The 72089-nt window shown below is 44.8% G+C and overlaps 1 pseudogene; it reads right to left on the reverse strand.

Moving 5' to 3' along the window:
- Positions 1–22294: 22294 nt before the first annotated feature.
- Positions 22295–43262, reverse strand: LOC114083519 (ruvB-like 1; annotated as a pseudogene).
- Positions 43263–72089: the final 28827 nt, after the last annotated feature.

Genomic DNA, 72089 nt, shown 5'->3' on the forward strand with positions numbered 1-72089 from the left:
GGCATGGGAACTATGTCTTGCTTTGGCTGTATAACTTCCTAAACTTGCTTCCTGTTTTCTGAAATCTGGTTGCACAGGAGTGTTTTTATACCCAATAGTCTAGATATTTTTTTCTTTTACAAGGTGGTAGAGATTTTGCAAAAGAAACTTCTTATAAACTTTGTGAGCTTTTTATTAAATAAATCTAATCAATGACAAATCCTATAGATTATGACTACAATTCTTTTAATAGTGTCTCTATTCTGTTTTAGTTATGGTACTACATGCCTGTGAACCCATACACTTTGCATGAGCCATCACATCCACACCAAAAGTAAACATCAACTTTGTGCCTTTTAAATACTAAAGAGAATGTAAGCTGTTTCTTTATTGACCTGGTTACACTGACTTTACTACTTGCTATGAAGCAAGTCTTTTACATAAATAATGATAACCAAATTTATTCAGTGTCCAATCATGCAAAACCTGAAATTTCTGAGCTTTACATATATCTTCTAAATTTTTTTTTGAATCAACTAGTTCTTTTCTGACCTCATGTTTTTCTTCTAATAGTTTAAAAAATATAGCTTGCAAAAACCCACATGATATTACTAACATTCTTTTCAAAATACCCTCACCTGACTTTCAGTTTCTGACTAAAAAGTGCAGACTTGACAAGAGCATCACTCACAACTTAGTAAAAATTAAACAAACAGAAAAAAAAAAAAGAAACAAAAAATATGGAGAAAGAAAATGCTCAAATCCCTCCTTAAACCAGTCAGATCTGCAGGGCATGTGAAGCCTGAGCACTGTTCTACCAAGGAAAGATCATCAGAACACACGTTAGAGAAACCAAGCTAGTCTGATTGATGAGAGGGTAGAGGTCAGTGAGTGTGAAGTTGTGGGGGAGGAAGAAAGCTTGGGGAGAGTTGGCACATTGCTGTACTCTGTTGCTGCATATACCATCTGCATCTGCTCACATGGCACATCTGGACAGTCCAAAGACAGAGATGAGATTCTGCCTGAGGCAGGAAATATATGACATCCCCTCTGACTATTTCCTATATCCAAAAAGTGCCTTAGATGGTGAGGAAGGCCAACAAATACTGCTACAGCCAGCAAAGGGCTATGGCAAACTCCCATTTCAGCTATGATGAGGGAAAGAGGCAGAACACCTATTCCTGCAGCAGGTTCACAGAGATGCAGGAAAGGGAAAGACCACAAAGTCCAGGATCAAAAAAGGCAGTGTTTTCCAGAGATAGAGGCTTTCTGAAAACATTACAAAATGCCTTTCTTTCACCCTCCACTCCCAGTCTAGAAAATATAAAATAAAATCAACCTGCAAGAAGCTGATTCTCTCTGAGGCAGAGAAAAAATGAAGACAAAAGGTGGGAAGTGGAGCAGACACTGGGTAAACAATCCTCCAGTAAATAATGAATCAGCCCATGAGGCCTTGCTGGATTGTTCAGAGTTTCTGGCCCACAGAAACATTATTTCCAGAAACCTTAAAGCTAGCCCAACTCTGGGGCATGTTGTAAAAACCTTACCTTAATATTTCAACAGAAGAAAATACCCTCTTTTTTCCTCTACCCTCTTTTTTCTCTACTTACTCAAGATCTAGTTTTAAACAAAAACTTGAGTCACACAAAATATTAAGATAAAACATTGCCCTCCCAGAAACACAGTACTTGTCAATATAACCTCACATTTGACTTTGATGCGGTAGCGGTTTAATAAAAAAAAAAAAAAAAAAAAAAAAAACTCAATAACTAAGATTGATCGGTAAAAAGCTGCAACAGAAAAGAACATCCAAAGTCAGATGGGCAAACCCAGAAAAGAAGAAATGTGTTTGGAAAAATAGTGGAATGGTCATAAAAGAAAAACTGTTTTTCCTGATGTTGGTATCTTTATTCTCTCTCAGACTGGAGAAAGAGGCAGGGCATTGAACCTAGGTCTGCCTGCATTTTTGTTGCTGTTGTGACAAACAACCACAAGCTTAGTTCTTAACAGCTCAAGTTTTCTCTTTGGGTGGTTGAGCTTGGAATACCCTAGGGAGGCCCAGATGGTACAGAAGGAAATTTTCCTTCTGTCCCCATGTTCTCCTCAGGCAGGATCACTGACAGCACATACACGTACCAGCAGTGCATCCACCGAGTGTGTCCTGATGGTGACAGAAGGGAAACATTGTTTTCTCAACAGAGTGAGAATGGTGCCATGTTTCCAAGGGGGCCTGGCTACACACCCCATATTTTCTGACTTTATCAGGCCTGCAGAACTAAGTGAGACCAGTCAAGTGATTAAAATATTTAAATGTCCCTTTTAATGCTCAGTCTGAATGGGGATGTTACTGATTGTTTTGTTTTAAGTTCTGTTTTGCAAGAGGGGAAAGGGTATTCTTATTGTACTCTTGTGGTTCATAGGCCCCCTGAAATGGGCTAAAAAAATACTGGTCTCTTGCACATCCTGAGTTTTTGAGTAAGCTGGTTTTACTCTCTGTGGCCTCCCATCCTTTCCATTCATTTCTATCCCTCCCACATATCAAGGAATCCTAGCAGGCATCAAAGTGTTAAGGGGTGTTTTTTTGTTGTTGTTGGTTGGTTGGTTGGTTTTTGTTTGTTTGTTTATTATCTCTGCTTCCAGCTGTACAGACCTACTACAGAAGGCAGAAGCATTTACTTCCCCTCCCAGCCAATTCTGAGGGGAGGCTTGCTTGTGCACAAGGAAGAATAAGAGGGAAGGGCTAAGGCCAACTTCCTTCCCCCTCCCAGTTTTGCTATGTGGGAGAGATCATCTCTGGACTCTCCCGATATTTATTGTGAGCACCTAGAAGTGCTTGTGGAGAAAAGGCCTGTGAGAGTGCAAGGCTACTAAGTGTTTCTCTCGTCCAGCCTGACCAACCTGGCACCTGGCTGATCTGCTTCCAGAGGCAGGGATGCCTTGCCCAGGGAGTGAGAGTTCCTCCTGTCTTTGAAGACTCCTGCTGTCTCCTAGAATCTTGGCCTGCCTATAGCTTGGAGAACTGGGCACTCTGATTTCTGTTCTTCCAGTATTATTGCATTTTGAAATGGGGAATGGCTATTTTTCAAGTTCTATATCTTTGAGCACAGAGAAGATGCATATTTTTAAATTTCATTTATGTTCCTCTTTCCTTTTGTAAATTGTTTTTACAAAATCAAGAAAATAATTTTGTCTCTCTTCATTTCTAACCTGTGTGGGGGGCTATAAAAAAAAAACTTAGTTTGGGGATTACAGTTTCAGAGGTCTCAATCCATAGATAGTTGACCCTATTTCTCAGGGCCTGAGGTGAGAAAGAATGTTATGGTGGAAGAGTGTGGAGGAGGGAAGTATATAAGGATTAAGCACCAGGAGGAGGAGGAGGAGGAGGAGGAGGAAGAGAGAGAGAGAGAGAGAGAGAGAGAGAGAGAGAGAGAGAGAGAGAGAGAGAGAGATGGTTTCACTTATCATAGACAAAATATGAATAAAAAAGCCATGCCCCGAAGGACCCATCTCCAGTATCCACACCTTACTTCCCCATAGTTATAAGCCACATAATCCCTATTAGGGGAATAATGTACTGATTAGGTTAAAATTCACACAACACAATCATTTCACCTCTGATTTTTTTTTTTTTTTTTTATTATCTCACTCATGAGTTTTTGGGGATCTTCCTGTCTAAACATTTACAACCTGAATACGCTTACCTGCCTCATCCTTCCTAGTTCCTGGAATTACCAGAAGGCACCACCAGGTCCAGCTGAGAGAGAGAGAGAGAGAGAGAGAGAGAGAGGTTTGTTTGTTTGTTTTAATTAAAGCATTATAGTTACACATAGTAGTTGGGTTCATTTTGACAAAATCATACTTGCATGGAATATTTTACTCCATTCTAGTCCCTTTTCACCTTCCCCCTTTTCTTCTTTCTCTAATAATATCCCTTTCATTAATTTATTTATTTATATTTCATTGTTACTTTCTACATATACATAATGGTGGAATACACCATGATATATTTGTATATATGCACACAGCATGATTTAGTTGAATTCATTCTGAATTTTCTCCTCTTTTTCATGCCTCCTCATTCCACTTCAATCTTTTCCTACTTCACTGATATTCCTTTTGTCTTTATGATATCTGACTTCTACACCTTTTCCCCTTAGTTTAGACAAACTTTTGCATAGAAGAGAAAACATTTAACTTTAGATTTTGTAAGTGTGGCTTATTTCACTTAGCATGATATTCTCTATTTCCATCCATTTACTAACAAAAGTCATAATTTCATTCTACTTTATGGCTGAGAAGAAGAACTATATTGTGTATGTATGCCACATTTTCTTTATCCAATTATCTATTAAAGAATATCTGGATGGTTTCATAGCTTGGCAATTGTGAATTTTTCTGCTACCAATATTGAAGTACCTTTATCACTACAGAATGCTGATTTTAGTTTTTTAGATAATACCATGTAGTGGAATAAGTTGGTCATAAGGTGGTTACATTTCCTGCAGCCCAGATTTATAGCCCAGAAAGTTACACAAAGGGGGGTTACAGATAACAGAACTCTGATGAGCATAACACTAATTGTAGTTTACATTTTTGCTGGCCCCAACATCAGAATTTATGAAGGTCATTAGAGCCTCAGAGAGGGTTGTTTTCTGTCCAGGGAAGGCCAATATTTGTGAGGCATCACTAAAGTTTCAGAGAGGGCTGCTATCTGGTCAGAGAGCCAGGCATGGGTGAGTTCAAGGCACAGGCAGGCATTCCAAGCAGGTTCAGAATTTGCAGTAATTTACAGTAAAACCAAAATTATCTTTTCATGGCTTTGTAGCGAAATGGCTCCCAAATTTGAGAAAAGATTAGGTTGGGTCTATCATTAATACCAGGTATTTAACTCAACAGCACAGAGACACCACCCCAGCCCATTTATATTTTTGTATTTATTTAGAGAGAAGGTTTCAGTTAGTGGTGTAGTGCCTTGCTTTGGCTGAGGGTGGCTTTGAACTCATGATACCCATGTATAATTTTCCTGAGCCACAGGGATTATGGCCTGTGCTACCAAGTTTTCTTTCAAGTGAGTTTTTAAATATGTAAGACAAGTTTATTAAAATGTCATTTAGAAGGATTCCTAATATTCAAGCAAATTCCTTTGTCCTGGTGTGGCTGGAATAAAAGTGGAACTGGAATTTAATTTAAATTACAAGCAAGTTCAATTGCAAAGGCTTAATTAGAACACAGTTACTTAGAAGGTAACACGCCATAGCACTATTGTACTTTTTTAAAATATTATTTTTCTTAGTTTTAGATGAACAAAATATTATTATTATTATTATTATTATTATTATTATTATTATTATTATTATTTTAATGTGGATCCAGTATTGAACACACTTCCTCATGCATAATAGCCAAGCACTCTACCACTGGGCCACAACTCTGGACCCTTACCTGGTTTTTTAAAATATTTACTTATATTTTATTTATTTATATGTGGTGCTGAGAATTAAACTAAAGGCCTCATATATTCTAGGGGAACACTGTCCCACTGAGCCACACCTTCAGCTCTTTCCTGGTACTTTTTAAATACCTGTTTTAGATAAATTTTAATTAGTAATTTAGACTAAATCAATAACCTAGAAATCAGTGAAGCTGAGAGCCTAGTTTTATCTCAAACTCTGACTTTACTTTCTCTTTCGTCTACAGACTCAGACACCTTATCACAGTGTCTGAGTTAAGATTCCCCCTTGATGAATTTACTGTGTGTTGTCCACCTTCCAAACCCAATATTTACCTATTCCTTAGTTTTAAAAAAGTCTTAAACAATTTGCCCAGAGGTACCAAAATCTCTTGGAGTATTCAGAAAAATCAGTTTGTCAGTCTTGCCTTTTAGAGAGCAGTTTGAATTATAAGTATGCAGCCTTTAAGGAAAGTAGATAAAAGGACCCTTTTCATCAATACCTTGTATCTAAAATGCACTTCATTTGATTCCTTTTATTATATACTGTGAATAAACCTACAATGAAAATGGAAATAAAGAGATTTCTTTAATAAAAATGTTCCAATTTTTTTTATATATATCCAGAATTATAATTGTTTGGTTATAGGGCATTTTTTATCCAAGAATTGTTGTTTATTTTTATTTATTTAGACACTTTACCACTGTGTTACATCAATTTATTTAATGAGACAGTGTATCATTGAGTCACTTAAGCCATTGCCAAGTTTCTGAGGCTGGTCTTGTACTTAAGTTCCTCCTGTTTCATCTTCCAAAGCCACTGGGAGTACAGACATTCATAATAATACTCTGCTTCAAAATATTACTATTAGTGGATTATATGGCATTTGTATTTTGAGCTTTTAAGAGCCATGATAGTTTTTTCAAAAGTATCTGTATTCATTTTATATTTTAACCAAACTTTTTATCTATACATATACACATATACTCTGGAGTCCCTACTATCTTTCAGATATTTGTTTGGTTTGGTGTGGTTTGGTGCTAGGAATTAAACTCCGGGGGTGCCAACCACTGAGTTATGTCCCCAGTCCTTTTTTATTTTGAGACAGGTGATATATCACTAATATCTCACTAAGTTGCTTATAGCCTTGCTATGTTGTTAAGGCTGTCTTTCAAATTACAATCCTCCTGACTCAGCCTCTTCAGCCACTAGTATATTTGCCACCACACCTAGCTCTTTCAGATTATTATAATAACCTTTTCAACAATACTGCTCAGGCTACAAAAAATCTCTTTGACTGATGATATTTATCCCTGAGGAAAGTTTATATGAAGTAGCCAATGTAGGACTATTCTGTAAAGATTTGTTGGAATAACCAGGGATCATTGGTTTTTAACCTTCTTTCTGAATTACTCTTTGGTATTATAGTTCATAAAAGTGCTGGGAAAGGATGTAAATTCATTTGTTTGAAATCGACAGAGATTTACATAAGCTCAGTCACCTTTTGTTCCAGAGCTTGGAACTTCAGGACATAGTAACATAAAATATGTGAAAGTTAAGACATTCAGTACACACACACAAAAAAAATCTTTTTCTAGGAGCAATAGGTAATTCTAGAATTATTACTAGTGTATCAGAGACATAGTAATGTAAACAATATGTTAAAGTTGAGACATTCAGTACACACATACACACACACAACTTTTTCTAGGAGCAATCGGTAATTCTGGCATTATTACTAATGTGTCAGGGTTGGGGCAGGATTCAGGAAGAGCTAAAATGTCACTCAAGAGTATATTACTGGATTCCTCCCTATTTCCCCTAAAATACAAGCTAGAGTGAACTTCATCTGTCAGCAACAGCAGTTGGGAAAATATGCTTGAAGATGTTTTTTGAGATAAATTGACAGCTTTGATATTTGGGTATTTCTGTGTCTTGATCACAGCTGATGAAACACTTGAAAAAGCTTTTATGGCTCCTAGCTATCACCACATTTTTTTTTTATCACTTCTCCCATATTTCCTTCTTTCTTTTTTTCTTTTTTTTTTTTTTTTTTTTTTTTTTGTGATGCTAGAGATTGAATCCAGGGCCTTGTGTATAAAAGACAAGCACTCTAAAAACTGAGCTACATCCTCAGCCCCTCTCTCACATTTATGTTTACTATAAGTGATGATGGTAATTGGGAATTTTGTCTTAAATGTGCTCAAGACACGACTAATATCCAGTGTATATAAATCTCTCTAATCATTATAATTTTGCCAAAGAGACACTCACAGCAGTTTTTTATTAAATGTATCTATAGATGGAGAGAGAGTGTCTCATTTTAATATTCTGCTTTATTTTCAACATCATTCCTTCTTAACATTTGCCTTTTAAAGTGTTGCAAAGGTTGGAACTGACTACCTTGCACATTGTGCACACACACTCTTTCAGTGAACTTTGTCACTAGGTCCCAATTCTAACTTTAGGTTGGATAGATTCATTCATTCAATCTAATGTTATTTTTCATAAGGTTGGTTTTATATATGCCTTTCTATTGCTCTTAACAATACTATTGATATACATATGGTTTCAGATTTGATTCATGTTATGATTTATTCTTCTGTATTATTGCAATATAATTAAATGTATCACATAAAAATAACTATATTATTTGTTTTTTATTAAAGGTTTTGAAGTATTTTACATATTTTATTTCCAAGATGAATTTTTTTTTGGTCCTTTCTTTTCTTTTCTTTTATTTGGTACTGGGAATTAAACTCAGGGGAACTTAGCCATTGAGCCACATTCTGAGACCTATTTCGTATGACATTTAGAGATCGTTTCTCACTGAGTTGCTCAGGGCCTCACTTTTGCTGATGCTGGCTTTGAGTTAACAATACACCTGTCTCAGTCTCCCAAGGTGCTGGGATTACAATTGTGCACCATCACATCTAACTCTCTTATTTTATTAAAAAATACATGCTAAAATTTTATGGGAAAATATTATATATTAAATTGAGTTAAAATAATTTTCTTTGTAATGATTAGTTTTATTTACACACATGGTATTTTATGTGTTTTGTAATTTTTATTTAGTTTTTGATAAGTTCTACATATTTTCCTTGAAAGCCACTATACATGTAATGTATTTAACAGATGTAACTTCAGTATAATACATTTATGTGTTATTTTGTAAATCTAAAATCTTTCTGGGCTCTATTTACCCACTTTTCTCAAGCTTTATTATTTTTATTTGTTTTTGAATGTACCTCCTCTTTCCTTCAAGGCTCCAGATTTCCACTGTTTGGACAAGTAAAGCTCTAGCCTTATGCTATCATGTAACTGTACACTGTCATGGTACACACATACTATAATTTCTACAGGTCTATGCTGCTTTGTGAGGAGTACTCCATATATACACAAAAACAGTTTTCATGAATAAATAACAGCAATTTCTACTCTATCTTTACTTCATGAGGATTTGTTTTGTGTCCTCATCAATACCCTGTATTCTTTTGGTGGTTGTTGTTTCTTACTGGAAATTTAAATCAGGGGCACACAGAGACTGGGTCACACATAGTTTCTTAGGGTGTTGCTAAGTTTCTGAGGCTGGTTTTGAACTCAGGATTATCTTGCCTTAGCCTCCCAATCCAATGGGATTATAGGTGTATGCCATGGAACCTTGTTCTATTTTATTCTTATATTGAAATATATATTACTTCTGAAAATCATTTATTCTTGATATTAAGAAAGCATAGAATATCATTTTTTCCCCACAAATAACCTCCTTTTTTCTTTTGGAAAAGATGTCATTTTTATTTTGGAAAAGATATCAGTATTACCAAATGTATACTTTATTGTTTTCTAAATGGAAAGTTTACTACTACTACTACTACTACTACTACTACTACTAAGCTATGTATTAGTTACAGAAGTTTATCTGTTCATATTATTATAAGGTATATACTCTTTTCTATAAATTCATAGTATACTTCAGTGTGTATCAAAATGACTGTTGGGGGTTGGGAGGGGAGGGTTATTGGGGTTAGAAATGATGGTGGAGGGCTGGGATTGTGGTTTAGTGGTAGAGTGCTCACTTAGCATGGGTGGGACTTGAGTTCAATTCTCAGCACCACATTTAAAAAAAAAAAGGCATTGTGTTGTGTCCATCTACAAAAAAAGATTCTCTCTCTCTCAAAAAAAAAAAAAAAAAAAAAAAAAAAAAAAACTTTATTAAAAAATGATGGTGGAATATGATGTATACTATTATATAAAGTACATGTATAAAGAAGTGAATTCGTGTAAATATACTTTGTATAAAATTAGAGAAATAAAAAATGGTGCTCTCTATGTTTAATAAGAATTGTAATGAATTCTGCTGTCATATATAATTAAAAAGTAATTAAAATGAAAAATAAATAATGGCATTATGTTCTAATTGGAAATAACTACTACTCCTTTTACAACTTAAAAATATGTCTGTTGGTTAGTGATAAACTTTATAAAGTATAAATGTATCCTGAATAATTGGTAATACATAAACCCAGATTTACTTATTTCTAGTGTTTCAGCAAATATTTTTAAAAAACTGTGGAGTTCATTTCTTGCAACATACACTCATGATTATATGAGATGCATTTTATACATATACATATATACTACCATTATATAATTAATAAATGATTACTACATCTCACATTAACCACATTTATTTAAAATTAATTTGTCTTTTGAAAGCACCAATATATGACACTCTTTGGATATATATACTTGGTGTGTCTTCAAATTTGTCACTTTATGTATTATGTTCTTTTCTTTACTCTCCTTTTTATAAAATTTCTTTTTCCAAATTATTGATTAGTGAATTTTAGACCTTTCAGTTTAACCCTGCAGTCTGTAGATTTTCTTTTTAACCTCAGCTAAAATACATCCCACATTTTATAGGCTTATTTTTATGTAAATGACTTCTAAAAACCTGCATATATAACACCCTAACCTGACCTTACTCTGGACTATTGATATCTGAGTGGAGGGGATCTCAAGTGACCCATGGAAAAGGCAGGATTGGGATGGGTCAGGATGTGAGATTGGTGGATGCTGAGTATGTAGTAGTGAGTATTCATGAAAAAGTATTGGTGGAGTAGACAGGGGTAGAGAAAAAAAGTGCTGTGAAGGAAAGAGGGAAAGAATGACAAGCTCAAGTGTTCAGATTTTAAAAGTCTAGTGGTGGATGAATACTAGCATCAGGGTAAAACGTAGTTTCTTTGGAGGCAGAAATAAGGTCAGGAGAGAACCCCAAATCCATTTGTTGTACTCATGCATGAGATAGGCTGTTGATTTTAGGGCTTGTTACTCATGAGGGTTTGTTTGTTTGTTTTATTTATTGTGTGTGTGTGTGTGTGTGGGGGGGGTGTTGTTTTCTTTTTTGGTACCAGAAATTCAACCCAGAGGCATTCATCCACTGATTCACATTCCCACCCCCTTTTTTTTTTTTTTTTTTTTATATATATTTTTATTTAGATACAAGGTCCCTTTGAATTTCTTAGGGCCTAAAAATTTGATGATGTTGGCTTTTAACTCATTCTCTTCATGAATCCTGAGGTTTTTTAATGTAGAGGAATCAGTATCTCAAATCCAGAACAAAAATCTGAAATCCAGAACTTCAGTGTAGCTCTCCATAGGTCTCAGAATAAACCCCTAGTTTTCCAGCTCTCTGTTCACATATCCAAAACTAGGGTTTTCTGTTCACAATGAATAAGTATAAAATAGAATAGATAGTATAATGACCATGTAATCAGGATAATGGGCCTCACTCAACCACACCTGGCAGCTAACTGAAAGATATGTTAATGAGCACCATTAAAGCCCATTTGTGGGAACACCTTTAATAAAGTCCTTTGTCCAGGGGTGATTCCTGATTGAATTAAAAAAAAATAGGATTGGTCACCGAAAGAATAAAAGTGAACCAATATGGTAGTCAGGGTGCCTTTTCCAAAGCCTATTCAAAATCATTAAGCTTCGTGTTCTGCCCAAAAACATTAGTAAACTTCTAAGATGGCACACAAAAATGAGGTTTTTTTTCCTGGTATCATTCCTCATACCACATGGTGGGAGTTCTATTTCTTAAATACAACTGTCACTATCCTAAAAATTCACATTGATTTGACACACAGTCCCTTTTTACACAGCATGAGGACTTGTTGGGGCTGGCTGTCTTCATGCGCTCCACAATGGAAGGGGTCAGATTCCAATTTTTTTCTCCCACCTTAAGAAGTTTTTCTCCTGCCCCTAGGGTCCTAACCAAACTGCCTGACCCCTGGGTGGTCAGGGAAGCAGTGGGTCTCACCTGATCGGCACCAATGCTCCATGGTTCATAGTTCACTCTCAGAGGTCCTGGCAGGTGTGCAAAGCTGACTCTCTAGTGAGCATTTGGTCCAAACAGCACAGCCTTGTTCAGAGAAGCCCATCTCTCCTGCTTCCTGCTCCTATTTTCTTTGAATCTGTCGCTGGCAGAAGAGCAGAACCTCACACTACTCATTTCTTCTTGCCCTGGCCAGCTGCCCCATCCAGCCAATATGTCACCTGTGTGTGCAGCAGTAGGAGTCACAATTCTGTCCTGCCCAGGAGATGCCTTGTTCCACTGACCCTGCAGTGCAGCCACCCACTGCACAGTGACCAAGGCCTAGCTGTCTGCAGGGTGAATCCAGGCCTGGTACCTGTGGCCATGCCCTCCTAATGGGCAGATTCACCTGGAACTCTGCGCAGTGGCCCTGGTTGGTCACATCCCCCTACCTAGTTTTGCTCCTTGTGTGGAGGGGTGTAGAACTCATAGCTCTGCAGAAACACCCTTGGGCTTTCCCCACCATCCCCAAAGTACCCAAGTGTCTGATTCATGAATATCCCCAGTGGGGGTGTCTTGGAAAAATCAGCTTCTGGTATAAAGAGAGAGGGACCTTGATAGTGAAGATACAAATCAAGGGAAAGCCACAAATTAATTTCTTACCCCTCTTAATGAAAAAGAGTAAGGCCAGAGACTCATGAGGCTGAGGTTGGAGGATCACAATTATAAAGCCAGCATCAGAAACTTGGCAAGGGCTTGAGCAACTTAGTGAGACCCTGTCTCAAAATTAAAAAAAAAAAAAAATTAAAAAGGCTGGGATGTGTCTAAGGGTTTATTCACCTCTGGGTTCAATTCTCAGTAGCCACCCTCTCCCCCCAAAAAAGAAAGAAAATCAGAGGGATTTGTAACTAATCTACTTACCATGAAAAGAAGTTGAAAAGAGGAAGCAGAGGGGAAGAGGAAGGGAATCAGCCAGCCTCTGGACCCTTCTTGCATCTTATAGAGGGGCCTGGGGAGCAGGGCGGGGCTGCATTCCCAGCCCTGGCCCATATGCACCTGCGCTTCACATCTCCCACAACTACAGTCAGTGTGTGTACGGGGTGGCCAGGTAAAAAGGCTCCAGCCTGAGCAGCTGCATCCACTTCAGAACTCAGGCCAAATTGATTCCTCCTGGCCCAGGGAGAAGCCACCTGCACTGACACATCATGACCCCTGCCCTGTGGCCCCAACTCCCTCCAACTTGCAGTAGAGACTCTTGAACACAGAGCCTTTCCTCCTAGTTGGGAGGCACAGATGAAACAGAAACAATTGCTCATATATGATGGCACAGCTCAGTGAGCTGGACACATGCATACCCGTGGAATACCCTAGTGAGGCACAGGTCTCCTGCCTTTCTCTTACTCCCCTGTGTGTGTTTGCTTTGTTTTGTAATACTTAACCTGAGAGCTAAAGGGCAAAATGCCACATTTACCACATTCTGAACTATGGGCAGTTCAGATGCAGGAGATCTCTAGGTCTCACTCACATGGCACACATGTGAGCATGTAGCTTTGACCAACACCTATTCCTCACCACTCCCTACCTGGTGACCATCATTTCTCAGCCTCTGTAAGTTCACATTTTTAGATTTCCTATGTAAGTGAGGTCATGCCAGATTTCTCTGTGTCAGGCTTATGGAATTCAGCACAACATCCTCTAGGTCCATCCAAGTTCTGGCAAGTGTCAGCATCACCTTCCTTTTCAGGTTGAATAATATTTCACTATAAAACCACCAATTTGCTTATCCATCCATCCAGAGGACATTAAAATGGATTCTGTCCCTAGCTATTCTGAAGGGTATTCAGCAAACCCATGAGGTCACACATCTCATCCACATGCTGATTTTCTTTTGAATATATGCAGAAGAGGGCTTGCTGGGCCATATGGTCATTCTATTTTTATTCTTTCAAGGAACCTCCACACTGCTCTCCATGGTATCTCCACTTGCACATTTGCAAATCCTCAGTGAGTAATGCTTCATGGAAATTGAGGAGAGGGCAGGCTGGGGAGTCAGTCACAGCTTCCAACCAGAGGAGTTGTTAGGAGAATGGGTGTTTCACCTTGAAGCCCACTGAAAATAAGCTCAGTGGCCTTGGAAAGTGGCATTGCCATGCCCAAATCTTATGGAAGGTGAAGCTTATGGCAGAACACACAGCACATGTGCTTTATGAGACATCAGGCTAGAGGTCTGGTGCTGGCTCTGCCCATCCACCTGAGGGTCTGTTAGTGGTAAGTGATGTTTCACTACCCTCCTGTTCTCCCTAGTGGTATCAGTCTACAGCCCTGAAATGGTTCTTCTGGTGACATCTGAAAAACCTGATGTCAGCTGGACACAGTGCCTCATCCTCTTACCCACTGCTTCCCACACTGGCAGTGCCAGCCTCCCCATGTCCACTGGACCTGCCAGTTGCCTTGCAGCCCATTTCTGCAGATCAATGCTTAAGAGGGACTGAATCCAGAAGACCAAGGCAGGCTGCTCCACTTCCATCCAGGATGCAGTTAGAACACATACAGGGCTTGATGTCTCCCTGAGAAAAATTCTTTTTTTTTTTTTTTTTAGATTTAAACCCAGAGTGATATAAGGCTGGAACTGCCTGCCTCTGTGAGAGAAGAGCCTGTCTGACCATGGGGAATGCACAGCAGAAGGCAAGAAATGAAATGTAAGGTAAACTATATCCTGATGAACCCTGGATGCTACTGGACCTGCAGTCCACTTTTCCCCTGAGTACTTTAGCTATACAATTTTACTCTTTGTTGTTTGTTTAAACCTATTTTAATTGGATTTTCTGTGATTTGCAAAAGGAAGATAACAATCTGATATATTTCATAGACTCAGGACAATTTATCTTGCAATTTTTGGTTTTTCAACTACGTAGAACAGCATCTGTTTCCATGAAAAGAAGAAGGAAGGGAAGGAGGGAGGGAAGAAGAAAGAAAGGGAGGAAGAAGAAGAGAGAGTGAGTATTGGATGGAAGGCTTAGCTGAGCACTCAGCCTAAGAATAGAAGGGCAGACATGGTTGTTCTCACTGTCTCCACAAAGAATGGCTGCCTGCGCTCCAGGTGAGATCACTCATGAAATAAAGTTGGCTATTAGGCTTATCTGTCTCTCCCACAGCACTCTCATTACATAATCACCTTTAAAAATGTTACTATCTTGGGCTGGGGATGTGGCTCAAGTGTTAGCACACTTGCATGGCATGCGTGCGGCCCGGGTTCGATCCTCAGCACCACATACAAACAAAGATGTTGTGTCCGCCGAGAACTAAAAAATAAATATTAAAAAAAAAAAATCTCTCTATCTCTCACTCTCTCTCTCTCACTCTTTAAAAAAATGTTACTATCTTGAAAGAAATTCCTTTAAGTAATTTTAGTTAAATGGGAAATTACAAGGACCAGTGGTCTTTGATTAAAAAATGCTGTTACAAACTGACTCACCAGAAAGCCCTTTCTAAAATGATTTACAGTGCCTGAGATTCCACAACTCAGGCCTCAACTGTGGTTCAGGATTGGGGTGCTGCCACCTAAGCACGGAGAAGTCCCTAGCCATTAGGAGACTAAACCTGAAGGCAAGGCCTGTGGTTACCACTTACCCTGAAAACTGGGCTTTCTGAGGGTTTTGACACAGAGAAAACCCACATCAGGTCCACTGCCAGATCTTGCTTCTCCTGGGAAATGTACAGTAGTTGCAGGTGCAGAGACAACCCCCAAAATTAGAAGCAAATTAGCTCAGCTCAAAGCTCGAGCCCCTCAGGTTCACAGAGGAAGCCCTGAAGGCCTGTAGGACCTCATCTCTCTACCACAGAGGAGAAAGCAGAGAGCACACAGAACGAGAGGGTGGAACTATTTTATTTATTTATTTTTAATCTGAATTGTTTAAGCATCCTTTGCTTTTGAAAAGGTCAATATTTAGAATCACAAATCTGGAAACGTGATGAAGAAAGCAATTTCTAAATATGAACATATGCAGCTTCCTATTAAAGGTTGAAAACCTACTACAAATAAACTATAAATAACAGAAGAGAAGTAGAGGAGGGGGCAGGGCAAGAGGAGGGAGGAAGGGGGAGGCAAGGTGGACTGCAGTGGAGAGAACGATCTTCCTTGCTTGTGGGATTATTTCAAAACCAAGTCCACTGTTGTGTTCAACTCTAATGCACTAATTAAAAATTAAAATTTGAAACCTCAAAGCAAAACCCAAACCATGTCCTTCCTTGATTTCCACCTGCATTTCTCACAGGGATCTGCAAACCTGGAAGTGCCACAGCCCCTGTGGCAGGTGCTAGGGGATTCCTCAAAGGCCAACCCATGCAGCATATGTGTGCAGGCAAAGGGACCCCAAGAACATTGCTGAAGATTGCCCTGAATCTGCTGAATTAAACACTTGCCCAGGCTGAAGTCTTGCATGCCAAATGTATGGGCAGAGAAGACAAAGGACAAAGACACAGTGTTCAGTTCCCGCAGGCCTCAGTATGACCTCGCACCTCCCCACCTCTTTAACCAGGCTTTCCCAAGATTCCCAGTCACAACTGGGCACCAATCATCAGATCTAGCTGAGGGCAGTTTTTTGTTTGTTTTGTTTTAATTTAATATATATATATAGTTTTAGATGGACAGCATACATTTATTTTATTTATTTCTATGTGGTGCTGAGGATGGAACCCAGTGCCTCACACATCCTAGCCAAGTACTCTGCCACAGAGCTACAGCCCCAATCCCCTGAGAGTGGATTTTATGATGGCCTCAGGTAATCATTTCAGAACTTTAGCAGCTCCAATGTTCACACAGGTGATTTTCGTAAAGGTGCACTTCAGGGTCTAGCCCCTGGGTGGCCACACCTTCCGATTTGGCCAGCCTGGGCATCTGCAAATGGCCACACTGGAAGCCTCTGCTCCCCATGCTAGAGTGATGTTGGACACCCTGGGTGGCTTAAAGACCTATCCTCTGTGGCCCGAAGGCCAAAATACTGAGCCGGTGACCAGGCCATGATTTAGGTCACCTCCAGGTGCCTTCCTGTGCCCTCCCAGCTTCAGTGATCCCCGGAAAGCTCAAAGCCTTTTGCCTCTCAGCTGCCTGGCTCCAGCTTTCTCCTCTGTCATCACAGGGCCCCTGTGTGTCCTCTTCACCCAGTCAGCCCCTCATAAAGACATGGTCACATGGTCACCCTACATAGGGGCACTCCCTGCAGCAGTGTGACCTCATCTTGACTAACTCTGAAACAACAGGATTGATTTTAAATCTGTTTGTATCCTGTCCTCGGGGACAGAGTGTCTACCTACCTTTTGGCAAAGACAACAATCCCAGAACTCCACCCCTGGCCCAAGAATGAACGTCCTTTCCAGGTCCACATCCAGGCCCATCACCCTCATAGTGCCATTCAGCCTTGCACTTGATAAGTCTCAAAGTCAATGTCAGACAGACAACTTGATCTGGTTTGGGGGTCTCCAGAGAGGAGGCCTGGGGAACTTGTGGTCAGGGACCAGAGCCCAAGGGTGGGCACCGAGGGGCTACTTCCACTGAGAACCCCTTCTATGCCTTCCTGGGTTGTGGTCCCAGGGACTGAACCCAGGGGTGCCTACCTACCGACCGTCCCAGCCCTTTAGAGACAGGGCCTTGCTGAGTTGCTGAGGCTGGCCTCCACCTGGCAAGCCTCCTGCCTCAGCCTCCTGAGGCACTGGGATGACAGACACACCCCACCGCATCAGGCTCCTTCGGACATTCTAAGCCATCCCCCCCCCCACCATCGAACGCCTACGGGGCATCGCCTTCCCAGATGGCTCCCCGATGGGCGCCTCCCCACCTCTTCTGATGGGAAGCAGGCGGCAAAGGAGCTGAGCGAGCGTGGCCACGCCTCAGGGGCGAAGAGTGGGCAGCGCAGGAGTGGCGGGGGAAGTGGCCACGACCCAGGGGCGGGGGAGTGAGCAGTGTTTGAATGGGGGCGTGGCTACGCTCCAGGGACGGGGTGTGGGCGGGGCGTGGGCGGTGCAGGAGGGGGGCGGGGTGAGCGTGGCTACGCCTCTGGGGAGAGGTGTGGGCGGGGCGTGGGCGGAGCCAGGACCCCGCTGTGCAAGTGCATCTGCAAGCGGGACCCTGCAGCCTCCGGCTTTGAGGAGAAGGCAGAGCCCCCAGGAACCGCGAGGAGACAACAGCGCATCTCCGCTGGGGGTTTCGTGAGGCCAAGACGACCCAGCAAAGGTCCAAACCTCATCCCCGCTGGCAGCTGGACTCCTCTAGGGAGGGCGCGTCTGTTCCCCCGCCTGGTGGCCGGCGCTGCCGCTGCGGGACGCCCCAGACCTCCGTGGGCCCCTGCCGGTCCCGCTGGGCTTGGGGCCACCGCGGAGCCGCTGGTTTGCAGGGACGCTGCCCAGGGGACAGGTCACTTCAGGGGTCTCCCCGGTCACCTAGAAGAATGCATTGGAGTCGGGTGGGGTGCACGAAAGCCCCGGGACCCTGGCAGCTTGTTGCCACCGCCACCGAGTCCTGAGTGCGACAAGTTCCCGCTTAGGGTGAAGAGTGCAGGTGGCCTGCGGCCAGAGCTGCCCCAAGGCTGCCTAGCGCGTGTGTCGTGGGTTTGGGATTCGCCCCTGGGATTGGGACAAAACTGAACCCAGGGGCGCTGGCCACTGCTCCACGACCCAGCCCTTTGACTTTTAAGACAGGGTCTTGCTAAGTTCAGAGGCTGGCCTCAAATTTGCCATCCTCCAGCCTCAGCCTCCAGCCTGGGATGACAGGCGCCCGGCTCAGTTCTGGGGTTCTCCAATGTCTGGGAAAGTCGGAAAGGGGTCCGCAAGGGACAATGATGGTGGCCCTAGAGGCTGAGTCTGTTGCAGGCAGGGGTGGGATCGGGAAGCCTGCTTGGTTGTCACTGCGCTCCCGCCCCCACCCCTGCTGAAGTCCCTCTGGTCCTTGGGTGAGCCTGATGCAGGAGCCTAACCCTAGGGGTCCCCTTGAGCGTCCCCAGAGCCACATCTGCCCTGCATCCCCTGTGTTCCGCATGGTGTCCTGCGACGTCCCTCCCCAGGGCTGCTGGTGTCCCCATTAATCACATGAGGTTGACAGCGCAGACCTGTGTGCTGGTGGCATGATGGTGGCGGTGACAGCAGGTGATGGAGAGGACAATCAGTGGGTGCCGATTGGCCCATCTTACCGCGCCGCCTGTTGATTACCGCCTATCGCCGTGATGAGGACAACAAAGGCCTCCTGCACCAGGCTGCAGGCCCCCTGTCTTCCAAGTGGGAGGTGGCAGTTTGGTGAATCGCCCTGGGGAGGGGAGAAGGCACAGTGCTGACAAATGGGTAAGCAGGGAGAGGGGTGGCCACTGCCCTCTGTCCCTGGCTCTGCTTCCCTGAGGCCTGGGACCAAGGGAGGCCACTGCTCCCTCCCCTCAGTGCAGCCCTAGGACAGCAGCCCTGGGTCTTTCTCCCAGTGGGTATACTGGGTGGAGCCAGTAATTTCACCTGGTCTGATCCTATGGGCTCTGAGGCCCTCTGCAGACCTTGGGTTCTTATCCCCCAAATGGAGATTTTTCTTCTAAGCCCAGTGTCTGGGAGGGGATGTTGGAACCGGCCGGGGTGGGGGAGTCTCCTTGTTGACAGACTGCCAAGTCCTCTTCCTGGAGGGACCCAGATTGGGGGAGCCTCTCCATCCGGGCTGCTTGGGTGGCTGATCACACATCACCTCCCAGGTCCATGGGATATGGTCACACACCTCCAGCGATAGGAGACGGAGGCCCATCTTACAGATGGGGAAACTGAGGCTCAAGAACAGAAAGGAGCCTGGCTTGGTTGCAAATACCTGTCATCCCAGCATTTTGGGAGGCTGAGGGGGGAGGATTGAAATTTGGAGGCCAGCCTCAGCAACTTAGAGAGGTCCTGAGCAACTCAGAGAGACCCTGGCTCTAAATAAAATATATAAAGGGTTGGGGATGGGGTCAGTGGGTAAGGGACCCAGGGTTCAGTTCGTGGTGCTAAAAAAAAGCCCTTCCTGTCCTGGGTTTTCACTCCCACAGGGGCCCCTGGGATCCGGCAGGAAGCTGGGATTGATGGGCCACCCAATCCTGCACTGGGAGGCACCCCAGAGCCTGGGCCCAGCTGTGACCAATTCAAACACTTCAGGGGACCATTCAACCCCCCACCACCACATTTTTCAGGCTGGAGCTGAAATGGCACAAAAAATGGGAGTGCTGTCATGGCCGCTAGATGGCGTGTCAGCGCAATAAGATGTGACAAATATCCTGCTCTGCCTGGGCTGTGTCCCTTTCATAATGGAAGGAGAGACTTCTCCCCATGGGCGAAGGGTCATTGGAAAAACTGCCTCTGGGAGATGAATGTGACCATCAGGCCCTGTGGCTGGGGAGTCAGAGGAGATCCAGGCCACCCAACCTGCCTACCCAGGGCCATCTCTGCCCAGAGCCAGTTGGCCACCTGAGGAGCAGGAACAGAAGACTACACACCCCTCTGACCACCAGGGCACCTCTGTCCCAAACCACAGCTGGGGCCTGCTGTCACTGCGGCCTTTCATCTGTTCCTGGGAAAGGTTGGAGCCTGGGTCAGAGGAAGGGCCAGGCCAAAACCTGCCCTTAGAGGTCAGATCTGAAGACACGCAGGGACCTTCAAATACCCAGGACTCAAGTAAGACCAGTTCCATGCACCAAGGGAGGGGGTGCAGCCCAGGGCGCTCTGGGCTCTCACTGCCACTCAGCTTCCATCTTTTTGGGGTGGTATCAGGGATGGAACCCAGGGTCACTCAACCCTGGGCCCCATCCCCAGCCCTATTTTATATTATATTTAGAGACGAGGTCTCCTTGAGTTGCTTAGGACCTACCTAAATTGTTGAGGCTGGCCTCCAATTGCGATCCTCCTGCCTCAGCCTCCAGAGCTGCTGGGATGACAGGACACCCCACTGCACATGCCTTCTTGGAACTTTTGACCACCATGTGAGGCCCTGGGTTCAATGCCCAGTGCCATAAGGGGGAAACTTAGAATTTTAGAACAGTTTCAGATTTGCAGAGCAGTGTGATGGTGGCAGTGCCTTCCTGTGTGTCACCCATCATCTTTTGAATTTGGCACCCAGTCACCACCTGCACCCACCACCTTCCGTTTTACCTGATGCTCCTTTTTCTGTCCTAAAATCCCAGCCATGGACCTTGATGTCCCATCTCTAAAGGCTTCTCTGGGCTGTGACCTTTGCTTCGATGGCCCTTGTTCTTGGTGACCTCAACAGTTTGGGGGAGGACTGGTCAGGTGCTCTGCTCGTGTCCCTCAGCTGAGCTCATGGCCTGACTGGGACCCTGGGTGTGGGGAGTCCACCGTACCCATGTATCTGCCAAGGCACTTGCTGTGGACGCATCCAGTTGGCATTGACCACCACCTCCTGGCTGGTTCGAGGGGACGCTTCAGACCCACATAGTCCCTCTTCTCCTGTCCTCCTGTTGTCCTGGACTGCACATTTACCTCATTGACTTGGAACCCACAGGTGGCCAAGCCCAGCCCCCTGTGTTGACTAAGTTCCTCTGATATCAGTGTGACTCACGTCACTGCTCACTGGGTGACACCGAGAATGACTCTCTCTGGTTGCTCAGGCTGGTCCAGCTGGGCCATTGAGAGCCTTCTGTTGGCTCCTGGTCCCTTCAGCTTATCCCCATCACTGACCATCTCAGGGTTAGAGGGCCACTGAGTGAGTGGAAGGGGGCAGCCCCTGACAGCTGGCCATTCCAGAAGGTTCCTTACCAATAGGCCAAGCACAGTGTGCATGAGCACACAGAGGCATCCCCCACATGGGCAGGACCTCAGCAGCCAGGGTGTGGGGACATGGGATGGAGTGGATGAGGAGATTGTGGGCAGAGGTGGAGGTAAAGCTCAGGATTCACCCTGGCCCCCACTATCCCCTGTGACAAATGAGCTTGTCCCAGGGCTTGACCTGAGAGAAATCCCAACAGCGCATAGTGGGGGACATGGAGGCACCCTTCCTGGGGACAGTGCCCAGAACACACACCTTTAGCCTTGATCCCAAGCCATGTGAAGAAATATATATAACAATAGTAGATAATTAAGATATGGCCAGCTGGGTATGGTGGCACACACCCTGTCATCCCAGTGGCTTGGGAGGCTAAGGCAGGAGGATCTCGGTTTGGAGGCCAGCCTCTGCAACTCAGCAAGGCCCTGAGCAACTCAGTGAGACCCTGTCTCTGAATAAAAATGTCCTTGGGTTTAATCCCAATTATTCCTTGCTCCTAAAAAAAATTAAAGAGGGAGAGAGAGGGAGGGAGGGAGATAGAGGGGGTAGGGGTGGTGTTGTCCAAATAACATTTAAGATTTTATTTAAAAACACCTCAGGGGAGGGAGGATTCCACCAAAGCAATCCCAAAATTTATGATTTAAAACAAAAAAAAAAGCTCTTTAGACAGAACTAACCACACTGCAGAGCTCAAGGGAGAGGGGAGGCCAGGCCCAGGACGTGTATGCTGCATTCGTGGGGACACAGTCTCCATGGAGTACCGGCTGGGTCCCTTCATGGACTTGTCCTGCTGGTCAGCCAGAATCTTGGCTGAGGATTTGGTGTCATTAACAGCTCGATGCTCTCCTCTATGGGCTCTTGCTCAATGCTGTCCTTCCTGTTGATCTTGGCCAGCAAGTTGGCTGAAGTCACCAGCTGCACCAAGGACCTGCAGTGGACAGTTGGGCCAGAAGTCCAGCTGGGCCCAGAAGGAGTCCCCCTCAGGTCCACAGGCAGCAGGACTCTGCCAGCTGGGCCCCCTCCAGGCTCTGGCTGGTTGTTGTAGAGCCAGCAAAGGACAGAGCTTCCATGAGTGGGAACATAACAGCCCCATCAGGGAGGCCACCAGTGTGACATAAGTTCTGGTCCTCACATCTTCACCCTAGTCTAGAAATTCCTCAAGCCGGGCACAGTGGCTTCCCAAGGGCTCTGGAGGCTGAGGCAGGAGGATGGCAAGTTGGAGGCCAGCCTTAGCAACTTTGTAAGGCCCTGAGCAACTCAGTTGAGACCCTGTCTCTGAATAAAATACAAAATAGGGCTGAGGATGGGGCTCAGGGGTCAAGAGACCCTGAGTTGAATCCCTTTACCCTCATCTAAAAAAAATAAAACAGGCATCATCGCCCCCAAATGCCACAAAAAGCATTCCATGAAGCTGTGTGGGGTGCAGTGTCCAAAGCTGCCCCATGTAGCCCGAAGCCTGATGCCAGGACACCCCACTTGGGATCCCCAGGGAGATGTGTTTTCATATACGAATTCTCCTCTGCTGCACTCAGTCAAGGATCCCTTTTGGGGGCCCTGAGTTACAATGCTCAGGTTAATGAACTTTCCATCAAGTGCAGTTAGAATCTTCTCCCCAGGAAACCTGAGCAAGGAGGGTCAGAGCAGGACCAGCCTCGGCCTCAAAGCCAACAGCCTCTGCAGAACGGCAGACCCACCTCAGGTCCCAGCCCTCACCTTCCAAACCAGCACCCCCTGTCATCAGATTGGAGCTGTTCCCAAAGAACTGGGATCTGAGGCCTGTCCTTGCCCAGAGCTGTGATGCGTGGCTGTCAAAACCAAGTTCAGAGACAGATCTGCTCTTGGCCACTCATAGAGGAGCTTAGGCTGCTGTGAAGCCTCAAGGCAACAGTGGATTCATATTGAACTTACATTTTCAGAGTGTAAAGTGGTAATGGGCCCAAGAAGGACACAAAATTGGGGAAGAGCCAGGTGCAGTAGCACATGACTGTCATCCCAGCAGCCAGGGAGGCTGAGGCAGGAGGATCACAAGTTGGAGGGCAGCCTCAGCAACCTAGCAAGGGCCTAAGCAACTCAGCCATGCCCTGTCTCTAAATAAAAAATAAAAGTGCTGGGCCGGGGCTCAGTGGTCAAGGCCCCTCAAGTTCAATCACTGGCATAAAAAAAAAAAAAAAATAAGTCCACAAAGGAATAAGGGAGACCCATGCTTGGGGTAAAATTCGGCACCTTTCTGGGACCTAAAAGGAAGCAGATGCTGACCTCAGCAGGACCAGAGCACACAGCGTGGCCACGGCTTCTAAAGGGATTAAAGACACAGAGCGGCACAGTGGCAGTTGCTCAGAGCTGGGAGCATATCAGAGGCAGGGCCTCAACTCTGTCTTCTTTGGCTTCATCAACTGGCTCATCATGGACAGGATTCTTGTCACCCCTGTAGGAGAGAAGACTTTCTAGGCAGCTACCAAAGCCCATCCTCCTGCCTCCTGTGGATCCCTGATGTCACTCTACTTGGAAGCCTGAGGTGGACAGGCCCAGCACAGCACCCCTGGGAAGGATGAGGGGCTCCTGAACTCAGAGGGATCCTCTCGAGGTTTCCCCTGACCTGCATGAATCTAGCAGAGTCCTGCATGGTGGCACGTGCCTTTAAAAATCCTGGCAATTTGAGAGGCTGAGAAAGGAGGACCGTAAGTTGGAGGCCAGCCTCAGAAACTTAGTGAGGTCCTGAGCAACTCAGCAACACCCTGTCTCTAAATAAAGTATAGAAAGGGCTGTGGACGGGACTCCATGGGTAAGCACCCCTGGGGTTTAAGCTTCAGTTTAAAAAAAAAAAAAAAAAAAAACTCCGTCAGGTAGGAAGAAATTGCAATCCTAAGAGTCTCTGGCCTCTCCTGGGCAAAGCTCCAAGGGACAAAAAGCAAAACCAGATTCCCAGCAGAAAGCCCATTCCTGGTTGGGAGGAGTAGGCCCCCTTCAGGATGAAGAGCAAACCTGACTCTCTGTCAAGCGGGGCCTAGAGCAGCGCCAGCTGGGAGCTGGAGGACTCGGTGCTCAGGGTCTACAGAGGCCGGAGCCTCTGTGAGGCTGTCTGAAGCCCTGTGAAGGCTTCCGCCAGGAACCCCCAGCCCAGGGTGGAGAGCAGCCCCCAGCAGGCTGGCAGGCAGCCAGGTGTAGACAATGCCCAGAGATCAGCTGTGATGGCACCTGGACATTGGGACAAAGGGGCCGAAGCTCATGTTGTGCAAACTGCTGAGCCTCCCAGAGGGCCTCCAGGAGGACAGCACGGCCCTGACCACTGGTTCCTAGGGCCTTGGGCATGCGCTGGGCCAGGAGGGCCTGTCCCTGGTGCCTGGCATGGGCCACATCCAGGTCATGCAACGTCCCATCCTAGATGACCTCCTTCTTCTTGTGAATGTTGCCGTTGGGCAGGGCATGTCCTCCTTGGGCTCCAGAGTGAAATCCGTGGCCTAGGAGTCGCACCTGCCCTGCCTCTGCCAGCAGACCACAGGGCACTGGGACCACACAGTGCTCAGTGACAGAAAGGTCCTTGCTGCCCACCGAGGGCCCCCAACAGTGCCCTCCACCTGCGCCCTGCTGCCTGGTGCCATGCTGGGCTCCCAGACTGGCCCGTGCAACACCTGAGACTTTCTGGAAGATTCTCTCCCCTTTCTTTTCACTCCTGATAAAGGATCATCCAGGGGACTCACTGGAGCCAGGGGCCCGGCTCCTGTAGGTAGTGATTTATGGATGACACGAGGCCTTAGGCTCATCCATGAACCAGGGAGGTGCAGCCACCATGGAACACAGCATCAGATAGAGCAGGAGCCACGTGGTGCAGTCCCAAGGCTCAGGACTCAGGGAGGGACACCAGGGAGATAAAGAAAAATGGAAGATGCCACCTGGTGCAGCAGGAAGAGACAAAGGCTGTCTGGGTCCCTGCCCCCATACAGGGTTTGGATTTTGCACACTCTGCTGAAGTCACAAGGAGAGGAAGAGAGAAAAGCCAAGTTGACTTAGGTCCAGGGACAGCTGCTGACCTTCCCCAACCCACCCCCACTGAGGAAAATGATGCCCTGGTCACCCACGTTCCCCACTGGCAGACCCTCAGGCGTGGTGCTGTCCCCAGGGAGCATACTTTCACAGCCCCGTTGTTGGCCTTCATGTAGATGACCTCCCTGGCCTCAACTCACTTCTTCTGCAGACTTTCAAAAATTCTGGGGTCCAGCTAAAACCAAAGAAAATCACTCAAAGGGGGACTCAGATATCCAGGATGCAATTTCCAGTTACTTTTGTCCCCGAGGGAAGGCACCTTTTTGTAAGAGACCTGAGGGGTCAGGCACAGCGGTACACACCTGTCTTCCCAGGGACTCAGGAGGCTGAGGCAGGAGGATTGCCAAGTTGGAGGCCAGCCTCAGCAATGTATCAAGAGGAGATTCTCTCTCAAAACAATACAAAGCAAAATAAAAAGGGCAGGTTTCTGGCTCCCTGCTTAAGCACTCCGGGTTCAGTTCACAGGACTAAACACGAGAGAGAGAGAGAGAGAGAGAGAGAGAGAGAGAGAGAGAGAGAGAGAGAGAGAGAGAGAGAGAGAGAGAGACCTGAGGTAGCCAGTGACCCTAGGAGTGGGTGGGTATGTGGCAGGGTGCAAGAGCCTGGACTGGGGGGTTAGCACACCAGGAGGTGAACCTAAGTGTGACCATGTCTGCTTGCAGGGGACAAGAGAAGGTCACCACTTCTCCTCCTTGCCTTGCCTTCAGGGTTGCATAGTGGCAGGAGCATTCTCACAGGAATCTGGCTGCCCATAGAGGGGACATGTGTCCATGGCCACACCCCACGGCATCCCCCAGAATCACCACTACAGCTCCAGTTCTTGGGTTGGGCTTCCTGCTTAGACACCTAAGGCTGCATTTGACGTGGCCTGTGATTCCAGCTCTCTGGGCCTTGGTCTCCTCCTCTATGCGACAGCACCCAGCACACACAGAGGAGTGCAGCTCAGAAGGGGAAACATAAGTTGGCATCCCCCCAAACTGTCTGGGTCAGGAGGCTAAGGAAAGAGGATCACCAAGGTGGAGGCCAGTCTAGACCACATAGCTTGGCCCTGGGGCTGGGGCAAAGCCTCCTCAGTGGCTGCAATGACAAGTGTGCTCCACTGTGCCTGGCTGGCCAATGGTCATTATGTGGGGGACGAGATGGCAGAAGCAATTTCTTGACTTAACTACACAACTCCCAGGAGCAATGAGAAAAGGAAGAGCTACCTCATGAAGAGACCTATGTCAAATCCCTCTATGAGGTGTCCCTTTATAATACATGGTGTTGTCCTGAGTGTCCCATATGGAATCAATAGTGCAGAGGCCAAGGAAAGAGGGACACAGAGGTCACACCACTTGCCTGGTACCACAGTGCTGAGGACAGGGCTCAGGACAGACTCCCCTTGAGCTGCTTGGTGCCCTTGGCTGTCTTGAGCCCTATGATCACATGGCTGATGGTCTTGTTGTAGCCGCCCATGGGGTTCTCGGTCTCACATGGCGTCAGCTCAGTCACCTGCCCCTAGTAGACCTCCTTGGCCTCCTTTATCCACAGCCCTGAGAGGGACGGCTGATGGGGACACAGTGAGAAGAGGGACCATCCTTCTCTTCACATCCATCTCCTTCCCACCAACAACCTTCTTACCTCAAACTGCCACAGCACAAGAACTGACAAGTCACCTTACAGTACAACCCAGAGACACCATCATGGGCAGAGAGCTACACTACAGGGAGCAGTGCCCCACGCCTGTCATCCCAGCTAGGGAGGCTGAAGCAGAAGGACAGTGCACTGGAGGCCAGCCTCAGCAACCCAGTGAGGCCCTGATCAACTCAGTGAAACCCTGTCTCCAAATAAATTCAAAACAGGCTGGGAGATTGCTCCATGGTTAGGTGCCCCCAGTTCAATCTCTGGTGCTCCTCCTCAAAAAAAAAAAAAAAGAGATGAGGTGGTTGCTCTCCTGACAAATGAGAAGGCCACAGAGGACTTCTGCTGGCAAGTGGCCATCGGGCTCTCTGTGAGCTGATATGGAAATATCCCAAAGGCAGAGACACATGGCCACAGGATCAGACACTCAGGCCAATTCCCACTGTTCAAGGGGTACATTATCTTATCACACCATCCCTTGCCTTCTCTTCTCCAGAAACCCAACCAGGACAAGGACACTCAAAACTGGAAGCTAAGGGCAAGCTCTCCTCTGCCTGTGATCCACCTGAGAGCCTATAAATGGGGCTTTTGGAAAACACCCAAAAGAGAAGCCACATTCTATGTTTGATGAACCAAATTCCCAGCTCCTGAACCCCACGACAAACTTCCCAAACAAAGCGCAGAGCAGCTACGCACACCTTGAGTCCCAGCAGCTCCGGAGGCTGAGGCTGGAGGATCTTGGGTTAGAGGCCAGCCTCCACAACACTGAGGCCCTGAGCAACTCAGGGAGACTCTGTCTCTAAATAAAATGCAGAATAGTGCTGGGGATGGGGCTCATGGGTCGAGGGCCCCTGGGTTCAATCCCTGGTACAAAAAAAAAAAAAAAAGAAAAAAAGAAAAGAAACTTCTCAGACAACATGAAGGTATCACAAAACTCTGTCAAGTTTAGAAAATTCTGAGCTTTTAAGCCTACTTTGATTTTTTTTAATAGAACCTTTTCTATTCTGCAAAGAGGAAATTCCTCCAAATGGAATGCCCTCCTATACTCCCTGTCAGGGGACCGTGACATGAAATTCCTCCAGGAGGGGAAGAAAGGCATCTCCGTCTCTTAGCCACTCATATTTGTCTGGAAGTTTCTCAGCGGTGACAAGTAGACAGGGGAAGGCCCAGTGGACCATGAGCCCAGATGGTGGCCAGGAGAGGGGATGCAGGCAATGTCTCTGGCCATGACAGCACAAAGGGCATGGGTTTCATCTGCTGGCTCAAGTTTCTAAGTCCCTGACTGGGACCTTTATCACCTCAAGGGAGTGGCACAGATGGGGACAGATGACTGCTCCCTTCCTCCCTCTGTAGCTTTGCAGGAAGTCAAAGGTGCAGGGACAGCAGGCTCCTGTCTGAGGGGAGGCCACGGCTTTCCCTTTCATTCTGTTGCAGGATCTAGAAATTTCTCCTCACCTGCTGCCATCAATAGCCGCTGCTATGTCCCCCACCCCCTCACCCCAGGGCTGACTCCCATCAAATGTGCCTGGTGACCTCTACATTTTCAAATTTTAAAAGCATTTCAGTTCCTGCTGAGCCACTGAAAAAAAAGCAACTGTGTGAAGGCCAGTTTTATCAGGTGTTTGTCTCACAAATATTGTTTTTTTAAAAAAAATTTTAAATTGTAGATGGACACAATTCTTTTATTTTATTTTATTTTTTATGAGGCACTGAGGATGGAATTCAGGGCCCCACACATGCTAGGTGGGTGCTCTACCACTAAGCCCCTGCCCCAGCCAAGAAAAATGGTGTTTTTTAAATTTAAGTTCTTAGGGGCTGGGGATGTGGCTCAAGCGGTAGCACGCTCACCTGGCATGCATGTGGCTCGGGATCGATTCTCAGCACCACATACAAACAAAGATGTTGTGTCTGCCGAGAATTAAAAAATAAATAAATTTAAGTTTTTTTTTTTTTTTTTTTTTTTAAGAGAGAGGGGGAGAGAGAGAGGGGGGGAGGGAGAGAGGGAGAGAGAGAGAGAGAGAGAGAGAGAGAGAGAGAGAGAGAGAGAGAGAGAGATAATTTTTTTAATATTTATTTTTCAGTTATCGGCGAACACATCATCTTTTTGTATGTGGTGCTGAGGATCGAACCCAGGCCGCACGCATGCCAGGCGAGCGTGCTACCGCTTGAGCCACATCCCCAGCCCAATTTAAGTTATTAAAAATATTAATATTTAGGTATTTGAAAGGTTGTGATATCTTACTGGTCACATTTTTTTTTTGTTCTTTTTGGTACTAGGAATGGAATTCAGGGGCCCTCAACCCCTGAGCCCCATCCCCAGCCCCTTTTATATTTTATTTAGAGACAAGGTCTCACTGAGTTGCTCAGGGTCTGGCTAAATTGCTGAGGCTGGCCTCCAACTTGCTATCGTCCTGCCTCAGCCTCCTGAGCTGTTGGAATATGGTTCATATGTTTAATTAATGAGATAAATAAAATCACTGGCACATGTTTAAATAAGGAAAAGTAAGCCAGGCACCATAGCACACATCTGTAGCTATAGTTACTCAGCATACTGAGGCAAGAGGATGGTTTGAACCCAGGAGTTCCAGGACTGCCTGGGAAACAAAGTGAGACCCTGAAAAATAGGAAATGAAAAGGGAAAAGAAATGAAGAAAAAACAATAGAGAGAAAAATTTTAAATGTAAAACCTAGTTGTGATTGTACACACATATAATCCCAGCAGCTCAGGAGGCTGAGGCAGGAGGATTGAAAGTTGGAGGCCAGCCTCGGCAATTCAGGAAGACCCTGTTTCTAAATAAAATACAAAAAAGGCTGGGGATGGGGCTCAGGGGTGAAGTGCCCCTGGGTTCAATCCCTTGTACCAAAAAATAAAAATAAAAAGCCTAAATTCAATGTGACACAAAGCTTAGCTTCTGGACACATTTCAGAATTAGAACTCTTCAGTTTACCTTAGTGACACACAGGGGCTGGGGCTGGCTCAGCAGCCACGGTAGAGAGAGAGAGAGAGAGAGAGAGAGAGAGAGAGAGAGAGAGCCAGCCCATAGTTGAATGCTTACAGGGACCTGCTGGGGAATATCAAGAGGCAGAGCCAGTCCCCCAGAGAGGCACCACAGGAAGACAGAGTGCCAGTCACCAGGAAATCAGATGGATGTGGGGGGTGAAACAGGGTCCCATGACATCTCCCCACTTCCAAATGCTGCACCTTCCCACTGCATTTTCTTTCCTTCTTCATTAAATCAAAAGCTCCCCAAGACTTCTTAGTCTTTTTATTTATTTATTATTTATTTGGGTACCAGGGATGGAACCCAGGTGCCCTCGACCACTGAGCCCTGTCCCCAGCTCTTTTTATATTTTATTTAGAGACAGAGTCTTGCTGAGTTTCTCAGGGCCTCACTAAGTTGCTGAGGCTAGCCTCCAACTTGTGATCCTCCTACCTCAGCCTCCCAAGCTGCTGGGATGGCTGGCTGCTCTTTCCTGTCTTGTCAACAGCATCAAAAGAACATGAGCAGTCCAATCAACACATCACAGAAGCATTTTTAAGATGAAAGGATTCAAAGCACCGGAGAAGTAACAGCCATCTGTCACTCCAAGGGGACACTCACCGAAAGCCCTGTGAAAGTACTCCATCAGCACCTCTGTGTTCTTGATCTCCATGGAGTAAATAAACTTTGCTCCCCACCATGGGGCAGAAAGGCAATTTACTCCCCAGCTCCTGAGCAATTGCAAGGGCCAGGGCTGTCTACAGAGGCAAGAAAAGAAAGGTTTTCATTTCACAGTCTTGAAAACATAATTCAAAGACATCTATAAAAATTTATTCAAGAGGCTGAACATGGTGTCGCACACTTGTGATCCCTGAGACTCAGGAGGCTGAGGCAGAAGGATGGCAAGGTAGAGGCCAGCCTCAGCCACTTAGCAAGGCCCTGAGCAACTCAGTGAGACCTTCTCTCTAAATAAAATATATAAGGGTTGGGGATGGGGCTCAGGGGTTAAGCACCCCTGAGTTCAATCCCTGGGTCCAAAAAAAATAACACTAACAAATCAGGAATGATTTATTACATGACCTTCATTTTATGTTAAAAGGCCAGAAAATAGTGGATGATATGTGAGGCCAAATCTGAAAATGGTGGGTTGGTCTGCACAAGCTCCCCCTGACCGTGCCCTGTGGTCAACTATAAATTGATGCTCAGTAACCTGACTTAGGTTGGCAGATGCTAAAGAGAACCAGATGGAACAGACGTCTCGTCAAATACCAAATTATGGAAAGCAAATGTTCTCAAGTGGGCCCAGGACTGGGAAATGCCATGGCCTCTGAGTGCCATTTCATCCTTTCTCATCTCTGAAATGAGAATGAGGTCAGACACCAGGTGTGCAGGCCATGCAGTGCCTCCTGAGTTGCTGAGGGCCTCACTAAGTTGCTGAGGCTGGCGTCCAACTTTTGATCCTCCTGCCTCAGCCTCCCAAGCTGCTGGGACAAGGCCAACTGGAGCTACGTCCTCAAAGATGGCCCAGGGAAGGCTCCTCTTAGATTTTCTTTTTAATACCCTTTTGGAAACACCTCTGAGCAGCCGACCTGGGGGATGATCAGTGAACACTGTGGGGCAAAATCCACTAGCCCGTGGGGCAGAGGCTGGTTCTAGTTCTGGTATTCTCCCTGTTTTCAAGTGTGGTCTTGGGCACACAGCAGTGCTGATACTGCATGGCCTCACCTGGTGAATTAAAATACTATTTAGATTACAAGGAGCCAACGACCTGCCCACAGGATGGTTTGGTTGGGACCACGTAGTCTTAGATGTGCCTTTTTTGTGGGGGGATGGAAACCAGGGGCACTCAACCCCTGAGCCCCATCCCCAGCCTTATTGGGTATTTTATTTAGAGACAGGGTCTCCCTGAGTTGCTGAGGGCCTTGCTTTTGCTGAGGCTGGCCTCAAACTTGCTATCCTCTTCCTCAGCCTCCTGAGCCAACCACTGGGATTAAAGGCATGTGCCACCATGCCTGGCTCTTGCCATTTTTTGATCCCTAGGAACTTTCGTGTAGAAATCCAGGTATTTGGCTTCTTTTGAGAAACCAGGTCTGGACCTCGTGGCCCTCTTTTAGTGAAAGGGCACCACATCCTTGGGCTTGAGCCAGTCACTTTGCTTACCTCGCTGCCCGAATGCTTAGGCATCTGAGTTGGCAAGCCCAAAGCAAGTGTTCTAATAGCAAAGGAAAATGTTTAAAACAGAACACGGAGGGATGCGATTCCAACACCATGAGGCCTAGGGGAGGCCACAGGCGGCTCTGCCCACATGTTTTATTTTGCTGGTTCTGGGAATGGAACTCAGAGCCTTGTATGTGCCAGGCAGCTGCTCCACCACTGAGCCCCAGGCCCAGCATTTCTATTTAGAGACAGGGTTTCACTGAGCTGCTGAGGCTGGCCTCCACCTTGAGATCCTCCTGCCTTAGCCTCCTGAGTTGCTGGGTTTACAGGTGTGAGCCATTGTGCCTGGTTTTCATGTCCACCTTCTACCCAGAATGTCTCTTCCCTGTTCTTTCACAGCCCCCAACTCCCCATTCTCAGTTTCCAGTGTGAAAACAGTGACCACGTCCCACTGAACAGCATCCCTGCCTCTCTCCACCTAATACTGAAGGGGTGACCATGACCCTTCCATTCACATAGGATCAATACTTGGTTAAGAATGGCTCCATGTCTGTCCAGCTTTCTCCCATTAAAAGCTCATGGAAGGGGCTGGGCTGGGGCTGGGGCTCAGTGTTGTAGCACTCGCCTAGCATGTGCAGGGCCCAGGGTTTCATCTTCAGCATCACATAATAATAAATAAATAAAACAATGGTATTGTGTCCAACTACAACTAAAAAAAAATATAATATTATTAAAAAAACTCATCTAAGAAAGCCACATATAACTACCCTTTCCTATGGAGCTCTATAGATCTCACTGATCTTTCCATAGCCTGTCATCTTGAAAGTCTAACTTGTATTTTTTTTTTAATATTTTAATATTATCAGGCCTCCCAGCTGATCTATCATTACCCACCAAGACACATCCCAGACCTTTATGTTGTTTATTTTTGAACAGGGTTGCATTATTTATATTTATTTATTTTTTCTTTGAAACAAGTTTAATTTTGTTCCAGTCCTAAATTAGGGGAAGATCTTAAATCTTAAAAAATGCTCAAAAATCAAGCCATTATAAAGTTAAGCACCCCCCCCCCCCTTAGCAATAAATATTGAACTGATATAGGTGACTGAACTGATATAACTGATTTAGTTGTAGATGGACATAACACAATGCCTTTATCTTTATGTGGTTCTGAGGATCGAACTGGGTCCTGCCCATGCTAGGGGAGTGCTCTACTGCTGAGCCACAATCCCAGCCCACTAACTTGTATTTCATGGATTAAGAAACTTAGCTGTGTGTGGGGGGGTGCGTGCCTGTCATCCCAGCAGCTTGGGAGGTTGAGGCGGGAGGAAGGCTAATTGGAGGCCAGCCTCAGCAACTTAGCAAGGCCCTGAGCAACTCAGCAAGACACTGTCTCTAAATAAAATACAAAAAGGGCTAGGGACAGGGCTCAGGGGTTAAGTGCCACTGGGTTTGATCCCTGGTAGCCAAAAAAAAAAAGGATTTCTCAGTCTTTCTTCTGTTTTTTGGGGACAGCCTTGCACTGCAGGTTGCTTGGCAGCATCACTGGCCTCTAACACTAGATGCCAGGAGTCCCCCCACCACGTTTTGAAAACCACAAGAGACGACTTTCCAGATACTGGCAAATATCTCCTGGGGGGCAAAACCAGCCCAGGTTGAAAATTGTTGCACAGCTGATCTCACTTGGCTGGACTTCCAGAAAGAGCACACAGAGAACAGGAAAAGCCCACAGCTCAGAGCTGGCGAGTGTCCAAACCAACGACACCAAACAGTGAGACTCAGAAAGCACTGTGGTCATCAAGAAAGGGAAATCAGGGGAGGGCGCCCTATCCAAAAGTACCTCCAAAACATCCAGAAAGAAAGGTTCCAACCCTGAAAATCAGACTTCTTAAGAGCAACACTGGAAGACAAAAAGTACCAAATAACACTGAGAGAAACAGCACTGAAGGAAACAACTATCATGCTGGTGCAATGGCACAGGCCTATCATCCCAGTGGCTCCAGAGGCTGAGGCAGGAGGATCATGAGTTGGAGGCCAGCCTCAGAAAAAGTGAAGCCCTAAGCAACTAAGTGAGACCCTGTCTCTAAATAAAATGTAAAAATAGCTGAAGATGGGGCTGAGGAGTCGAGAGCTCCTGGGTTCAATTCTTGGGGTTCAATTCTTGGTAACCCCCCCCCCAAAAAAAAAAAAAATCGAAGATGACTTGGACAAGTTAATGTTGCTGTAAGTGCACACTGTATGGCATTCCAGTCTCAAAAAACTTCCCCCAGACAGAGGACTTCTTCATCCACCATCAGACACCACACAACACACCCTGACAACTCCATATATACAACTTCAAAATTAAAAATCAAGCTTTTATTTCACAGTTGATTGTGTTTCTGCTTCTGAAAGGTCAAGAGCCTGCCCCAGGCCTCCCAACTGATCAATCAATACCCACCAAGAGGCAGCCCAGAACTTTAGGGTGTTTATTTTTGAACAGGGTCACATTAAGTCACTTAGACCCTGGTGAAACTGCTGAGGCTGGCCTCCAACATGTGATCCTCCTGTCTCAGCCTCCAGAGTCACTGAGATGACAGGCAGGAGCCACCACACCTGGTAACAGCCCACTTCTTTACATACAAGAGTGCAGGCTCCTACTCTCTTATGCCAAGAGGCCCTTCCAGAGAACAAGCCATGCCCAGACCAGGAGCTCTGGGAAGCCAGAGGATCTGGTCGATCCCCTTGCAGATCCCAACAAGCTGCCCTGTGTGTCCTCTTTTGTCCCCTGGAAAGCCTGATTCCAGGGGAATTATCAAACTTTCTGCCCAATTCCAACATTTCAAATCAGTCAGCAGGGGCTGGGGATGTGGCTCAAGCAGTAGCACGCTTGTCTGACATGCATGCTGCCCGGGTTCAATCCAAAGCACCACATACATATCTCTCTCTCTCTCTCTCTCTCTCTCTCTCTCTCTCTCTCTCTCTCTAAAAGTAAATAAATAAATAAAATCAGTCAGCAGTTTTAAGCTCAGCACTCAACTGAGCCATTTTGTGCCATCAGGAGACTTCCTGTTTCTCTGCCTGGAAAACACTAGAAGCCCCTTTAAGATCCAAAGCACGTTTCTGGTATTTGTCAATCATGCTCCTAGCCAAAATAGTGGTGGGCAAAGTTCGCATTCGAAAAAATACTGTCTGACTCATTTTTCCCCCTCCAATAATGTGCCACAGAAGATTTTTAAATATTTTTTTTTTAATTGTGCATGGACATAACATCTTTGTTTTAATTTTTTAATATTTATTTTTTAGTTGTAGTTGGACACAATACCTTTATTTCACTTCTTTATTTTTATGTGGTGCTGAGGATCGAACCCAGTGTCCCACATGTGCAAGGCGAGCGCTCTACCGCTGAGCCACAGCCACAGCCTGTCACAAAATTTTAGGAGGCCCTGGACCAACAGAAATGGATTTTCAGCTGGGCGCAGTGGTGAAAACCTATAATCTTACTGCTCAGGAGGCTGAGGCAGGAGGATCACGAGTTGGAGGCCAGCCTCAGCAACTTAGCAAGGCCCTCAGCAACTTTAGCAAGACCCTGGCTCTAAATAAAATACAAAAAATGGATGTGGCTCAGTGGTTGAGTGCCCCCAAGTTCATTCACTGGTTAAAAAATAAGAAAAGAAAAGAAAAAGAGATGCATTTCCCAAGCAAAGAAGACTTGAAAGAGCTCAAGGACCATCCCAGCGACCAGACCCCTCAGAGGACTTTCCTCCCCCTCTGGCCAGGATGATTTTCATTCTAGAATCATGAGTTTGGGATCAGATTCCTTTCTTAAACACACATGTGACCCACGTCGCTAAACAAAGACTAGTTAAGATGTATATTCCATTTGGCTTCTACTTGAGGATTGTCCTCTTGGGCAGCAGAAATCAATGAGAACACAAGGACCTTTCCAGTTCCCAGAGGTCCCACCCACAGCACAGTTCTTCCTGCCATCTTCTTGCTTTCAATTAACTCTTCTATGACATCACCTACCTGCAGACAGAGGGAATAAATGGTCACTATTACTGTGTTTCAGTGGGGAAAAAAATGCAGTCCCTGGTCCAAACGATTCACAGACTGGTCCAACCAACCCTGGGCACCAGCACCTTCCAGGCACTGCTCTGGATGGCCCGACAGTGGAGGTGAGAGAGAAAAGTCTGCTGGGCACAGTGGCCCACACCTGTGATCGCAGGGACCTGAGAAGCTGAGGCAGGAGGATGTCAGTTCAAAACCAGCCTCAGCCAAAGTGAGATCCTGAGCAACTCAGAGAGACCCTGTCTGTAAATAAACTGCAAAATAGGACTGGAGAGGGGCTCAGGGGTAGAGGCTTCCCCAAGTTCAATCCCTGGCACCCCCACCCCCCAAAAAGAGACATAAACAAGAAACCAGAGGCTTTTCTTTGGCCTTTTCTGTTAATAGGAGGCTCCAAGGCCACAGTCACAAGCTCATATAAATTGCAGGTTTCTGTAGATGCTCAACCTTCAGGGAGACCATGGGCCATGATTCTATGGTCCAGCAACTTAGAGTGCACACCCCCAGCTGTCTTTACTAAACTGGGTGGCCAATGAATGGGCCATTTTTTTCTGAATAATTATAAAATAATAATAATAATAATAATAATAATAATAATAATAATAATAATAATAATAATTATTTAAAAAATACCGTAAGTGCTGGGACTTGTTACAGTTTCCACTTAACAAAAGTAGACTTGACTGGTAAAAGGATGGTTGGTCTGGGCGTGGTGGCACAGGCCTGTCATCCCAGGTCACCTGGAGGCTGTGGCAGGAGGACTGCAAGGTGGAGAACAGCCTCAGCAGCTCAGCAAGACCCTGTCTCCGAATAAACACAAAAAGGGCTGCAGTGTGCCTCCGCGGGCAGCGCCCCTGGGTCAACTCCGGGCACCAAACTGAAACTGAGTCAGGTGAACGCTAGGAAGGTCCCCATGCCCCCACGCCCCCCGGGCCTGCCTGCCGCCCCTCTCGCACATTCTCCTGCCCCAGGAGCCCCACGGCTGCCTGCTTGGCTAGGGCGCTCTCGTCCAGCTCCAGCCCCTTCCAGTGGCTGTGTGAGGCAATGCGCGCCATCTTCGTGGCGCTCTCCACCTCCTGGATCTTCAAGGTGCCAGCCGGGAGCCCAACCCACGCAGAACCATGAGTCACTACCCTGCACCCGCCCAGGGGTTACCAAGCGGCCATTACTAGGGAGCCTGGCAAGAGCCCGCCTCCGCCGGCGCCCCATTGGAGAATATTGGAACACCGTCACTCTCCATTGGCTCAGGCATGCGCTCATCGCACCTGCCAGTAGAGCTCCACCCACACACTTCCTGCTGTGTCTCTGGATTGACTTTCCTGGCATCAGTACTTCCAGCTTGCTCTGCGGGTGTGTGTGAGCGCAGAAGGACTAAGCCCCATAGTTCTGCTCCCTGGCTGACGAGTTGAGGGAGGGGTGGGTGGTGGCCCCAGGAGCATTTTTCTGGGTGTTTGTTTTGTACCCAGGATCGAAACCAGGGGCTCTAAATCACTGAGGACCAGCCCCAGCCCATTTTTGTATTTTATTTACAGACAGGGTCTCACTAAGTACCTTAGGGCCTTGCTAAATTGCTGAGGCTGGCCTCCAACTTGTGACCCTCCTGCCTCAGCCTCCAAAGCCGCTGGTATTTGAGGTATGCACCACCATGCCTGGCACCTACTCAAAATCTTAATAAATGAGTGAGACTTTGTCAGAAGCAAATGGCATTGCACCATTTTGCAGATGAAAAAAAAAAAAAAAAAACATCCAGAGGAAAACAGAAATTCCAGAGACAAGCGAGCTCACATGAGGGTGAAGACATGCCTGAGATCCAGTCCAGCTGCGGGGTTGCTGACTCCCATGTGATTTCCTTGTCCTCTCTAGTCAACTGTTCAATCTAATTATTTTATTCTGATCATTGACATCCTTATTGAGTCAATGTTTGCCTGTTTCCCTCTACTGCTTTACATTATGAAGGTGGAGAACACATATTTACCATTTTAATTTTAATTTTGGAACGTGTTACACAGTCTACAAACCAGCTTCTAGATAAGACTTCTTATGAATTCAAAGAAGGTTCTAAAAAACACCCCCCTGCACATGCACACACACTGTTGAATTCATGCTCTTTATTTTTGTACTATGGATTGAACCCAGGCACACTTTACCACTGAGCCCCATCCTCACCCGTTTTTATATTTTATTTACAGAGAAGGTCTCATTGAGTTGCTTAGGGACTCAATAAGTTACTGAGGCTGGTCTCCAGCTTGTGATCCTCCTGCCTCAGCCTCCCAAGTCACCGGGATGACAGGCATATTCCACTGTGCCTGGCTTCAAATATGTTTTTATCTACTAATAGGTACTAAAATGCCAGATCAATGCAATGAAACATACACCAATAATCCTATGGAGAACTACCTTCCAGAACCATGCACTGAACAATCCCATCTCTGCCACCTCTCAGTTTCTCATTCCCATCAACTTTCACCTTAAGTCCTTCCACCTCTCTTCTCTCCAGCCCAAGAGTGAGGCTCTCATTCACTTGGTTCCCAACTCTTTTGCTCCCTGCCTGCCTTGACCTCTGTCCCATTTGACCTTTGGACCCCCAAGCCCAGGGTCCAGCCTACCTTGCCTTCTGTACTGCTGCTCAGGAGGAGAAAGTCACCCATGGTTCCCCAGGAGCCCTTGTTCTGTCATGGCCTCTGACCACAGCTGAACACTCACAATTGTGCAAGTGATGATCTTGCCACAGTCTGGCTGGGCACAAAATAACCGAGCCTCCACGAGGCACTTATAGGTTCAAAGCAGGAACTCCTTTATTATCCGCACTCCTGCAAACGCCTCCCACGCGGGCCTTCCAGGAACACTACCCACTGGAATTCCCTCCTCCGGCACCTCCCCAAACAACTCTCCAGGAATCCCCGCGAGAACTCCAAAGAAGTGTGAGAACTTCAAAGTAGCAGGCGCCCGAGGCAGAAAGAGCCTCCCTATTGCCCACCAGTAAAGGTCAAATATACAATACAATCGATCCAGAATCACAGCAATTACATATAGCTTAACTCAAATTGAAGCCAGATTTAAAGTTAGGTAGTCAGTGTAGTTAGATAAATCGGGTCTAATATCGAGTGAAATCTAAAATGGAGACCATGCGGAGAATGACTCAGGGAAAACACAGGACAACTCATGGAATGTTAATGAAGTCCCAAAAAGGCCCTAGGCCAAAGTCCACCTCAAAGAAATGTTAATGAACAGCCCCCAGCAAAAAGGCGCTGACTCAGAAGTCCTTCCTGACCAGATTACTTCTTTGGCCCACCTGTGTCCCACCCCTCGGGCCTTCCCACCTACATTCCATCACTGAAAGAACTATAAAAAGGGGAGACAACATCCCTTCCACGGATTCCACCTCTTGGGTCCCCTTCTTCCTCCGGGAGAAGTCTTTTCTGCTGTCCTTTAATAAACTTCTAATTTCTACTCTGACCTTGCCTGGGCGTGCTTCTTTGGTGTTATTCTTCAACATTGGGGAAGCAAGAACTCGTCACCGGTCAACAGGGGTAACAAAATCATTATCTCAATGGTTCACTGGCATCATCTTTCAAACATTCCCTCTGGCAAATGCCAGGCATCATTCTGACTGTGCCTTGGCTCTCAACAGATCGAATGTTGTATTAGTTAGAATGTTAGTATAACTGCATTAAGTTAACAGAGAAAGTCAAAACAGTGGTGGATAAAGCAAAAGAGAAGTTATTTATTTTTCTTGGGCACATTGGTGCACGCTTGTAATCACAGGGCTCAGGAAGCTGAGGCAGGAGGATCTCCAGTTGGAGGCCAGCCTCAGTAACTTAGTGAGAACTAGTCTCAAAATGAAACATTAAAAGGGCTGGAGATGTAGATCAGTAGTTAAGCAACATGGGTTCAAGCCACAGTACCAAAAAAAAAAAAAAAAGTTATGGCTAGCTGCAAGGGATTTCCAAGAAAGAAAAGCAAAGCCCAGGATACAATGGCTTGACTCGATTGTGAATTCTATGATATATTTAAAGAATGAACACCAGCCAGGCAAGTTGGTGCACTCCTGTCATCCCAGCAGCTGGGGAGGCTGAGTCAAGAGGATTACAAATTAAAGGCCAGCCGCAGCAAAAGCGAGGGCCTAAGCAACTCAGTGAGGCCCTGTCTCTCAATAAAATATAAAAAAGGTCTGGGGATGGGGCTCCATGGGTAGTGCCCCTGGGTTCAAACCCCGGTGCCAAAACAAAGAATGAAACCAAATGCATCTCAAACTCTTACCAAATAAATAAATAGGAAGAAATGTTTTCTAATATGTTCCCATGAAGCCAGCGTCATCCTGGTAACAGCATCAGGTAAAGATTCTACAAGGAAAAACAAAAACCCAGGTCAATATCCCCATGAACATAGACACAAAATTTCTCACAAAAATCTGGTATTAGTAAACCAAATTCAGTGGCAGGTTTTCTCATTGATTGTGATCCTAGGGAGGGAACCCAGGGGTGCTCTACCATTGTGCTGTATCTCTCGCTCTCTTTGGTGTTTTTATTTTGAGTCACTGTCTTACTAAGGTGTGGAGGCTGGCCTCCAATTTGCTTGCCATCCTCGTGTCTCAGCCTCCTGAGCCACCTGGATGACAGACGAGGACCAGTGTGCCCTGCTGGAATGAGATTCTGCCACTGTGTCAGACTTCCTCCACCTCTGATTCAGTGTGGCATTAGCTGATCGGTCAGTTCTGGGGGTGACAGGGAGCTCAGCTGGAGGCCTGACAGTCTGCTCTGAGGTTCGTGTACGACCCACTGAGGAACACACAGGGTTAATGGCAATCCCTGACAAGGTAGGTCCTCTCTCAGAAAAGAGAAATTTTCATTTCACTCCTGAAAGCATAGTTGAAGCCCAAATTCCAATCAAAGGGGAAAGTATAATAACTTCCTCTGGGCAAATTTATAATGAATCAAGGATTAATTGGCCTTAATGAAGTTGAATTCATGACTGGCTGTTTGTAAAGGAGTCTGACCACCTTGGTTTCAAAATGGCATTGAAGTCACAAAAATAAGCCAGCATCTTATGACCATGAAGAACAAATTCCAAATCATCCAGTTTTGCAGGCAGTTTTCCAGCAGTCATGTCCCCAGGGACTGTGCCCAGCTGGGACTGAAGGGGACCTGGGGAGTGTGCTTTAGAGGAAGATGCTATATAGGCTAGTGATCTGGTGGTGAGTCCCACTCAAACTGGGTCCCCTTCTTGAAAGAATTCCCCACACAAAGACACTTCGCCAGGAGAATTCCAATTTTATTGCAAAAAGCAGTGTGCTTATATAGAACTAAGGGGGAGATGGTAGGGTTTAGATAAATGGCAGGCAACCCGTTTATTGGCAAGTTCTTTCAGATATCAGCTCCGGAGCCCAGGAATTAGTTCTCATTGGGGCTAAGGTTCCCCGCCAGCAAGATTTGAAATTGGCGCCGGCGGGAGAGTTCACACGTGCGGGAACTTTTCGCGCCACTGCAGAAAAGAAGAAGGTAGGAAGAAGAGGTGCTTAGGCGCCATGTTGGGTTTTTTTCTCTGGGGTATGGCTGCCGTTTATACTTTTCCCAACATTCCACCCTTTTTGTTTTCTTAGGAAGTGGGACGTCGTTGGTCAGATCCGGCTGCTTCCTGCTGTGTGGGGGCGCTGTGGGGCCTAGAAAGGGAAGTGGAGGAATGCTCGAGGGGCAGGTCTGGGGATATAATGGCAGCCAGAAATAAAACCCAGTGGCTATAGACAGCTACTTCTGTAGGGGTGAAGTCTGTGAAAGTTCCCTGAAGCCACAAGTTGTCGATGGCATCGAACCAGTCCTGGATGGAGGAGATTGTTGGTATCAGCCACTGGTCCTGTAACAGAGACTCTAGGAAATACTGGAAGCGTTGCCTGGTCATGGCGTCACCAGCACCTGAAGAAGATCAGAGCGAATAAAAACAGAATGAAGATAAAAATTAAAGCAAAGGTCAATTTTTGGCAGAAGTTCCATGTTGGGGGACTGACAGAGAAGAGGCCAAGGGCCATGAGGAAGCTTAGAAGGACATAAAGACTCATGAATCCAGGATGGCAGATTAAGAGGTTCTCTGAGCTCGTTGTCTCCCGCTGTCTGATGTCCCTTGCATTCCATCGTGCCTGGTAGTGAGCTTCAGCACTGAGTGAACTGTTCTCTTGGAGATGTTGGGGGTTCATCGGTCATCAGAGGCTGGTAGTGCCTAAGCAGAAGCTGGTTGAAAGTTTGATTGGAAATTTTTTGCAATTGGGTTTGAAGGAACTTCATTATACAGGGCAAGAGAGCACAAAAAAGGAGCATCCCAATAAGGGGTCCCAAGATAGGTAGTAAGTACGTGGCAAGAGAGGATTGGAAGAACCCCGTTATGGGATGAGAGGAGGTGGGTTTGAGCAGTTGGGTCGATAATTCCTGCAATTTAACAACATTTTTTTCTATTAGCCCAGACTCATTAACATAGTAGCAACATTCCTCTCTGAGGAACAGGCATGTACCCCCTTTTTCTGCAGTGAGAAGATCAATCGCCCTTCGGTTTTGTAAAGCCACTTGTGCCAATGAAGTAACCTGTCGCTGCAAGGAGCCCAAAGACTCAGCAGTGGTATCGAGTGCTTCCTGCAGTTTTTGTTGCAGGTCATTGGATGCCCACAGAGCATGACCTATAGCTCCACCAGAGAGTCCGAGACTTGCCACTGAGGTTGTTGAAGTGAGGCCTACCAGAACCGGCAGATAGACTGCCCTACGGGTGCGGGAAGGTAGGGCCAGCTGCCGGAATTCGGTGGGAGTATACAAAGACAGCTGAGGAACTACAGTAACCAAGAAACAGGTGCCAGAGACATTGATCGTTGAGGTACTTAAAGACCCGTTACACCAGAGGAAATGTCCAGGTTGCATAAACGCAGGGCTCAATGGGGTGCTATAGCTCAAGGAACAAATGGGTAAAGGATTCATTGTTGGCAGGTGGAAACAGATGAAAGGCAATGAAGTATTGGTGGAATAACTTTCCCACAGTGGGATACCTGTCACATGTAGGGGTTGTCCTTTCTTAGAGAAATTGTAGGTTTTTGCTGAAATATTTCCTGCCGCTAATGGGACTGCTGCTAGAAGTGGACGACTAAGTGAAGCACAGAGAAAGCACTGAGAAGTAGGCACAGAAAGAGGGGTGGAGTTTAATAATCGAAGAGTTTGGTGTAGCAAATTGAGCCATGTGGGAGGGGGGCCTAAGGGGGTTGAAGGCTCTCAATCTTCTTTGGATGGGCTATGGATAAGATCTCGAAGTTTTGATTCTGACTCCTTGATGTGTTCGACTACCTGGATGGTTGCTTTAGGTGGCATAATCAGGGTGCGGCCAACAGTCATCCACCCTGTGGGTCTGGCTGAGGTTGTCCAAGCATAGACAGCAAACTCAACATAGTCCCAACGTTTGGCCTTGGGGTCAGGTATATCTAAAGTATACCATCCATTGTTATCAGATGAAGAGCCTTTATGCCACTTTAGGTAACTAGAAGTCCACCCTTCAGGGTAACCAAGTGAGTGGTAAGAATAGCTACCACGTTCATCATGGAACCTGTATGACCAATAGGGGCACCCATTATATATCTCAGGTCACCAATGACAATAGTCTTTGGTTTGATCAAAAAGGAAGCAAATGAAAGGCCAGTTCCAGCTACCAGGGACAAAGGTCCTTGAAGGTGACAATTTTAGGGAAATAGAGGTGCAGTTGTGGATGAAGCAAGTAGTTGCATCCACTGCGCAGACTTTCTGCATGCCATGTTCTGAGTATCATTCCCGAAGAGTGAATAAATACATGGTAGGAGAGGAGGGTAAAGACCAGTCCCGACAGAGCACAGAAAATAAGCAGAGCACAAAAAACAAACAGAGAGAGAAGACTAGGGTGTTGGGAGAGCTCATTGTGCCTTCTTTAAGAGGAATTGGGCTGTGGAGAACACCGTGTGAGCCGCAACATAAAGGGGTGAGATGGGTGTGGAGAGCAGGAGTAAAGGGGAGGTTCAGGAGGTGATTCTTGGAGTTCCTCTGGGGTGGTCCTATCGTCAGCAGGTGGGGCCTCCTGGTGATATGGCTTCAACCTAGAAATGTGAATCCAGGGAGTGGGACGGTTGTCTGGTAAGGAGAGTTTGGCGGCGGTGTGGGTACAGAGAATGACAGGATAGGGGCCTTCCCATTTTGGGGCAAGAGACCCTTTCAACTATGGGGTGTTATAATAGACTAGACTCCCAGGTGTTAAGGGAGGAGTGTTTGGAGAGGAGACTGGGTCCGGAAGAAGCCAGTCCTGATATTTCCAGAGTTCTGAGCGGAGATGAAACAAGAGAGGCAAAGACAAATCTTGGGTGAGAGGTCCTTGTGAAACGACCAGCCCAGAGGGTATAAGAGGTCTTCCATACATTATCTCAAAGGGAGACAGTAAAGATGGTTTCTTAGGGAGAGCTCTGATTCGAAGCAAATCCAAGGGAAGGAGTTTGACCCAGTCTAAGTTTAATTCCATTGTCAATTTGGTAAGGACTTCCTTTAGAGTACGATTTACCCTTTCCACTTTCCCTGAAGCCTGGGGGCGATATGGACAGTGGAAATGCCACTTGAAGGAGAGGACTTGAGAGACCTTTTGTGTGATCCTAGAAATAAACTCAGGGCCATTGTCAGATTGTAAGGAAGTGGGCATACCAAACCTGGGGATAATGTATGTCAGTAAGATTGAAGCTACAGTGGAAACCTTTTTATTGGAAGTGGGAAATGCCTCAACCCAACCAGAGAAAGTGTCCACAAAGACAAGGAGGTATTTAGTGCGCCATACTGTGGGCATGTTGTTGAAGTCTACCTGCCAGTCAGCAGCGGGAATGTGTCCCCGGGCTTGGTGGGAAGGGAAAGGTTTGGGCCTTAAAGGAGTATGAGGGTTGGTCTGCTGACAGATCTGACAATTAGAGGCTATATTTTGGAGCATGGCTTTGTCAGAGGGGGTGAGGGAGAAGAAGCTCTGTAGAAAGAGGGTTAAAGACTGAGAATTGGAATGGAATAGAGTATGAAGGAACTTGAAAAGATCCTTGTTCTTACTGGAAGAAGTAGGGACTTCAGATGAGCTGTCTAAAGTGGCCATTATATGTCCTCCAGGGGGGCCATAATTGGAAGTGGTAGCAGCTATTCATGCCGCCTGGTCAGCTTTGGCATTGCCCTCAGTGATGAGAGAGCCGTCCTTCTGATGGGACCTACAATGGACAACTCCCAACTGGGTGGGTAAGTGGGAGGCCTCTATCAGATTGGTTATAAGAGCCGAATTAGTGATGGCATTACCTTTGGTGGTAAGTAGGCCTCGCTCCTTCCATATTGCAGCATGGGATAATAAGATATGGAAGACATATTTTGAGTCAGTATAAAGGGTGAGGGATTTGCCTTGTGCTAGAAGGCAGGCACGAGTGGCTGCTATAAGTTCAGCCTGCTGGTTGGTAGTTCCTGAAGGCAGAGTTTTGGCCTCTATAATCTCAGTGGCTGAAACTACAGCATATCCAGAGTAATGAGTGCCGTTCTGCCTAAAGGAACTGCCGTCAGTGAACCAGATAAGGTCAGGCTTGGTGAGTGGTCCCTCAGAAATAGAAGAATGACAGGGGAGGAAATCATCTAAGGTTTCCAAGCAATTTTGAGTTGGTGTGTTAGACGTGGGAGTCATTGGGAGCAGTGAGGCAGGGTTCAGTGCAGAGCAGGGGAGGAAAGTAATATTAGGGTTTTCCAGAAAGGAAGTAAGGAGCGACAGAACTCTGGATGGAGGAAGGGTTTGAAGGCCATTATAAGCTAAAAGATCCTTCAAGTGATGTGGGGAGTGGATAGTTAAAGGGGCCCCAAAAGTCAGCTTAGATGCTTCTTTGTGTAAAATTTGTCCAGCAGCCAGAGCTCTTAAGCAAGGGGCCCACCCACGGATGGTAGGGTCTAGTTGTTTGGACAAATATGCCACAGGTGCAAATGTAGGCCCATAGTTTTGACCTAAGACCCCAAGTGCTTGTCCCCCTTTTTCATGGACATATAGATGAAATGGTCTTGAAAGATCAGGAAGGTGAAGGGCTGGTGCCTTTAGGAGGAGTTGCTGAAGCCTGCGGAAGTGGTAGTTGGGGGAGGAGGCAAGAGATTCACTAGGGGGTCCCTTTGCTAGGTCATACGGGGGTTTGGCTAGAAGAGAATAATTTGGGATCCAGGCCCTAAAATAACCTGCTAGTCCTAGGAATGATAGTATTTCGGCTTTCGTATGGGGCACTGGAAGATTAGAGAGGAGTTGTCTCCTATCCAGTGTTATTTCCTTTTTCCCAGGTGTAAGACAAAAACCAAGATAGGTGACAGAAGACTGGGAAACCTGGGCCTTGTGGGGAGACACCCTATATCCCTTATTTGCTAGGAAATTGAGAAGCTGGGCGGTGTGGGATTGAGAGTGTTCCCAAGAGGGACTACATAGAAGAAGATCATCGACATATTGTAGGAGAGTAGAGTCAGGACAGGTGGGGTGAAAGGATGTGAGGTCCTGGGCAAGAACTTGGCCAAAGAGATGGGGGCTATCCCTGAATCCCTGTGGGAGGACAGTCCAGGTAAGCTGACGAGAATAGCGGGTGTGAGGGTCAGTCCACATAAAAGCAAAGATATCCTGAGATTCTGAGGACAAGGGAATAGAAAAGAATGCATCTTTTAAATCTAGGACCAAGAAGTGTGTAGTAGTAGCAGGGATCTGAGAGAGGAGGGTGTAAGGGTTGGGCACTAGCGGGTGGATGGGGACCACAGAGGAGTTGACAAGGCGAAGGTCTTGAACCAGCCTGTAGGAACCGTTAGGTTTCTTAACTGCCAGAATGGGGGTGTTGAAAGGAGAGTGTGTAGGCCTAAGATACCCCTTTCGTAATAAATCCTGGATGATGGGTTCTAATCCAAGGAGGGCTGTGGTTGTGAGTGGATATTGTGGTTGACTAATATATCTTGAAGGGTCCCGTAAGACAATATGAATAGGACTGCATTTAGCCATAGAGGGTGTAGTTGTGTCCCAAACCTCAGGGTTAACTGGTTTAGATAGTTGTGGAAGAGTGCGTGAAGGAGGTGTATCTGCCCCTAGGAACATCATGAGGAAATGAGAGGTAGGAGAGGTGTGGGGTGATATGTGAATGGTGACTTTCAATAGTGAGAGTATGTCCCTTCCCAGAAGGGGAATGGGGCAATGGCTCATAACGAGAAAGGAGTGTGTGAAGGACAAAAGGGATCCCTGCATATAACATGATAAGGGGAGGGGGGGTTAGAGGGAAAATCTGTTTACCTCCTACCCCGACAATAGGAGTTTTTGAGGGTGTGGTAGGACCCCAATACTCCCTCAAGACCGAAAAAGCGGCACCAGTATCCAAGAGGAAGGTAATGAAGCGTCCATCCACCAGGAAGGTGACCCTAGGCTCTTGCTTTTTGATGGTAATAGTCGGGAGGGAAGGCCCAGGGCTCCGTCAATCCTCCTCTTCCAAGCCCAGGAGAGGCTGGGGTTGCCGGGAAGCTGACCAACCTCCCTTCCGGGTTGTTGGGCAGTCTGCCCCCCAGTGTCCCCTTTGATGGCATTTTGGGCAGGGGTTGGAGGGTGTCCTCGGCAAAGGACAATCCCTGGCCCAATGTCCCTCCTTACCACATTTGAAGCAAGCTCCAGGGGGTGTCTTATTAGGAAGGCGTGGTGATGACCTTCTCTGAATGACCTGGGCCAACATTTGGAATTTGGCATTTTCAGCTCTCTGCCTATGGCGTTCACTTTCATCTTCTCTACCATGAAAGACCTTGAAAGCGACAGCGAGGATTTCAGTCTGAGGAGTAGCAGGGCCCTGTTCAAGCTTTTTAAGCTTGGCTTTAATGTCAGGCTAGCTTTGGGCCAAAAATATGTCATTAAGACATGACGGCCATCAGGAGTTTCTGGGTCGAGGTTTGTGTACTGTTGAAGGGCCTTGGTTAGTCTATCCAGGAATTCTGAAGGTGTTTCCTCCTTCCTTTGAATGACCTCCTGTACCTTTTGAAAGTTAACAGCCTTGCGGGTGGCCTTTTTTAGGCCCGCCAAGAGGCAGGATGTAAAAAGGTCATGAGACTGTAAGCCTTCAGGGGTGTTGTAATCCCATAGGGGATCCTGCTCTGGGACAGCATGAGGGCCCGTTGGGTGGTTAGGATTGGTCCTATGATTTTCATCAGCATGGGCTTGGGCTAGCTCCCAGACCGGTCGCCTTTCCTCGGGGAGAAGTGTATTGGCCAAGAGTATGTAGATGTCATGACGAGTGAGGCTATATGCTTGTAGGACCCATTGAAACTCCCAAATGTAAGTGGTGGGGTCAGTGGTGAATGAGCCTAACTTCCTCTCTAGCTGAGTAATGTCCGACATGGAGAAGGGCACGTGGACTCTGATGACACCCTCAGGACCAGCTACCTCACGAAGGGGTGCGATTGTCTTGGGGGTGGGAAGGAGTCCCTTAGACCTGGTAACAGGAGGACTGAAAGAGGCAGGTGGCGGACAGGAAGGAGAGGGATTGGAAGGGAGTGTCTCTGTGGAGGAGGAGGAGGTGGAGCAGGCAGAATAGGGCGGAGAGGAAGGGGATGAAACGGAAGGCTGAGGATCTGTGGAATCAGGCAGAGGAAGAGGAGGGTATAGTGGGAGAGAAGGGGCAGATGGGGCTGGGGGATAAGGTGGGGGTTCATCTGCTGGGTCAAATGAGGAAGAATCTGAGAAGTCAGGAGTAGAAGTAGGGGAAGAGAGGGGTTTGCAAGCAAGGAGGACCTGAGAGGGAGGGCAGGAGGAGCAGAGAGCAGGGTGCTGTGTGAGAAGGCTAAAACCTTCAACGCAGGGAATCTCCTTCCACTTTTTCAGACGCTGGCAATAGTTAAAAAGGTCCCAGAGGAGGTTTGGATCTAAGGAGCCTTCTGGAGGCCAATGATTGCCATTATCCAGTGGATATGTAGGCCAATCTTGGGTACAGAATTTGATTAGAAGTTTGGGCTTGATGTCTGTTGTGAGGGAGAGTGTGGCCAGATTTTTTATTAAACATTTGAGAGGTGAGGCTTCAGGTATAGACGAAGAGGTGCCCATAGTCACAGGGAAAGATGGAAGAGAGAGAGAGAGAGAGAGAGAGAGAGAGAGAGAGAGAGAGAGACAGAGAGACAGAGAGAGAGACAGAGAGAGAGAGAGAGAATAAGAGTAAGCAAGAGAGACAAAGAGAAAACCCGGGCTGGACCGGCTTCCAGGAAGCCCAGGGCGAACGGGGGTCAGGTGGGCATCCCCAAAATGACCAGCCTTCGTGAGGAAATACAGAGGGCACTACCTGGTCGTCACCAGTGAAGTGCGATCTGTGAGACCCAATGGGGTCAGAGCCACAGGCAACCTGACGTCAGGAAAGTTTTCGACCGCAGTGGAAGAAGTCAGTAATGAAAACAGAACTCCGGCTCTGGCAGAACACAGTTCCAGGCCGGAATTCAGTTTTCCCCAAGCAGAGAGGCAGCTTCAGCCAGACACAGCAGCCCCGCAGGAAACAGCAACTCTTAGCCGGCAGCGGCAGCAGCAGCGCAGGAGGGAAAAAACCACAGAGCCTCTCGAGTAAACTCAGAAGCCTCACGCCCCAAAGGGAAAGGGATCACCAGAGGGTCCACTTCAACCAGTAAAGGTCTTAGTGGGGTGGATTCCCTCTCCCGACCGGGCGTCTGGAGTGTGCCGGACTATCACGGTCACAAATCCAGTGATAGCCCGAAGGGAGTTGGCGAGCCAGGGTCAGGGGATCCTTACCACACAAGATCAGTGTTGAGTGCAGGCAGCCAGAGTCTGAAAAGAGCGGACCAGGGCGGAGTGTCTCGGCGGAGCAGGGGACGGGGCTCTTGTTGGAAAGAGCTCACCCATATCCGAGTCACGGCACCAGAATGAAAGAATTCCCCACGCAAAGACACTTCACCGGGAGAATTCCAATTTTATTGCAAAAAGCAGTGTGCTTATATAGAACTAAGGGGGAGATGGTAGGGTTTAGATAAATGGCAGGCAACCCGTTTATTGGCAAGTTCTTTCAGATATCAGCTCCGGAGCCCAGGAATTAGTTCTCATTGGGGCTAAGGTTCCCTGCCAGTGAGATTTGAAATTGGCGCCGGCGGGAGAGTTCACACGGGCGGGAACTTTTCGTGCCACTGCAGAAAAGAAGAAGATAGGAAGAAGAGGTGCTTAGGCGCCATGTTGGGGTTTTTTTCTCTGGGGTATGGCTGCCATTTATACTTTTCCTAACAATGGTAAATTTGCAGGTGTCATGCTTCCTTAGAGCTGGGTATGGTGGCACATTCTGTCATCCCAGCAGCTTGGGAGGCTGAAGCAGGAGGTTCAAAAGTTGGAGGCCAGCCTCAGCAACTTAATGAGGCCCTGAGCAACTCAGCGAGATCCTGTCTCTAAATAAAATACAAAATAGGGCTGGGGATGGGGCTTAGGGGTGAAGCATCCCTGGGTTCAGTCCCCAGTACACACACACACAAAAAAAAAAAGGAAAGAAGACCAGCAGTCCTCAGGACATGGGTGGTCTCAGGAGGGCTGACCTGTGGGCTAACCTCCATGCTCAGTCCTGAGGCTGGCTTTGAACTCAGGCAAGTGGCTGGTGTGGAGAGACACAGGGCCCAGGAGGGTCTTGGGCACATCTGGACCACAGATGGCTGTAGAGATTTCCTTACTAGCCTGCTCTCTCCAAATGACAAGAAGATGGAGAAATGTTGACAGGGGGCTCCATGTCAACCCTTCAACAAGCTGGGAACCATAAATGGTGGGTCTTAATTTCTAAATCTGTGAACTACAGCCAAGGACAGGAGCAGCACTGCCTACTTAGAGGTCTGTTGGGTTAATTACAGACTAGAAAGTATGGAAATACTCATGAAGCATTAAAGGACTGCTCAAAGTTGGTGACAGCTAGAGATTCCAAAATGTCTGTCAGGTATTGCTACAGGTGATGCTTGAGATTTGTGGATGCTGTGAGTGAAAGACGATAATATGTTTTTACATCTGAGTCAGAGAAGTCTTTTCAGTTTTGCTGCCCACCGTAATCTGTTGAGATAGGTGCAGAGTCTCACACTCATTACTCATGAAAATAAAATAAGATTTCTGAGCATGGGAGGAACTTATACAAATTCCCATAGCTCCTCTGTGATGGAAGATTTCACTCTGCCATTTGGGCTCTTGTAGGATTTGGTACAAAGTCCTCTCTAAAGTGTCATATTGACAATGCTGGGTTAGGAGCAGTCTGGGTGTGATGTCACATGCCAGGAGCCTTGGCTTCTTCAAGTGGATTATTGCCAGTGTCTGAGACTTGAGTGTCTCTTTTTCCCTTCCCTGTTTACCTGAGATGTATTTATGTCTTCAGAGCAACATTCTGTGCTCTGCCTTCTCTGCTATTTGGCCACCCCTGTCCTTGAGCCAGGAATTTCCTCCAGGAAGAAGCAAGGTGGTTATAATATGCAAAAGATAAAAATCTGGCTTTCGGGCCAAACAGATGCAGTTGGATTCCCAGCTTCACCTTTTCTTAGTCTGGGAGATTGCACAAGCAGTGGTTTCTGAGCCTCAGTTTCCTCATCTGAACTGACTCTTCTGTGGCTCTGAGATGCTTTGAAAATGTAATGAATGAACAAACCCAAATGAAAGAGCCCAGCCTCGGGCCCAGGACTGAGCCAATGCTCAAAGAGAGGGGGCACCTTTGTCTTTCCCCTTCCACGGAATAAGTTCCATGGGAATATAAGATCAGTGTGTCTTGGGGAGCAGGCAGGCAAGACCTTACTGGCTCTGGCCACCAGGGACTTGAGAAAAAAAGCAAAGATTCAGTGAGATGAGTCCTGAGAAGGTGGTGTGGAAAAGTTCAGAAACATCTGGGAGTAGAAGGGAAAGTTGCTTCTTGAAAAAAATCTATGTCAAGAAAAAAAATCCAGGGAATCTTAGGAACAAACACTATTATGTACAGAGTTGATAGGGCCTTGAGGATAATCTTATCCAGCTCCTTTGACCCATGTGAAAATTGAGGCACAAAGAGAAGAGGTTAGTATTGGGATCACAGAAGGCATTTGTGGAAGACTTCCTACTCCCTCTAGTGTTCATGACACCTCCCACGCAGCCTGGGTGGGACTGGAAGAGGGGCTACCTGTGTCATGGAAAGGGACATAGAACTTGCTCCTATATTTGGTGGTCAAAAGAAGAACAGGAAAGAAGGTGGGTCCATTGGCAGCATCCAAAGCCTGGACCCCAACTTTTCTGTCCCAGGCCTGGTAGCCTTGCAATGACTCTGATCTGCCAGTGGAAAATGGCTGGCCAGCCTTATCTGTCTAGAATTCTTTCTGGCCCATCCTGACAAGAAAGAAGAAATTCTGCATTCAAAGTAGGGGCTGGGTCAGACAGCATGTCCTTGGAGGTCCTCAACAGCTCTGGAAGTCTTCACACAGGGTCTCTGGAAAAATAAGAGGTGATGTCCCTGCAGAAGAACCATTAGAAACTTCTGTGTGATGGTGACACAAACCATTTCTTCTTCCATAATCATCCTTGCTATAGCCCCGGCTCAGGTCAGACAGCCCGCCATGCATGCACTTTATTTTAAAATACCTCTTGCTTTATCTATATCTATATCTATATCTATATCTATATCTATATATCAATCTCTCTATATATCTATCCATCTACCTATCTACTTATCTATCTATATATCTATATATCCATATACCTATATATCATCTACCTATCTATATCTATATATCTGTATATCTATATATCATCTATCTATCCCTGTGAATTTCTGAACTCCCAGTCAGAAGAAAGCACTCAATTCTGTCTTTGAGTGTGCTGATGGTGATGTGATTTTTCAGACAGAACCCTCTGAGTTCTGCAGCAGAAACAAGCCCCCTCCTGATGTAACTTAAAAGAATAGCCTCCCAATTTTCTCATCTCTTTGCTGGATACACTTTATCCAAGAACAAGATAAGCCAATGTTTGGTTAAATATTTCAGAAGTTAATTCTCAACAGATGTGAGAACTTATTTCTTACATTCCTCCACTCTTAGAGGGAATCTGGTCAGCTCTTCTTGATGGATTCACAAGACTACCTTTGGCCCACGTGTGCTCCACTCTTCAGGCCTTCCCACCTACATTCCATCACTGAAAGATAACAGAGCAAAGGACAGGAACACTGACAGAAAGGCAGGAAAGCTAAAAGAAAACCTTAGCTATAAAAAGGGGAAGACATTGCCTTTCCACACGTACCACCTCTTGGGTCCCCTTCTTCCTCCGGGAGAAGTCCATTCTGCTGTCCTTTAATACACTTCTACTTTCCACTCTGACCTTGCCTCAGCGTGCTTCTGTGGTGTTATACTTCAACATTGGAGAAGCAAGGACTCGTCACTGGTAAACAACGATAACACTGGTGTCTGAAGAAGTGAGGATTTCTGTCCTTTTTTTTGTGTTCTAGGCTTCCTTTGTTCTCCTGCCTTTTCTTCTTATTTTTCTCCTTCCTGAATCCTTGACTAGGCCCAGAACTAGGCCAGGAAATTGTTGGTGGGGTGGCCCAAAGGTGGAACACAGGTGGGCTGAAGGGGGAAGGGTAGTGCAGAGAGCCAAAGACAAATGAACCACCTTAAAGCTTCCTGTAAAGAGGGGCAATTCTTGGGACAGATTACCTTGGTTACAGGTGGAGGGGTGAGGTTCGTGACAAGGGTCAAAGAAGCACTCTGAGAGAGTTAAAATTCTTCCCTTATGGGACAGTCTCCAAGTGGTTGAAATCACTCAAAATTGGTCTTGTTGATCTTGCCTGACTCAAGTTATCTATCTGTACTGACTGCCTGTCTAATTCTGGCTTCATAAACACATTTGCTTTTCAATTTTCAGTATTTTTTTTCTATAATTTAACACTGCAAAAAAACAAAGAAAAAAAAGAACCATTAAATCATTAAGGAAAACAATTAATGGAATACACTTTGGCCCCTTCCCCTCAGTCTCAGGACACTCCTGCAGCATTCTTGCTTTTTTTCTGACAGGGTCACAGAAAGCACCTGGGGTCACTGTGTTAACATGAGAATCACAGCCTCAAGAAAGAGTATTTTGTAAAGTGATCCTGAATAAATAGTGAAGGAGAGAGCAGGGCTCAAAACTAGGACCTCCAAAGCCCTCAGGCACAGGATAGGCCCAGTATTCATTTCTAGTTTTGTTTTGTTTTTTTTTTTTTTTAATCTTCATACAGATTTCCAGATTTGTATTAATTTGCAGATCCACTGAAAGACCTAAGCAACCTCATACTACTTGTGACCTCATTTTGCTATGAAACTTAACCTTTGACCTATTATAATCCTAAAGTCAGGAAAATACCACAGAAAAGCTCTGTGGAAAAAGTTCTAAAAAAGCCCCAGATGGTGATTGCTGAAGATAGGCCAAGATATTTAAATATCTGAAATTCCAGATGCTCCCACCAAGGTGTGGTGGCCAATATCTAAACTAGAAGCCCTGCAGCTGGGCATGTGCCCCCCCCCACTTGCCACACCCTTGTGGTTTAAACCAATCATTTTTAATTGCATCAACCCCTTGAACTAACCAAGAATCCTTTTCATATTCTCTCCCGCCACTTAATCCACTAATCGTGTTTTAGAGTTGTTTTTGGATTTTCCGCGGTGTGTGATGATTTGCTAAGAGATGCTGTGATGTAAGGGTAAAAGAAATTGAAGTTAAAGCGTAAAAGTTAAAGTGTAAAAGATCGGGTGTTGTAAAAGTTTCTAAGCTGCAAGGTCTGAGTTAGCTGTTAAGACAATGCTTAGAACCACCCAGTAAACATTTCCCCTGATTGGTTGTTTAATAACTGAAGGGGTCTGTGTGGTTGCACGCAGGCATTGCAGGGCCTGGACCAATCAGTTTAAATGTAACCCCCTCCTTAGGAATGACCTATCACTACAGCCTGACCTGTTCCCGCCAATGAATGAACCAATCATGTTTAGGAGTTGTTGTTCAATTTTCCCGCGCCTCATGATGATTTGTTCTGATGTATACAAAGCCCTCCTCCCTCCCCAAAAAGTGTACTTAAGCAATCCTCAGCCCCTGCTCGGGGCTCTGGGCTGCTTTCCCTTCTTTAGTGGGCACGGAGCCCCAGCATGCTGGTTCAATAAACCCCCCCTTCTGCCAATTGCATGAGTGGTCACTTGGTGGTCTCTTTCTCCGACGTTTCGCGGGACCCTTACAGTGATGGATGTGGGGTGCCTGCCTTCCCCAAAAGAGTGTATAAACTTCTGCAGGCCCTGGGCTGGGGCCTCTCAGCACCCCCAGTTGCTGTGCACGGAGGACTGAGCTAGCTCCCAATAAACACCTCTTTGCTGCTCACATTGATCTGGGTCTCTGGGGGTCTTTTGGGGGCCCCAAATTAAAGCATGACAGCACCTGGGTTTTAATGCATCCAGGTCACAGTAATTGGTGGAGAAGATTCCAGGAAGGGGATATGGAAAAAAGGTCCTGATAACAGCTAGTCCTGACCCTGGCCCAGACCAGTCCGCTGTCCTTGGGGTGGGGGGGGAGTGCAGAGAGGAGCTAAGTCTCCGGAGTACTGGCAGTGGTGGGGCCAATATGTGAGCGGCTGGCGACAGCTGTGTTCTGTGGGGGCTGAGGAGGTTGAAAGTGCCAGAGACCAAGGCCGCAAAGGGAGTGGGTCAGGTGGGTGGCCAGCAATCTTCGGAGGCAGCCCAACATGCCCCGAGGCTGCAGCAGTGCTGCCAAGTCCCTGCCATTTGGGGACCCGGCGCAGGGCAAGGTGCCAGGTGCCATGGGCCATTCAGTCCTGGCACTCGGGTGCAACCCTGGGGCCCACCTCAGTTTTCCAGGGAGGCGGGGTTGGAACTGCTGACCATGGCAGCACCACTTTGCTGTGTTCCAGGCACTTAACTTGTGCATTTCCATGCTCAGGCTGCACAGAGAGGTGCAGCGCCCTGCCCAAAGTCACACTGCTGGGATGTGGTGGGATGAGCTTCCAATACCTGTGCAGGCCTGCACCCTTCCTGGCCTCTGGTCCTTCTCCCAGCGGTGCTCACAGCTGGTTCCCTCGGGTCCTGGTGGGGCTGCTGAGGGTGTGTCTGGGACTTGCTCTGAAATTGGATGCAGCAGGGTGTGTGAGTTCCTTGGGACAGGCTTTTTCCATACCTTTGTCCAATTCCTGGAAGGTCTCCCTGTTAGGTGCCCTCTGAATCTGGCTGCAACCAAATAAAACTGTTTCCCCATCTTCAGTGCTATCTTAGGTGCCTTGCCTTGTCCATCACTACAACAGCATATTTCTATACACTTAAACATTGTTTATGTTTTCATGAAATGGTAAACAGATGGGATTAATTGTGTACTTCAAATAAAAAAAATCACTTATTAAAATAGAATAATTTGCTTAAGTTCAGAAATTTCCAAGGATTGTTTTAAAGTGTGAATAAAGAAGGAGTTAACAGATGGAAAAGAGAAATTAGAAGGTTCTAAGTATGGATTTAATAGAAGGAAATGTGTTTTGGGATAAGAGCGTGTATGTGATTAAGTAAATAAGAGGGTTTAAGCAAGTGATAAAGAAGGTCTGTTTATGTTGGCTATATAGGACTCAGTAAGTGATAAAGAAGGTCTGTGTAAGTTGATTATATATGTAAGTTTTTTGAGCAAGTAATTTTGAAGGAATTAAGCATTATACAACTGTGGTTAAACAACAACTCTTATTTTGCAATATTGTAATATGTTATTTCTTTAAGAGCTAAACTTGATTAATATAAAACCATCAATAGTAATTGTGGTAGTATTACTCTTTTTTGTATATTAAATGTGTTCATGTTTTCCAGGTATATAAGTCTTTAAGATAGAAGCTCAAACAACAACAACAAAAACAAACAAACAAACATTATATCAAGCTGGTGTTCTCCAAACTAAAGTGCTCTGGTAATTTTAGACTTATAAGAATAACATATTGGAGATTTATTTATATCATTTCATTTTCTATAACTGGATCTGTTATCAATAAGATAAATATGAAGTCCTATACACTGGGTAGAATTTAAATGTAACATCATATTTTGTTAGCTACTATTCATGTAACATCAAGCAACAATATATGTAAACTTTATAAATTGATATTTAAGAAACAAAGACCAACTTCAATACTACAATGCTTTACCTAAGATTTATAAAGAGCCTTGCCTTCCCTGAGATAATGTTCTGCCTGCCATCTTACTACATATCAGAATGACTCCAAAGTAGCCCTGACTTCAGCTAAAAGCCAGTACTCTTAATTTAAGGTGAAACTTACTTTGCTGGATCTTTAAGATCAAGACTTAAAGTTAAATTAAAATGGCCAAGAAAACCAATATTTGACTCTTGCCCTCTGAGTCAATCTGAAGCTAGGGAACAGGGAACTTCTCTAAAGAGCTTTGCAACTCTGGGCCACATAACCTCCTGATCAGGGAGATTAATGAGACCACCAGAGAATGAAAAGCCAATCAGTGAACTTGCTGTGAATAGGAGTGTCATTTGAGACAGGAGATGTCCCTGATGCTTCCAAGGAAAGCCACATGGTCAAGCAAGACCTGGACCCATCATAGCACAGATAGTACTAGCAGAACAAAGAAGCTGCTTTCAAGTTCTCCCACCAATGACCCCTATGGGAACTCAGCTGACTCTTAATGAAAGAAACAAAGTCAATTTTGACCAGCTTGATCTTAAATACCTACCAAAAACAGTTAAGTTATAACACAGTCATTCCTGGGAGTAATGAAAGACAGGAACAGCTTGAAAAGAGGAGACAACAACTAGGCCAATAGGCTCCATGGGGACTGTTCAGTCAAGTGTGGCCTTGGCTCCTCCCCCTCACAGGACCCCTATTAGTCCTCTTTATGTTTCTCCTAATAGAACTCTGTATGTTAAATTGCCTACAGAAGTTCCTGCAAGATCAGATACACAAATTCACCAACCAGCCGGTCAATCAACTACTGCTTTTAAGACTACCAGCCCCTGATGCCCAAGAAAGAGACCTACGACTCATGACCAACTCTTCTAGTGAAAAACCAGCCTCTACCTCAGAGCAAAGCCTGTCCAAGGAATGGACATGACCTTTGTCCTTGGAAAGACCTACAGAGCACTCCTAGGCACATTCCCACCCTGCTAAGTGGTTTATCTACAAATAACAGGAGAGATCTGTTGTACCAGGTGTCCCTGACTCAGTCAGGCTAGGTGGAGACCCATAGTAACCCCCTAGCAGCCACCAATCAGCATGAGACAGGGAAATACCTGGGATGCCAGATGACCCTCCCAGTAGTTTATGGTATTGGGAAACCATGTAATTCAGCATGAACACCCCTCTTGGCTTTAACCAATAAGTTTGAATGAATATTTGTAACCAATAACTTCTACCCAATTTGTTCCCACCAGTGAATGTGCTAATCATGTTTTCAAGTTCTTATTTGATTTTTCCGCAGTGTGTGATGATATTCTAAGAGATGCTATGATGTATATGGGGGTCCTTGCCTTCTCCAAAGAATGTATAAAACTGCTGCAAATCCTGGGCTTGGGGCCCCTCAGCTTCATCAGTTGCTGTATGCGTGCGGAGGACCGAGCTAGCTTGCAATAAACACCTCTTTGCTTCTTACATCAATCTTGGGTCCCTGGTGGTCTTTTGGGGGTCCCAAATTCAAGCATAACACTAGCTCCAGAGACTCTGCCCCCACCGAACACCATTCATAACCTCTTTTCCACATTTTACAGCCTCTCTTTCACTTCCTAGAAATGAGATCTGCTCTCTGGCAGGTCCACTCTGCTTGGTCTGTCTGCTCTACTGTATCCCCACAAGGAAGCATCAAACCTAAACTACCCACACATCAGATGAGGAGCCACCAGCCAGACGAAGACTGGCAGATAAACTTCACTCACATGCCTAGGCACAAAAATGTTTGCTATCTACTTTCTTTGGTTGATACTTTTTCAGGTTGGATAGAAGATTTCCCTACATCCAGGGAAACTGCTGACACAGTCACCTCCAACCTCATCAAGCAGATCATTCCCAGGTTCAGACATCCCACCTCCACCCAGTCAGACAAAGGTCCAGCCCCCACTTATCAGGAAACAAGCAGACCAGTGCCTTCCTGCAGCATTCATTGCCTCAATACCAGCAAAACCACAAACTGAATTGGACCCTCTTCAACCGGGTGACTCAGTCTTACTTCAGGAACTGCATTCTCAGTCGTTGCAACCTCACTGGATGTGTAAGGGTAAAGGAAATTAAAGTTAAAGCGTAAAAGTTAAAGGGTAAAAGACCGGGTGTTGTAAAAGTTTCTAAGCTGCAAGGTCTGAGTTAAAATGTAAAGGAGGTATTGTTAGGTTTCTCTGCTACCTGCAAAACCTGAAATTTCTGTAGCTGTTAAGACAATGCTTAGAACCGCCCAGTAAACATTTCCCCTTATTGTCTGGTTGTTTAATAACTGAAGGGGTCTGTGTGGTTGCACGTAGGCCTTGCAGGGCCTGAACCACTCAGTTTGAATGTGTACTCTCCTTAGGAATGACCTATCACTCCAGCCTGACCTGTTCCCGCCAATGAATGAACTAATCATGTTTAGGAGTTGTTGTTCAATTTTCCCGCTCCTCATGATGATTTATTCTGATGTATACAAAGCCCTTTGCCCTCCCCAAAAAGTGTACTTAAGTGGTGCTCAGCCCTTGCTCGGGGCTCTGGCCTGCTTTCCTTTCTTGAGTGGGCACGGAGCCCCAGCATGCTGGTTCAATAAATCCCCTTCTGCCAATTGCATGAGTGGTCACTTGGTGGTCTCTTTCTCCGACGCTTTGCCTGACCCTTACAGATGGGACCCCATACAGTCATACTTACTACCCCAATGGTGACCAGGCTCTTAGACATTCTCCCTGGTAACATGTCTCCCACCTGAAAAAGGCACCTGTTCCAAATATCCAGTCCTGGACTTCCACCACACCCACCAAACTCAAAATTTCTCACCAATCCTCTTCTTCTTTTACTAATCATTAAATTTCTTTCAAGTTTCTATCCCAACCACAGATGGTGCTTTAACGTCCAAGTGACATGACACCAGGATTACAGCACCCACTCTCAGTTTATGGGTCAAGGCGATTGCCCTTCCACTGGCTGAAATTGGGCTGTCACCCTTAACATTACTGGATTCAACCAAGCTACCTCTGATACTTCCTAGAGTCCCTACGATAGGACCAATTGCTGATACCAAGGATCTCCTCTGCCCAGGACTGATTTGATGCCATTGACGACTTGTGGCTTCTAGGAACTTTCATGGCTTTACCCCTGCCAAAATAAGTGTTTATAGCCACTGGGTGTTATTTCTGGCTGCCTGGTGTTCCTAGACCTGTCCCTGAACATTCCTCCATTTTCCCTCCTAGGTCCCACGCTGCCCACCATTAAGCAGAATGTAGCCAGAGGATTATATGATTTCCCCATGTCACTTTGAAAAACAAATAGGAGGAATGTTAGGTGCAGGACAGGCTAAACCAAGTTGTCTGTAGAGCAGGCTGAGTGGATGTTAGCTGCAGGATAACACATGCACTCAATTCCCCCTCCCATGTCTGGCCCTTTATCACCTGTTTACATCAAGTCTGAACACTCGACCCCAACCCATCTGCCTGAAGGCAGAAGAGGACACCCTTAGCAACTACTGTGTAATCCAATCATTGTCCACCAACAAGGCAGCTTGCAGACTCAGAGGCCCCATTAGAATTTGGCTTTAAATACTCCCTCCTGCAGGAGGCCCCCATTTCTTGTTCCCTCTGTCTGAATCTCTTGCTTCACTCTCCCTTGCTCTCTCCATCTTCTATCTCTCTCTCTCTTTCTCTCTCCTCCTCTTTTGCACTGCTGTAATAAAGATCTCTTGGTCACTCCGAGTGTTGTGGTCACTTTCCTTTCACTTCCACCCATAAAGGATCATTTGGCCCTGTGTGAGAGAGCAGAGGTGGGCTTAGAATGACTTTTGTACTCCAGGAGTGGGGTCACTCGCCCAAGGAAAGTGAAATACTGGAGCCCAAGCCTTGCCTCAGGTAAAGGAAAGTTTGATTACACTTGAAGCACAGGATTTCAGTCTGGAACAGTTGGTTGTCATCCACAGAACCAAGGCTCCTCTCCTTGGTATTGAACATTTATCAAGCCCACTTTGATACTGAGCAGTGAGGTTTGTACACAACAGAACCTGCCTACACACATAAGTGAAAGTGGCTGTGATACTTTCACTTACATGTAGAAGAGAAATAAAGGGAGGACAATATATGACATGCATTGCAGTCTCACTTATAACCAAAAACTTCAGCTGTGGTGAAAGACAGCATGCGTTTGAGTGCTTGCACCTGCTGCTACTGAAGAAGTTTGAGTTGGTTAAAAAAAGAAAGAAAGAAAAAGTACTAGGATCTAGTTCAAACAAGAAAATCCAAGAGGGAGATGAAGATGGAAACTAGTGTTGGGACACTTAGTGTTGGGACAACCTTATTTAAATTAATAAAAAGGAGAGGCTAGATTTAACTAGGGATGACATGCCAAAGTCAATTACAGGCTGCCTCAGTCTACCCACAGGTTGTACTATGACCCTTCCATGGATCCCTTCAGTTGCCAATAATAACAAATAAATTATTAACAAGATTGAAATTTTTGGATTCATTGCAGTGAGATTTATGTGCCATCTCATACTGTTAGCATACATACTAGACTATGTATACTCACTATAATTTTAAATTTATATTGAGTTAATGTGTAGTGTGAAAAAATGAGCACTAATTTTCAGACAGTTTCCTTATTCTCCTGAAGCACCCCTTACTACTTTGTCTTACATAATTAGAGGCAAGGGGTAGAGTTTCCTATAAAAACTTTTAAATATTGTGTCTTAAAGTAATGGTCATTTAAAGGGGGCTTGATTAAACCATTTTAAGATCAAAATTCTTGTGACCAGAATGAATCTTGATGATACAGATCCATCCCACCCAAGCATTGTGTGAAGCCTAGATCCTGGCCCTCAAACACTAAATGCCCCCAAACACTAAATTGGTGTCCCTCAATATCTTTGATAACTAAAAATTTTCCTTAAGGACTGTTCTGCCTCTTTGACAATAATATTAGGAACATATCCATTATCTACTTTATTTTAACAAGAAAGGGATGGCAAACAACTTCTTTCTGGGAAAATTATTTTTTTCAGATGTGTCTTACATATAAAAAAGGCCATGATCTTGATTAGTGACAGCTTTGTCAATTATTCTAGAATCTTGGAAGGCAAGGTTGTGTTTGTGTTTAATGGGAATTCACATTAGAAATGTTGACATCTAAACACTAATATCATTTTAGCAGTTTGATGTGAGAACAGAGTTGGGAAGCAACAGCAGTGTGTACCATAGCAGTTCTGAGTTGAGTAGAATATACATTCATGTCATCACTTTGGGGGGGTGGGTTACTTACTAGGGGTTGAACCCAGAGGCACTCTGCCACTGAGTTCCAGCCCTTTCTCCCCTTCTTGAAATGGCAGTCTCAAACTTGGGATCCTCCTGCTTCAGCCTCCCAAATTGTTGGGATTAACAAGCAAGCAGCACCATGCCCAGCTGTAATCACTTTTAAAATAACCCTTTCTACTTACTGGTGTTCATATTAGCAAATTTTGAAAATGTAGGTACGTGTACATACACCAGACCTCATGGTATGACTCATTACAAATTTTCTTTTCATTTGAAACACTGCTAGTTATGATAGAGAAAAATTAAAATAGTGTTCAGCTCAAGCTAGCTACAGTGTAACAAAAATTTCTTCAACTTGTTTAACTCTAAAAAGGATTTTTATTTTGACTTTTTAAAAATCTTGTAAGGTGTTTGTTGCTTATTACTATTGAAAGGTGCTGTGGAAATAAACATGTAGTAAAGACTTCTCGGAAGAGAATATATTGTCAATTGTGTAGAGATGTATTGAATCTCTGTGACCTGAGAAGTCAGCCAAATTGAAAATAATTACTTTTTTTTTTTATTTTGAGCAAGTAAAATGTCCCAGAGTAAAAGAGGTCAGTACGGTTAAAAATACTGTTAAAAATCATTACTTTGGGGGGCTGGGGATGTGGCTCAAGCGGTATCACGCTCACCTGGCATGTGTGTGGCCTGGGTTCAATTCTCAGCACCACATACAAACAAAGATGTTGTGTCCGCTGAAAACTGAAAAATAAATATTAAAAAAATCTCTCTCTCTGTTGAAAAAAAATCGTTACTTTTTTCATATTCACATATTCCTAAGTAAACTAAATAAATAATGAGTTACAAAGATATTGAAAATGTTTCAGTTTCTAAGCATGGAAGAAATGCTGTCAAATGGACAAAACATGCATGACTTTATGGAGTTTTACATTTGAGAGACATAAGAGTTAATTGGAAGAAAAACAAATAATTTACCATACAATTCTGTGGTTTATAATTAAGGCATTTCATTGATTTTTAAGATGCAAATCTGAGATAGATGGAATCTTAAAATTGGCATGTTGTAACCACATGGCAATTTTTCTTCTGAGTTGTACATAGAATAAGCATGTTGTAAGTGTCTTAAAGGTGATGGCTTCTCAGAGACAATGAAATAGGAAATATATAAAAATGTCAGCACATTGGTTAATTTTTAGCACCAAAAACTATTCAAAGGTGACTTGCAAAAAGAAGATACAGATTTCTGTATCCTTCATTTTTTTGGAGGGGGGTGAGTACCAGGGATTGAAATCAGGGGCACTCATCCACAAAGCCACATCCCCAGCCCTATTTTATATTTTATTTAGAGACAGGGTCTCACAGAGTTGCTTAGTGCCTCACCATCCCTGAGGCTGGCTTTGAATTTGAGAGACTCTTGTCTCAGCCTCCAGAGCTGCTGAGATTACAGGCATGTGCCACCATGTTCCACTTCTAAATCTTTCTGTCTAAACTAGAATTCTTTTTTTTTTTTTTTTTTTGCAAAGGTCAAGAATGTTTTTTTTGGGCTGGGGATGTGGCTCAAGCGGTAGCGCGCTTGCCTGGCGTGCGTGCGGCCCAGGTTCGATCCTCAGCACCACGTACAAACAAAGATGTTGTGTCTGCCAAAAACTAAAAAATAAATATTAAAATTCTCAAAAAAAAAAAAGAATGTTTTTTTTTTTTTTTGTGGCTTGGTGGGGAGGGGAGTGCTGTGCTGCCCTGCACCCTGAGCAATTGTTGCGAACCCACAGGTGGTGAGAGGGAAGGGGGTCAGGCCTGGCTGCTGAAGCCAGCTAGCCAACCAGGGCCCTGCCCATTGGCTCCTGGGTGGGGCGGTAACCATGGCGACGGCCATTGCTAAGGGCCAGAGCCAATCAGGGCGTCACCCGGGCTGTTTCAAAAATCTCCCTGCAGCCCTTGGGGGAGGGGAGGCCAGAGCGGCGCGTGGGGGAGGGGAGGTGAGGTCGTGGCTCAGCGGGGACGGTCCCCCTCCACGTTGTAGCGTGTGGGGCCTGGGCGCTCCCCTGCAGCCCTTGGGCACCTTGGGGACACTGGGCTTGGCTGCCTTCTTCAGCTTCTTGCTCCCAGCTGCTGCCTTCTTGGCCTTGCTGCTGCTGCTGCTGCCCTTGTCCTTGGCGGCAGCGGCCTTCGGGGGTGCGTGCTTGTCGGCTGCAGTGCCCTTGGTGGGTCAGGTGTCCGTGTGGCGCCTGCTGCCGGCTTCTTGGGTTTGTGCATGGCAGGTGCGGAAAAGGGGCGCACCATTAGCTGGCAGCCAGCTTTTGGCAATGGAGCTTGAAGGAGCCGGTGGCATCTGTACCCCTGACCTGCAGTAGCAAGTCATTCTGCACCAGCTTGCGTCAAGTACTTGAGGTAGGTGCAGCTGTTCTGCTGGTCGAACCCGCCACCTTCTTGGCCCGCCAGCAACAAGCCACTGCTCGCCAAGCCTGTGGACATCTCCACCACCAGCTGGCTGTACTTGCCCGGCTGGTTCTTCTTGAGGTGCTGTTATGCTTGGGGCCATGATGGCCCTTGTCGCTGCCCCCCCCCCCCCCCCAGGGCCCCCTCTGCGCCCTGGAGCGGCAGGGTCTCCTCCAGCTCCACCAAAATGGTGGCCAGCGGATTGGTGGCCGGCGGGAAGAGGAAGGTGAGGGGCGGGGGAGGGGGGTGGGCTTGGGGCGCGGGTCCTGGGGCTGGGCTGCAGGGCTGGGGACAGATGGACCAGCACCATCCGGGAGCCGGGGTGGGAGTCCGGGGCAGCTCTGGTGCTCAGGGAGGGCTCGAGCTTGGTCCGAATCTCGCTGCTGCTGCGGCGCTGCTGCTACAAAGCTGCCCGCCTTCTAGGCGTGTGTGCTGTGCTCTGCTAAACTAGAATTTTGTATTCAGAAGATTCCTATACAGATCTTTCTCCTTGTGTAAAACAAATGGAAGACCAGTGTTCATCAACATTAGGACAATTTTTTTTTTTTTGAAAAGGGTTTGAGGAAAACAAACTTCTTGGTGCTTTTCCATGAAAGCACATGGTGGGCAGGTAATGCATTTGAGGTTAAGTTATTCAGACAATGCAGGCAGAATTTATGGAATATGGATTATTTTTGTTTCTTTGCCCTATTTCTAAAAGTTTGTAGGTCCACTTATAATTTTTTTTCAAGTGAGGCATCCTTAAGTTGAATTTCAATGATTCATAGTTGTTATTGTTTTTATAAGAATGTATTTGAAAACATTTATTCTCTGTGTACACAGTTTATGTAGGAAACTAGTTCCATGATATCTCTTGGATAGGAAGCCTGTATAAGGATTTTTTTTCCATTTGATACTGAGGACAGGTTTCATGGGAAACTCAACCATAGGTTGAAGGTTACATACCTTTTTCCTCCAGGAGGACTTCAGCTTTGCTTATCCAAGTGTGGTCCTATGTCCTGGAGCTTGTTTGAAATGCAGACTTGTGGTGTACCTGAACCTGTGGGAAGAACCAGACAAGATATGTGACTCTCAGACTTGAGGGTGTTACCAGGATTGCTGGACTAGTACAAAGTTTCTGATTCAGTAGTCTGGGTGGGAGCCTGAGAATTTTAATTTTAACAAGTTATCACATGATGCTGATGCTGCTGATACAGGGACCATACTTGGAGAACCATTATACTAGAGTGTCCATTTTTCTCCCCTTACTAAATTTCTTACTCATTCAAATAGCTTTTTAAAAACAGATTATCATATTCTTTAACTTGATTGAAGAGCAAAAAAGCATTTTTTTTTTTTTTTTTTTTTTGCAATGACCACACTAAGATTGCTTTTCAGCATCTAATTTCAGAGCAAAAAATCTCTTTAAACCTTAATTTTAAGTCTTATCTATGGGTGTCTCTTTCTCTTCTTTCTGTAAGTATTCTTTTTAATGTTTGAAAATTCTTTTAATGTAGATAACATGTTCTTATGGTTCAAAAGTTAAAATGACACAGGCATGCTTGGGAAAATGTGATTTCCAACTGCTTTCCCCCCCCCCCCCCCTTTTCACCACTCTTTCTTAGATAACCACCTTTGATTTATTTCCCATAGATGTCAATTGTTTCCTTTTATAATAGGAGAAATACCAGTGTACTCTATTCTTTTTATATAAAATATAGTATACTATGTAAGTAATTCTATCCTATGGCTTTTTCTTTTTATGCTCTTGAGATTTTTTCCTATTAGTATTTATTTAGAACAAATATAATATTTGTTTATAGAAAACACTTAAAAAAAAAAACAGCTGTGTTCAAAAAGTGTCTATTAAGTGCCTTGTTTACTTAGCCAGCCCCCCCCCCCCCCCCCCAGTGGGTGTTTGGGTTGTTTCTAGGTTTATCACAGACCATACTATAGTGAAACAGCTTGTATACATATCATTTTATACATGTGCAAGTACATCTGTGGGATACATTCCTAGATGTGGGATCCCTGCACCAGTGGGCAGTGCATGTATAATTTAGTTAAATGTTTCCTTTTTTTAGGTGTTGCACCATTTTAAACTCCCACAAGTACAGTTGCTCCTCATTATCCATGGAGGATTGGTTTGAGGACCCCTTTGTGGATACTGAAATACAAGGATGCTTAAGTCTCTTATATAAAAAGCATAGTATTTTCATATAACCTATGCACTTTCTCCACATACTTTTAAATCACCTTTAGATTGCTTAGAAGACCTAATACAATATAAATGCCATGTAAATAGTCATTACACTGTATAATTTAGGGACTAGTGACAACAAAAATGTTTGTATGTGTTCAGTATTACAATTTTTAAAACAATATTTTCACCTATGATTGGTAAATCCAGTCTGAATACCATGGATACAAGAGGGCAGATCACATTGTATGAGAGAGTTCCTATTTTTCTGGGGCCTTTCCAATGTACTGTGTACAACCCTTGAATTTGTTAACAGTTTGATAGATGAGAATTATCAATATAGAGTAGTTTAATATGGATTGCTATCATTATTAATAAGGCTGAGCATATTATGCATAAAAACTAATTGTATTTTTTTTTTTCTTGTGAACTCTCTGTTAATGGGTATTTTCACATTTTTGTTTTGGGTTGCTTTTTTCCCATTATCAATTTCTAGAAATTTGTAAATTGGAGACATTAGCCCTGTGTGATATCAATTATAGTTTTCCCCTGATTTTCACTTATTTTTATTTATATTCACATATTTTGATATACAAAAGTCTTACATTTTTTCTTTAAATATTACAGTTCATATTATTCATTACGGTATCTTGATTTTTTTTAAAAATATTTATTTCTAAGTGGTGCTGAGGATCAAACCCAATGCCTCAGAAGTGCTAGGCAAGCACTCTACCACTGAGCTACAGCCCCAGCCCAGGTATCTGGAGTTTAAGTCACTGAAAGCCCTCCAAGATTTTTAGAATTTGCCCATGGTTTCTTATAGTACTTTTATGGTATCACTTTTACATTTATATGTTCAAATTAGGATTTATTCTGGTGTTCAGAATGATGCATAGGTTCAACTTTATCTTTTTCTGTGTGTCTGTTATTTTCACCTGTTGATTTTAGAGCCCTTCTTTGAATCTGTTATGGTATTGTTAACTTTTGGAGGTATTGGGGTGTCTCTGGGGTTTGTATTCTATTAGTTTTTTTCTTCATATACCAGTATCACATTATTGGTTTTATAAAAGTTTTAATATCTTTTAAAACTAGTTTCCCCTTGTTGCTTTTCATATTCCTGGGAATTCTTGCTTGCTTATTTTCCCATCAGTACTTTTGAACTGTTTTGTGTAGTTCCAGAAAAACAGAAATCTAAAGGAAATAAACATCAGATTAAATGTATACATTTAAAATCTATTTAACTTCTCCAAACTTCTTTTTTCAGGATCTTAATAAAGATGCTATGAAAGAATGTAAGACAGGAAAATAACTAAATATTTTTACTGTGGTAAGTGTTTTATGATTTTACATTTTAAAAATTCTTTAATTATTATTATTATTTTAGTCTGCTTCCTTAATGTGTAAAAGGGATATTGTTTTAGGAGTGTTTGAGTTCATAGAACCTCTGGGTGGTAAGTTGGATTCCAATAATAATGTTTGAATAATAATGTTTTTCTTTAACTATCTCTTTGACTCTAATATTTTAATTTCTATTATCTTGTCATTTTAAAGTGTGGTTCTGAGAAGGAGATCCTGTATTACATTTACTTGCAACATTCAATGAATTCTTTCCTCTTAAATGGGAAGATGAAAAGATTTGAAGTAATTTTGGTGATATAGAGGCACTTCTTTCTCTTAAAAGTTTGTTGTGATTTTTTATTATAATAGTTAGAAAAAATTTCTACCCATATAAAACAACATAATGACAAAAGTAAGCCCTCAACTCCTGCACAAAGAAATGGCCGCCATTAACTCACTTTTGGAAACTTATTGATGGATATGAAAGTATATATAAGACTTTAAATACACAGCAGTCTCTCTATATGAAGCTATGTGGTCATTTTTACTGTGTTCTCTCTCTCTCTCTCTCTCTCTCTCTCTCTCTCTATATATATATATATATATATATATATATATATATATATATATTTGTGAGTTGAACCTGATGTGCATAATCATGGGTGATCATTTTACTGGCTGCCTAGTTTGTTTTTTAATTATTTTTTTTTTAGGTGTCAATAGATCTTTATATATGCAATGTTGAGAATCAAATCCTGTTTGTTCTTCACAGGCAAGTGCTCCACCACTGAGCTACAACCCAGCCTTGCCTGCCTAGTTTTCTATTATTTAGAGACATCATACTTTATCTAGCTACTCTTTTCATAACCATTTAGATTCTTACTTGTTATTCTTTCTTGGGAATAATGGTATGTTGATTATAGTATACTTATTCACTTATCTTCTTAGAGGTATAACTGCCAGGTCAAAGATTATATACATTATATACATTTTAAATATTGATAAATATAGCTAAGATGTTATCTGTAAAAGCTGTCCCCCTCAATGTCCATGAGAATCCTCTTTTCAAAACCCTTGCTCACACCAAGTTTTGTTAATATTTTTAATCTTTGCTAATCCAATAAGAAAAAAAAGTATATTTTTGAGATAACATGTTTTTTATTGGTACTGGGGATCAAACCCAGAGGTACTTCACTAGTAAATTAGATCCCCAGCACCTTTTATTTTATTTTGAGACAGGGCCTCGATAAGTTGCTGAGGCTATCCTTGAACTTGTGATCCTCCTGCCTCAGTCTCCTGAGTTTCTGGGATTATAGGTGTGTTCATCTGTAAACTATTGAAGGAAACCTTGTGTTTTTCAAAGATTTCTTTCACTCAACATTCTTATTAACATAAAAAATTCTCTTCCTTAAGAATATACTAGTGATTCTTACATGTCAGATATTCTTAGGCATTAAATGTGATGAAAATATTTAAATATATTGAGTTCTTTTAGGTCTTTTGCCTTGATTTTAACTCATTGTTCATATTTGAAAACTTGAGGGTTGGGGATGTGGCTCAAGTGGTAGTACACTAGCCTGGACTGTATGATTCACTGGGTTCAATCCTCAGCACCACATAAAAATAAAATAAAAAGAGTGTGTCCCACCGTGGGAAAAAAAAAAAACAAAAACCTAAAAAGTAAATATTAAAAAAAATATATTTGAAAACTTGATCAACCAGCTATAATTGTTTTGAATACAGAATGATTTCTTCTGCAAACAGCAGTACTTTTGTGTTTTATTCACCTGAAGGGAAGCCTAAAGTAACTTTCAAAATAAATTTCTTAACAATTTTAAAGCATGGATACCAATGGCTGAATAGCATACAGAATATTATTTCCATAACTGGGTGATAATATAGTTTTTATGACTTATGTAAACTATATGATTGTGCGATCATGTCTAAGACTATGAGTATCTCATCTGTCCAAAGATTTTATCACTTCCTGATGTAAATATGATTTTTAATTTTATATTTGCTTTAGATTTTATTTCAATCAAATAAGAGTTACATATAAAGATGGCCTCACATGAAGCAGATTCACAACTTTATCATTGACCTACTGTTTATTCTTTGAACTGTCTTCTATACATAAACTACATCTAGATTGCCTTTCCTGAGAGTGCTTTTCTTTTCACTTCAATTAACATTGAATAATAAAAAAAACATTGTTTACTGAATCACCCAAGGCTGGAACAATATGGTCCAACTGGCAATTTATTCACCAGTCTTCATTCAGCACTGAATATCTACCTACCTGGTAGACATCCACAGACACCCAAATCATTATTTACTTCTTTGTTTAATTTTTTGGTAGTGGGGATTGAATCTAGGGGCACTTTACCACTGAAACATCCCCAGCCCTTTTGTTTATTTATTTATTTATTTCAAATTTTTAGACGGGATCTTGCTAATTTGCTTAGGGCCTCACTAAGTTCTTAAGACTGGCCTTGAATGTAATCCTCCTGCCTCAGCCTCAACCTCCCAATGGTTGATGTATATTGTCATTATTAAGTTAAAGATGCAAAAGAGAATAGTATACATTTCAATTTAGAGAAGACTAACATGGTTTCTTTTAAATTTAGATGTGCATAACTGTATGGCACTTGCTGCCATATCATTCGATGGTACTTTATTTCAAATTTTGATGTGGACTATATTCTATTTAGTTTTTAGAATCACATAAGTCCTGTATTTTAAATCTTTTTTTTTTTTTTTTTTTTTTTTTTTTTTTTTTTTTATGGGCAGAGTAAGTATTTAAACTAAGTATGCTGCTGGATCTTGTTTAAGATCTGTTTATGTTTCTCAGTATACACATGGCAATATTTTTCACAATATGTTGTTTGAAAATAATGATAAACTAAATACCCCCCAAAATAAAGTAAATATAATTGTATGGTTCACATTTTTTAAAATAAAAGCAGAAAATTAGATTGCCAGACTTTGAGTAGAATGAGTAAGTTTTGTCTGAGACTTGCCTGTAAAGCTTTTCTGACCCCTGAACCAGTTTTTCACAGCCAAAGTAAACAGAGAGATGGTGCAATTAATGATTTAATAGATTTAAGCAGTATTTTGATCTCTATTTTATATACTTTATTTCTATTAGAATACAGGATTCTAAAGAATACATGTAACTTGTTTTAATTATTATTTTTGCAGAAGTCATTTGCACGTGAAACTTTTAAAATCAATTAAATAATACTCTAGCAAGTTTTATTTGCACTTTATTTTGTCTAGCAATTATTTCTTTTTTAAAATATTTATTTTTTCAGTTGTAGTTGGATACAAT

The sequence above is a fragment of the Marmota flaviventris genome, chromosome 2, assembly GCF_047511675.1.
Source record: "Marmota flaviventris isolate mMarFla1 chromosome 2, mMarFla1.hap1, whole genome shotgun sequence".
Lineage (NCBI taxonomy): Eukaryota > Metazoa > Chordata > Mammalia > Rodentia > Sciuridae > Marmota > Marmota flaviventris.